At 46.6% G+C, this 72,089-nt stretch overlaps 2 long non-coding RNA genes across 2 annotated transcripts in view; one reads left to right on the top strand and one right to left on the bottom strand.

Moving 5' to 3' along the window:
* Positions 1-11,054, bottom strand: part of LOC132396964 (uncharacterized) — an 11,934-nt gene extending 880 nt beyond the window's left edge. Inside the window, exons 1-3 of the long non-coding RNA XR_009513201.1 lie at positions 10,927-11,054; positions 3,840-4,124; positions 1-2,274 (exon numbers count right to left, since the gene is read on the bottom strand). The exon at positions 1-2,274 is cut by the window's left edge and continues 880 nt beyond it. This is a non-coding gene — a long non-coding RNA (uncharacterized LOC132396964). The remainder of the gene's footprint in view (positions 2,275-3,839; positions 4,125-10,926) is intronic.
* A 7,348-nt stretch (positions 11,055-18,402) lies between these two features.
* LOC132396963 (uncharacterized) lies at positions 18,403-38,252 on the top strand. The gene is made up of 3 exons (XR_009513200.1): positions 18,403-19,213; positions 29,811-30,019; positions 32,984-38,252. It is a non-coding gene; the product is annotated as an uncharacterized LOC132396963 (long non-coding RNA).
* Positions 38,253-72,089: the final 33,837 nt, after the last annotated feature.

Genomic DNA, 72,089 nt, shown 5'->3' with positions numbered 1-72,089 from the left:
GTGTAATCCTGCAGCAGTTGGGAGAATTATATTGACGTTGGCTGTGGCTACTATTGTCACCTGCACCAAGACACAGTGAAAAACTTTAGTTTGCCTGCCATCCAAACAAATCATTCTATGCATAACCACTCTGATTAAAGATTAGCCTTCTCTGTAGCATACAGCCTTGTGGACATAAATTGTCGCAGTGTCGTGAACTGAAGCATAGCAGGAGATGGAACTTCAAGACAGTGAGAGCAGCTGTCGGAGGCCTCTGCACTCGGTGATTGATCTCTCCTCCTCTCTCTCGTGTTAGGGCAAGTTTGCTGCCGATTCTCAAGTTGGGGAACTTGAATAAAGAGACACTTCTGACTGTGACTGTAACATCTTAACAGTGACTGTTTGTCTCCCCTCGCACTGTGGAAGGAGTGATATCTCTTTCTCTCTCCCTTGCTCATGATAGAGAGAGCCTATCGAATTGTTGGAATGAACTGTTAGCTTTTAATGTACTGTAGACCTTGGTCTCTCTTTGGGGGCTTTGATGTTTGCATGGTGGGTGGTAGGAGTGCTGATGCTTTCAGCTAGAATAAATGGAGGAAGGGGAGTTACTGCATGTGCATGGGAGGGGAGAGGGGGCTTTGGAGTTCTTATTTTTTACTGTGTTTCGTTCTTTGGGGTCTTATGTCTGTGGAGAGTAAGAATTTAAGGTTATATATTGTATATATTCTCTGATGTTAACTGGAACCATTGAATATGTATATCAAAACATACAGTGAAATGCATTGTGGGAGAATTTCTTACTGACAGTGGCGGGAATCAAACACTGATCTTATAGCCAGCACTGTAAAGCGATTAGTGAAAATAACTCAGAATGCAGAAGTAGTGTGGCGGTTACGGAGATGGTGCCGTGTCAGTGGACAAGTGAAGTTCGAGGGCCAGAGTGAGACCAAGGGTTCATTGCATGAATTGAATAGAAGTTGTCCTTGATCCTGGAGGTACATGGTTTCAGGGTTCTCTATCTTCTGCTCGAAGGGAGAGAGGAGCAGAGAAATTGGCCAGGATGGGAGGAGTTCTTGATTGTACTATTTTCTGTGGCAATGGAAAGTGCCATGACAAAGAAAGTGCCTCTACTTTCTTAAAAGTTTGACATGTCATCTAAAACTTTGACAAACTTTTGTAGATGCACATTGGAGACTATCCTGACTGGTTGCATCTCAGCCTGGCATGGAAACACCAATGCCTGTGAGTCGAAAAGCCTACAAAATGTGGTAGATACAGCCCAGTCCATCAGGAAAAGCCACCGCCACCAGTGAACACATCTGCATTGAGGACTGCCACAAGAAAGCAGCATCTCCACCACCCAGGCCATGCTCTCTTCTTGCTGCTGCCATTGGGAAGGAGGTACAGGAGCTTTAGTTCCCACACCACCATGTTCAGGAACAACTATTACCTGCAACCATCAGGCTCTTGAACCAGTGTGAATAACTTCATTCACCTTAACTCCGAACTGATTCCACAAACTACAGACTCACTTTCAAGGACTCTACAACTCATGTTCTCAGTAATTATTTATTTACTATTTATGTTTATTATTTGTATTTTTCCTCTGTATTTGCACAGTCTGACTTCTTTTGCACATTGGTTGTCTATGTGTGTAGTTTTTCATTGATTCTATTGTATTTCTTTGTATCTACTGTGAATCTCACAAGAAATTGAATCTCAGGGTAGTTATGTGGTGACATTTACGTACTTTGATAATAAAATTACAGCTTGAACTTGTCAATGGAATCAGTAGAGAGGAGGCTGGTTTGTGTGACGGACTGCACTCTGTATAACTCTGCGATTGTTAGCGATCTTGGGCAGGGGAGGGGATGGGATGTATGGGATTGCCAGCAGCCTGTAAGGAGTTTGTACATTCTCCCTGTGACTGCAGGGTTTTCCTCTGGATGCTCTGATTTCTTTACAGGTTAATTGGTCATTGAAAATTGTCCCGTGATTAGGCTAGGGTTAAATCAGCGGTTGCTGGGCATCAGGGCTCAAAGAGCTGGAAGGGCCTGGTTTGTGCTGTATGTAGATTTCATGGGCCAAGTGGCCTCTGTCTGTGTTGCAACGGACATCAAATACTCCAAGCTGGAGAAGTATGCATGGAATGTACCAACCTCCACCAACAAGGCGTTCAACACTACCAAAACAGTGTTTTGTTAACATCATCTTTGTCAGAAGCTCTTCACCAGCCAGTTTTTCTGCCTGACCTGCTGAATTCCTGTGTGTGTGTGTGTTGTTTCTTCACCAAGCCTGCAGCAAAAAGGAAAATCGGTGAGCGTGGGTGCTGACGATATCTCTGCACCACAAAGACAGGGCTTTTTAACCCCGAAGCTGATGGCGTGCATCAGAATAGCTTGTGGAGGTGACCTGTCGCATAACAGGTACGCCAGCAGCGTAGCAGCTGGGATCTTAGGCTGAGCAGTAACCATGGCTGCTCCCTGGTGACTCATCCACTCGTTAAGAAGCTTTATTGTTCAATTAGGTTCTTATCGAAGATTCTAATTGTCTCTGACGTGGGGGCTATTTGATGCTTGTCAGACTGAGAGACAACCTTTTTTTTGCCTTTTAAATTTATGCTGCAAATTCTCAGCACCAGGCACGCAGGAAACAGAGGAAGCAGAGACTCTTTTCAGGCTCCTGATCTGACTGTAAGACAGGAGCAGATTCGGCCCATCAAGTCTGTGCCACCATTCAATCATAGCTGATTTATTATCTTCCCCCTCACCCCGTAACACCCTTTATTAATCAAGGACCTATCAAGCTCTATCTTAAATATACCCAACCCAGGGCAACCCATACCATAAGACACAGGGGGAAAATTAAGCATTCAGCCCATTGAATCTGCACTGCCATTCAATCACGGTTGTTTATTATCCCTCTCAACCCCACTCCCCGATTCAATTTAATATCAGAGAATGTGTACAATCTGCAACCTGAAATCCGTACTCTTCACAGAGATCACGGAACAAGAAACCGCAAAGAATGAATAACGGAAACTTCAAAACCCCAAAGCCAGCACTCTGCCCTCCCAGGCACAAACAGCAGCAGAAGCATTGGCCCACCCCCTCATTTGCACCAGCAGAAACACCAATTCCCCCCTCTCCATGCAAGCAATAGCAAATGGCACTCCGAAGAGTCCTTGATTTAGAGTCCATCAAACTACAATCCATAACCCAATACTTCAGTATCTCAGACAGTCTCAGTCTCTCTCTCTTTCGCTCTCTCTCTCTCTATCTCTCTCTCTCTCTCTCTCTCTCTCCCTCCCCCTCCCTCTCTCTCCTTCTCTCCTCTCTCCCCTCTCTCCCCTCTTTCCTCTCTCCTCTCCTCTCCCCTCCCCTCCTCCTCTCCCCTCTTCCTCTCTCTCCCTATTGAGAGAGGAGTTGCTTTGGCAACAATGAGAGGTGGAGTATAGCAGTTCGCTGTTTTGATGTTGCAATCTTCTCTGCATTGCTTCTCAAAGCCTCCTAATTCAAGGACCAACAGGTTCTCACTATCAAAAGAGAGGGGGAGAGATTGCTCATGTACAGGGGCCTCCCTCCGACAGCAGCAGCCACCTCCTGTTGTCCCGATGTCCCTGTCCCCACGATGCCTCAGCATGAGGGACAGGGTTGTCCATGGGGCCTCTCCCCAAAGGTGCACATCTTCCTGGAGATAGCAAAGTGCCAAGTGCACAGCTGATCTGAAGACCCACTGCTTGAGAATAACTGTAGTTTCTGCAGTAGATCACAGACTCTGCCAAGACACCTTGAAAAGTAAAAATAAAGATATAAGTAAAGAAGAATGAGCTCTTTTGTGGATGAACCAGAAGAATTCACCTGGATCTGCAAAAACCACTGGCGCCATCTTTTCATAACCTTATCAAGCTCCACTTCAAATGTGTCCAATGACTTGGCCTCCACAGCTGTTTTTGGCAATGCATTCCACAGATTCACCACCTTCTGGCTAAAGAAATTCCTTCTCATCTCTGTTCTAAAGGGATTTGCTTTGAATACTGAGGCTGTGTTCCTTGGTCCTAGACTCTTCCATGATTGGAAACATCCTCTTCATGTCCACTTGAACTTGTGGCTGAACCTTTCCGCCACCTGGGTGTTGTTTCCCCTCTGAAGACCAAATCAGAATTAGAATCAGATTTAGTATCACCAGCATACATTATGAGGTTTGTTAACTTTACGGCAGCAACACAATGAAATAATATAGAGGAAAAACACAAAGTTACTTTATAGATGTCTATTAAAAAGTTAAGTTAAAATACGTAGTGCAAAAACCAGAATTAAAAAAGTAGTGAGGTAGTGTTCATGGGTTCAATGTCCACTTAGAAATCGGATGGCAGAGGGAAAGAAGCTGTTCCTGAATCGCTGAGTATGTGGCTTCAGGCTTTTCTACCTCCTTCCCGATGGTATCAGTGTGAAGAGGGCATGTCCTGGGTGGTGGATGTCCTTAATGATGGACACCACCTTCTTAAGGCACCACTACTTGAAGATGTCTTGGATACTACGGAGGCTAGTACCCTTGATGGAGCTGACTAATTTTACAAGTGTCTGCAACTTATTTCAATCTTGTGCTGTAGTGCCCCCCCCCCCATACCAGATGGTGATGCAGCCAGTCAGAATGCTCTCCATGGTACACTTTTAGAAGTTTTTCAGTGTTTTAGTTGACAAACCAAATCTCCTCAAATATAGCTGCTGTTTTGCCTTCCTTATGGCTACATTCAATATGTTGTATCCAGGTTAGGTGCTCTAAGATATTGACACCCAGGAATTTGAAATTGCTCACTCTCTCCACTTCTGATCCCTCTATGAGGATTGGTGTGTAGTCCCTCACCTTATCCTTCCTGAAGTTCACAATCAGCTCTTTGATCTTGCTAAAGTTGAGTGCAAGATTGTTGATGTACCACCAATCAACTACTTGGTATAACTCACTCCTGTACCCACTGTCATCACCATCTGCATTTGAGCAATGCCTAACCACACAGTAAGGGGTATAAAGAGAGTTAGAACAGTGGGCTTAGCAGTGGAGCACCGGTCTTGATTGTCAGCGAAGTGGAGATATTATTTCCAATCCGCACAGATTAAGATCTTTTGGTTAGGAAGAATACAGAATACCCTGATCTTGAAACAATATCGTCGCGAGAGCAGACATACATCTAAAGTGATAGTTGAGTGTATTGTCGGATGAACAAGTCCATGTATGGACAGGTGCAGTGAAAAACTTGCTTGCAGCAGAATTACAGGCACGTAACATCATATAAATGTTCCCAAGGAAAATATAAACTGAACATAAATTATATGAGAATTAACTCAATTAGGGCAAAAAAATGTAGAGTCCATTGTAGTCCAAAGTGATCACTTTGACTAGGGTTGTTCAAGAACTGAATGGTTGAAGAGAACTAACTGTTCCTGAATCTGGTAGTGTGGTTTCTGTGCCTCCTGCCTAATGGAGGCTGCAGGAAGATGGCATGGTGGGGATCTTAGATGATGGATATTGCCTTCTTGAACCAGCGCCTCCTGTAAATACAGGCGATGATGGGGAGGGATGTGCCATGATGCAGTGAGCTGAGTCTGCTACTTTCTAAAGTTTCTTATGTTTCTGCGCATTCAAATTGTCATACAGACCATGATGCAACCATGTACATGCAACCATGCAAATATGTACATTCAACAGTACATATGTAGAATTTTGTTAGAGTATTCGATAATAAGCCCCTCCAGAGAGACTTGTAAGACAAGATGTGAACACAAGAAAATTGGAGCCGTTCTAGGCCATTCACCCCCTCAGACCTGTCCTAGCATTCATTATGACCTCATTCCATCTGCCCCAGACCTCAATTTCTTTTCTGTACCTTCAATTCCTCAAGACTTTTATCAACTTCAACTTTAAATCTGTCTAATGAAATAGCCTCCTTAACTTACAGAGAATCCCATGGATTCACCACCCCCTGCAAGAGGTATATCCCATCGAGTGAGATGAGTGACAGCCAAAACCCTACCTGTCCAGAGAGACTGAACAGGAGGGGGAGAGTTTACTGAGCATTGTGATTAAAAAAAGATCAGCCACTGAGGCGGCACGATAACGTAGCTGTCAGCATAACGCTTTACAGCACCAGTGACGGAATATCCAGCTACAGTTCCCTATGCTGCCTGTAAGGAGTTTGTACGTCCTCCCTGTGACTGAATGGGTTTCCTCCAGGTGCCCCAGTTTCCTCCCACATCCCAATGATGTACGGGTTAGTGTAATTGAGTTGTAGGCCTGCTATGATGTGAAAAGCCAGGTGACACTTGTAGGCTGCTCCCAGCACACCCTCAGACTGAATGACACCTTTCACTGTGCATCGGTGACAAATCAAGCTTATCATTCATCTTTCATGACTTAATTCACTGACAGAATCCAGATTTATTTATCACATGTACATTGAAACCTACAGTAAAATGTGTCCTAAACACGAGAAAGTCTGCAGGTGCTGGAAATCCAAAGCAAAAACTCAGCAAGTCAGGCAGCATCTGTGGAAATGGACAAACCGCTGACATTTTGGGCCAAGACCCTTCATCAGGACTGGAAAGGAAGGGGGAAGGCACCAGATTATAAAGGTGGGGAGGGGAAGGAGACTAGCTAGAGGTGATCAGTAAAGCCAGGTGGGCGGGAAAAGTGAAGGGCTGGAGAAGGAGGGAACTGATAGGAGAGGAGAGTGGACCACAGGAGAAAATTGAGGAGGAGGGGACCCAGGGTGAGGTGATAAGCAGGTTAGAAGAAGTAAGAGGTCAGAGTTGGGAATAGAATGGGGGGGAGGGAATTTTTTTTACGAGGAGAAATCGATGTTCATGCCATCAGATTGGAGGCTACTTAGATGGCATATACTCCTCCACCCTGAGGGTGGCCTCATCTTGGCATAAGGCCATGGACCGACATGTCTGAAAGGGAACGGGAATCAGAATTTAAATGTTTGGCCATCAGGAAGTGCAACTTTTGACAGATGGACCGGAGCTGCTCGATAAAGTGGTCTCCTAATTTGTGACGGGTCTCAAAATAAAGTGGAGTCTGCATGGGCAGCGCTGGACACAATAGACGACCCTGGCATATTAGCAGGTGAAGTGTTACCTCAGCCGGGAGGACTGTATGGAGGTGGAAGAGGAGGTGTATTGGGCAGATGTAGCACTTCAGCTGCTTGCATGGGTAAGTGCTGGGAGGGGTGAATGGACAAGGGAATTGTGGAGGAAACATTTTGCATTGACAGCCAACACACTCCAGGATGTACTGGAGACAGCCTGCAAGAGTTGTCCACACATTCCAGTGCCAACATAGTATACCCACAATGCTTGGCAGAACAACACAGAACACAGCAAAATAAAAACATACTGAACAACAATAGTGAAACAAGCCTCATTCCTTCCTCCTTCCCTCCCCCCTCTCAGGACAGAAAGTCTTTGTCCTCCAGCGTACTCGTGGATTCCACAATACTGCGCCTCAGCTTCCCCAGCAGACTTGGAGCTCCGAGCACTGGGCCTCAACTGGACCTCTGGTCGGCCTTTGGGCTTCGACCCAGACCTCCGATTGACCTTTGGGTTTCCATCTTCGGTATCAACCCACGACCCGCAGACAACGACGAGTGAGGGCCCGAACTCCATATCTCAAGTGCTGGACTCGCCAACAACAGGACTCCAAAAGCAGGCCTCAAACTGCTGTATTGCTGATGACGAGACACTGAATGCCCTTGATGTCTGCCAGCCCGACACCGGACCATGCCCTCACCGCTGGCTTTCGAACGTGGAGCAGAGTGGTGGATCACGGAGACAGTCTTACGACGCTGAGTGCTCCTAATTCAAATGCTCTTATCCCCGTTTTATTATAAATGAGGGATTTTCCAACAACTAGACTGATAGCCCAATGTGAAACTGAGGGAGGGCAACACTGCTAGAGGTACTGTGTCTCTGAGGATCTAAAATGGGCCCAACACATTGATGCAGTCATGAAGAAGGTACATCAGTGCCTATACTTCCCTGGGAAAATGCTGTGAATTTACCAACTCTGCCCTGCATTTGTTTATACAGCTCTATGAGGTCACCTCTCAATTTCCTACACCTCAAAAGAGGAATTCCCAGCCTCCCAACCTCTCCCTCTAACTCAGTTCTTCGGATCCTGACAACATTCTCACAGACTCAGTGGTCACTTTATTATATACACTTGTAAACCTGCTCATTAATCTAATATCTAATCCGCCAATCACAATGAATAAAAGCACGCAGACATGGTCAAGAGGCTCAAACCAAACATCAGAGCGGAGAAGAAACATGGTGCCAGCGAGATGGTTTGAGTATCTCAGAAACTGCTGATCTTTCATGCACAGCAGTCCCGACGTTTAAGAGAATTGCACAAAGCATTCAGCGAAAATGCCTTGTTAATGAGAGAGGTCAGAGGAAGATGGCCAGACTGGATCAAGCTGACAGGAACTCAAATAACCACACATTACAACAGTGGTGTGCGGAAGAGCATCCGTGAACACGCAACACATCAAACCTTGGAAGTGGATGGGGAAGCAGCAGAAGACCGTGAACATATTGCTCCCTGTGGGCATAAAGATTCTACGCTAGTGTCACCAACTAAGGAGAAACACAACATCACGAACAGCAGATTGGCTGTCGGAGACCTCTTTACATTGGCGATCGCTCGCTCTCTCTTTCTCTCTCCCTCTATCTCTTTCTCTTGATGGTGCAGGAGATTTTGCTGCCAATTCTTGAGTCGAAGAACTCAGAATACAAGTGGTGTGGCAGACTAACGTCGTAATCAGCAAGCAGTTTTTTGTTGGTCTCCCCTCTTGCCGTGGAAAAGGGGTGAACCTTCTCTGTCCTTTCTTAGGGAGAAGGGGAGAGCCTGTGGCATGTTGAATTGTTGGGTGAACAATTAATTTTTCTTGGACTGCTGGTCTTGGTCTTTCGACTGGGGCTTTGCTATTGCTTGCTTGGTGGGTGGTGGGTGCTGACACTTCCTGCTGAAATACATGGGGACGATTAATGCTTTGCTGCTGCTTGTGTGTGAGAGGGGGGAGAAAGGGATTTGAGGTTCAAATGTTTTAGTCTATTCATTCTTTAGAGGTTTCTTCGCATGTCTGCGAAGAACAAGAATTTTGATTTATATACTGCATACATGCTCTGACATTAAACCGAACCATTGAAACATACACTCAGTGGCCACTTCATTAGCTACAAGAGATACCTAATAAAGTGGCCATTGAGTGTAAATCAGCTTGGCACTCTTTCCAGCTTAATGACGTCTGCTCAATAACAGTTTGCTCAATAACAATAATCCAGATGCAGTCTCACTAACGTTAAAGTCTGACGTGTTGTGCATTCAGAGATGCTTGTGTGTATCCCACTGTTGTAACACATGGCTGTTTGAGTTACTGTCGCCTTCCTTTCAGCTCTAATCATTCTGGCCATTCTCCTACTGCAATATAACGCCCCAGCTCTTGTACTCAGTGGCCTGACGAGTGAAGGCCAGAGTGATGAATACTTTCTCCTCTACCCTGTCTACCTGCAGTGCCACTTTTAGGGTACTAAAACAGGATTTGATACTCCAATTTCTAGATAATTAGTTTTGGGGCTCGGAGAAGCGACGTGGCAGAATGAAACATCGAAACGGCGAGCTGTTGGTCTCCCCTCTCATTGTGGCGGGAGCAATATCTTTCTCTCTCACTAGAGAGAGAGAGAGAGAGAGCCTGCTTGAGATGTCAAAGTGTTGAGATGGACTCTAGATAATCATCTCTATGTCCTTTGGTACTAGTTGCATGGTGGGTGGTGGGGACGGTTGAATCTTTTGCTGGAACAAGTGTGGGGAGGGGAAGGGGGTAGGATTAATGCTTTCGCTACTGCTTGTGTGTGGCAGGGAGAAAGGGGGCTTTGGGGATCTAATGTTTTCTGTCATTCTTTGGGTTTCTTCTGTTTTGTGGATGTCTGTGAAAAGTAAGACTTCCAAGTTGTATACTGTATACATGCTCTGATATTAAATTGAACCATTAAACCAATTAGTTGAAAGACTTTTAAAGATTAGCTTTATTTCTCATACGTATATCAAAACACAGTGAAATGCATCATTGGCGTCAAATCAGATCAGCGAGTATTGTGCTAGTGGTAACTTGCAAGTGTTGCCATGCTTCCGGTGTTAACATAGTATTAAACAACTTACTAACTTTGACCCGTACATCTTTGGAATGTGTAAGGAAACTGGAGAACATGGAGAAAACCCACATGGTCTCATGGTTATCGTCCAAACTCTATACAGACTGCGGCAGGAATCAAACCCAGATCCTGGCACTCTAAAGTGATTGTGCTAACCGGTATAGCCTCAGTATTAACATCGAAGAGCTGATAATGCTATGGCGTAGACTCCTCCTGTATTGTACAGGCTTTTGGGTTGTTGGCTGGCTCTGTGAGGACAGGTGATGGACAAATCTTGAGCAACACACACAAAATGCTGGAGGAACTCAAGTCAGGCAACATCTATGGAGGAGAATAAACTCCAGAAAGGAAGTGGGAAGAAGCCAGATTAAGAAGGTGGTTGGAGGGGAAAGAGTACAAGCTGGTAGATGAGATGGTGAGGGGGAAGGGTTGAAGTAAGAAGTTGGAAGGTGATAGGTGGAAGAGGTAAAGTGCTGAAGAGGAAAGTAATCTAATAGGAGACCATGGAAAAAGGAGGAAGGGGAACCAGGGGGAGGTGATGGGCAGGTGAGGAGAAGAGAGGGGATGAAAGGGCAGTCAGAATGTGGAATACTAAAAGGGAGAATGATACAGGTGTGAAGTTAGAGAAATTGCTGTTCATGCCATCAAGTTGGGGTCTACCCAGATGGAATATGAGGTGTTCCTCTTCCAACCTGAGTTTATAGTTCCCCCCACATGTTGGCTTTGGAGCATTTACCTTTCAAGAACACAGCAAATGTGTGTCCGACAGAGTCAATGACCTGAGTGAGTAATCCACTACAGATCCCTCAGACGTCACGATGCTCAAAGTGGTGGGGGCGAATTAACAACACACACAGCATCCAGATGATTCAGGAACGCAGCAAAGAAAGAGGGAAGAGACGCCTGTCTCTGCAGCACACTGGGTGAGTCATCTGCTGTGCAGCTGAAAGGGAGAGGGAGAGGGGAGAGAGGAAGACAGGGAAAGAAAGAGAGACAAGGAGGGGGAAGGAGAGAGAGGGGTGGAGGGAGAGCGGTTTAGAGAGGAGAGAGAGGGAGAGCGGTTTAAAGAGAAGGAGAGAGAGAGTATATAGTTAAAGTTTGTTTTCTAGAGAAAGGATCCGTGCACGTCAGCCTTGACTCTGCTCTCTGCGGCTGTTTGAAGGTGATATGTGGGAGTGGAGTTGGCTGCCTTTCAAGAACTTTGTGTTGGAATGCGGTTGTTTACTTCCTGCCCACGTGAAAAAGAGCAAAACATCGGTGAACGGGAGTTCATTCAGCTTTAGAGTCTGTACTAGGACAACACAACCAAAAATTCTGGAGGAGCTCAGCAGCTTGGGGGACATCTACGGAGGGGAACGAACAGTTTTGTTTCTAGCAGCAGACAAAAGCAATCATAATGTCCAGCATCCGCAGAACTCCCTGAATTCTGTCCTAGAGACAGCAAGAAGATTGCTAATCTTACCCCAGATTACTGCAACATACAGCACAGAAACACATCCTTCAACACACATCCATACAAATAATCAAGCGTTTATCTTTGTTCCATATTATTCTCTCCATGTAGACACTTTTTCCTCCCAGAGGACACAACTTGGCACTGGGTTTGGAGGCTTGTGTGCCTCATTGACCCAGAGACCGATGTTGGCTGGAGTCAGGGTTTTATGCTTTGACTCTTGGTGGGGTCACCCATGCCAAACCGGCCTAAGGGTAGAGGTCAGACTAAAAATGGCCCATCAGTCCACCAGGTTTGGGTGTTCAGCTCAAGGCTAACAACCTTGTATGGTGAAACAAAATTGTTATGGAAACAGCAATGAAGAATCATTCTCCATCCGAGTGCAATGGTATTCTAGAGTCTCCATCCGGGATTTGCATCATTGACAGTCATGAAAACTGAGAGGAAGCTACTGACTTGATGAAGGAAGCCCTGAACTCTGCTAGAGACGGTGAACCTTCGTTGCTGCCCTCAACGCCAGTAGTGTAATGGGCAATAAGTATGTTGATGCTTTGTACCAGTTTGCTTGGGAGAGACAATGAGTTATGAGATACATGTAATAGAGGTATAAGGGTGAGGTTTCACTTGGAGTATTGTTAGCAGTTTTGCTCCCTTATCTAAGATAGGATGGGCTGACATTGGAGAGAGTCCAAAGGAGGTTCACAAAAATGATTCCGGGATTGAAAGGCTTGTCATATGAGGAGCGTTTGCTGGCTCTGGGCCTTCACTCACTGAAATTTAGAAGAATGACGTCATTGAAGCCCATTGGATGTTAAGGCCTCAATAGAGTGGATGTGGAGAGGATGTTTCCTATGGTGAGGGAATCCAAGGTCAGACACAGCCTCAGAATAGAGGGGTGACCTTTTAGAATGGAGATGAGGAATTTCTATAGCCAGAGGGTGGTGAAGGTATGGAATTCATTGCCACAGCTGGCTGTGGAGGCCGTCATTGGGTGTTTTTAAAGCAGACATTGATAGATTCTTGATTAGTCAGGGTGTGAAAGGAGAGAAGGCAGGAGACTGGGCTGAGAGGGAAATGGATCAGCCATGATGAAATGGCAGAGCAGACTCAAATGTGCCAAATGACCTAAGGAAGGAAGGTCATGGTAAGGAAGGCGAATGAGACAACTGGAATATAAAATCAAGGATTTAATGTTTTATTTATTTAGTGAATCAGTTTGGACAGGCCCTTCTGGCCTAGTGAGCCATACTGTGAAACAACCCACCTACTTAACCCTAGCCTAAGCAAAGGACAATTTACAATGACCAATTAACCCACTAATTAGTTGCTTTTGGAATGTAGGAGGAAACCGGAGCACCCAGAGGAAACCAATACGTTCATGGGGAGGACGTACAAACTCCTTACAGAACGCACTGTAATTAAACTATGAACTCCAATCCCTGGGACTATAACAGCTAACTGCTACTCTACAGAGGCTAAATGGGGCATCAGTGAGACAGTACTCGGAGCATTGTGAGTAGATTTGGACCCTTTATATAAGAAAGGAGATGCTGGCATTGGAGAGGGTCCAGAGGAAGTTCACAAGAGTAATTGTGAGAATGAAAGGGTTAACAAATATTGAAAGGCCAAGATAGAGTGGACATGGAGAAGGTGTTTCCTATGGTGGGGGAGTCTAGGACCAGACCCTCAGAACAGAAAGATGTCCCTCTAGAACAGAGATGAGGAGGAATTCCTTTTGTCAGAGGATGTTAATCTGTGGAGTTCATTGCTACAGATGGCTGTGGAGGCTAAGTCATTGGGTATGTTTAAAGTGGAGGTTAATAGTTTTGTGATTAGTACGGGCATCAAAGATTATGGAGAGAAGGCGGGCGAGTGGGGTTGAGAGGGTAATGAATCAGCCATGATTGACTGGCAGTGCAGACTCGATGGGCCAAATGCTTAGTTTTGCCCGTGTCTTATGGTCTTATGGTTGCCCAGGATTGTGGTGAAAGCAGATATGATAATGGTGTTTGAGATTCTTGGAGAGTCACAATGTGCAGGGTATGGATGGATATGGACCATATGCAGACAGAAGGGATTCATTATGAAAGAGGTTAACTATAGGGGTGGGTTTGCACGGCATAGTAGTATAGCGGTTAGTGTAATTCCCACCTGCTAACTGTAAGAGGTAACTTGTAACTGTAACTTGTTTCTTCCAGGTGCTCTGGTTTCCTCTCATGTTCCAAAGACCAAATGTAACTTGTGGGCATACTATGTTGCGGCATACCCTCAGCCAATCCTCAGACTGTGTTGGCTGTTAATAAGCACATCTACATGAAACACTGTCGCAGGAAAGCAGCGTCCATCATCAAGGACCCCCACCACTCAGCACATACTCTCTTCTCACCGCTGCCATCAGGAAGGAGATACTCAGGACTCACACTACCAGGTTCAGGGACAGTTATTACCCCTCAACCATCAGACGCCTAAACAAAGAGGATAACTTCACTCAACTTCACTTGTCCCATCATTGAAGTGTTCCGGTAAACAATTGATTCACTTTCAAGAACTCTTCATCTCCTATTTTTAATATTTATTGCTTTTACTTTTTCTTCTTTATGTATTTGCACAGTCTGTTGTCTTCGACAGTCTGGTTGTATGCCCAAGTTGGGTGGTTTCTCATTTTTTTTGTTATGCTTATTTTTCTATAGATTTATTGAGAATGCCCACAAGAAAATGAATCTCAGGGCTGTATATAGTGACAGATATATACTTTGACAATAAAATTTGCTTTGAACTTTGTACTTTGTATTTTGTAAGGCAAACAATGTATTTCACAGAATATTTCAATATACATGTGACAAATAAAGCTAATCTTTTTAATCTAATTAGGTGTCAGTAGCTTAATTAATTTGGCATAATATAGTAGTTTGAAGGATTTATTCCTCCACTGTAATATTGCATTTTCTGCATGCACTATCTCCTGTACCTAATAAAGTGGCCACTGAACGTATATTTGTGATCTTCTGCTGCTGTAGCCCATCCACTTCATGGTTTGATGTGTTGTGCATTCAGAGATGTTCTTCTGCACACCACCGTTGTAACACGTGGTTGTTTGAGTTACGGTTGCCTTCCCGTCAGCTTGAACCAGACTGGCCATTCACCTCTGACCTCTCTCATTAACAAGGTGTTTTCGCCCACAGAACTGCCACTCGCTGGATGTTTTTTTTTTGTCTTTTGCACCAAACTCTGTAAACTCTGGAGACTGTTGTGTGTCAAAATGCCAGGAGGCCAACAGTTTCTGAGATACTCAAACCACCCCATCAGGCACCAACTATCATTCTATGGTCAAAGTCACTTAGATCACATTTCTTCCCCATTCTGAACCTCTTGACCATGCCTGCATTCTTTAGACACCTACTTGCTGCCACAAGATTGGCTGATTAGATATTTGCATTAATGAGCAGGTGTACCCAATAAGGTGGCATATCAGGAGGATGTGGGAGAAAGTGAAATGCACGTTTAGCAATAATCTTCCCCAGTGAACAGAAAGAAGCTGTTGAGAGTTCTCCAAGTGTCTCAGAGGGATAGTCACAGTGGCCTGAAGGACTCACAGCGCAGAACTAGACCGCTCAGTCCAGTGAGTCAACCCCACTCATTAACTCTCCCCACATTCTACCCCTCACACACACTAGGGGCAATTTGACCTACCAACCCCACACTTAGTTCAGATATGGGAGGAAACCAGAGCACCCAAAGGAAACCCACGTGGTTTGGTGGAATGGCATATAGGATTACTGGGGACCCTTCACTGCTACAGCCTTCCCCTGCCTTCACTGCTGTAATGAAGGTGAAAAATCTGGTGGCTGGAGTCAAGACACACACACACACAGTCCCCCCCCCCCCCCCCCACTGCCAGAGGTCAGAATTGAATCTAGCTCTCCAGAGCAGTGTCTCTAGCCATCATGTTGCTTTCATCTCCTTCTGAAGATTTTCATTGTTACTTCCATCGTTATCATTATTTGTACAAGTTTTTGCTTTAATTCCCAGTTAATCCCAGTTGCCTGTAATGGATTTCTTTTTCTAGAAACATTCCAGGATTTCAGTCACAAGATCCTGAAACCTGAAGGCACACACTCTTCCCCTCTGCCATACAATTCCTAAATGGACATTGAACCCATGAACACTACTCACTTTTTAAAAAGATATATACTATTTCCGTTTTTGCACTATTTTAATTTATTCAATATACATATATATATATATATATATATATATATATATATATATATATATCTCTAGTGTAACCAATTTATTTATTTTTCTTTCTATGTTATTATGTATTACATTGAACTGCTGCTGCTAAGTTAACAAATTTCACAACACATGCCGGTGATAATAAACCTGATTCTGATTCTGACAAGATCATACTGGGAGAAGTTTGAGTTGTTCTCCTTGGAGGATAGCTGGTTGAGAGTACATTTGATATATAGCAGGTGGAATCTTCTCCAAGGATTGTTATTTTGTCGTGGTGAAGAGAAGGAGATCCCAAGAGTGATGCTGTCTAGAGATGAGGTCCTGGTGGGTTACTCACGGCAGTAAGGCCAAGAAGATGGTTCCAGACAAAGAGCAATCCGACTAAATTCTCAACAATGGAGCCAGCAGAAGATCATGATAATCACAATGACAGTGAAAGGTCCCCAGTCATTTTGCATGCCATATCACTGAACCCTGACCCCGATCTGTCAAGTGGTGGCTGCTCGTACATGTTAAACAAAGTCACGCACAGGCGTTCTTTGTTAAGGGAATAATCCCTTGGAAGAACATCATACTCAAGTAATTGCACTGCTGCTACTAGAGATGAAATAATTAGGACAGGTTTTACAAGTCCATTATGTTCTTATGGTCAAGGAAATTGAAGGATATTGGGTTTGTACATCCTGCAACTTAATTGGTTTTCCCTGGGCATTCAGATTTCCTCCACATCCCAACGATGTGCAGGCTCTTGGGTTATAAAAGTTCAAAGTAAATTTATTATCAAATTATATATATCTATCATTTTCTTGTGGGCATATGTAAAAAAAGCCAAAAGACCATATCATCTTGGGTGTTCAACCAGTGTACAAAAGTCAACAAACTGTGCAAATTCAAAGAGAAAGAAGTATTAATAAATATTGAGAACATGAGATTAAGAGACCTTGAAAGTGAGTCCATAGGTTGTAGGAACATTTCAGAGATGGGGTGAGTGAAGCTGAGTGATCTCCTTTAGTTCAGAAACCTGATGGTTGAGGGGCAATAACTGTTCCTGAACCTGGTGATGTGAGTTCTAAGGCACCTGTACCTTCTTCCAGATGGTAGCAGTGAGAAGAGAGCATGACTGGAGTGGTGTTGGTAAGGGAAGGGGGCCTGATGGTGGAAGTTGCTTTCCTGTGACAATGGTCCATGTAGATGTGCACAGTGGTGGTGGGGGAGGGGGGTCTTTACCTGTAATGGACTGGACCGTACCAACTACCTTTTGTAGGATTTTCCATTCAAGGGCATTGGTGGTTCCATATCAGGCTGAAATGCAGACAGTCGATATACTCTCCACCACACATCTATGGAAGTTTGACGAAGTTATAACTGGCACTTCCAAGTTACCTTGGTGTGTGCATGATTGGTAAAACCTGAGGAGGGTTGATGGGAGTGTGGGCGAAGTTAAGGTACAGGAATTTTTCTTTTATGGAGGATCTCATCAAAACCTATCAAATGTTGAAAGACCTTCATAGAGTGGATGTGGAAAGCATGTTTCCTGTGGTGGGGGAGTTTAAGACCAGAGGACACAGCCTCAGAAAAGAGGGGCAACCTTTTAGATCAGAGATAAGGAGGAATTTCTTTACAAAGGGTAGTGAATCTGTGGAAATTGTTGCCACAGGTGGCTGTGGAGGTGAAGTCTTTATCTATATTTACAAAAACTGACAATCAATGTTCAAAAGAAGACAAACTACAAATGCAAAAAAAACACTAATTACTGAGGCTCAAGTTGTAGAATCCTTGAAAGTTGAGTCAGGTGCCGGATGGTTGAAGGGTGGTTAAGTATACCTGAACATGGTGGTGTGGGACCCAAGGCTCCTGTACCTCCTTCCCAATGGCAGCAGTGAGAAGACAGCACAACCTGGATGGTGGGGGTCCTTGCTGATGGAGGCTGCTTTCTTGTGGCAACATGGACTCAATGGGCTACATGGTCTCAAAAATATGAGAAAATAAAAACAATCTGAAAAAACCTGTCTTAAAGAAAATGCAATATCTGGTGTCCTGTCAGGAACATGATGAGTGAGTCTTAAGTGAGCACTTGGCTACCTTTATTAAACAAACTGTAATCCAGATGAAGGATCTCAAACCAAGACATTGACTGTTCATTTTCCTCCACAGATGTTGCTTGACCAGTTGATTTATTCCAGTATTTCCAGTCTGTTTCTTAAGATATAGGAGCAGAATTAGGCAAACTGGCCCATTGAGTCTGCTGCACTACTTCATCAAGGCTGATCCATTTTCCCCTTCAGTCCCAATCCCCTGCCTTCTCTCCATATCCCTTATGCCCTGACTGATCAAGAATCTATCAACCTCTGCCTTAAATATTCCTAATGTCTAGGCCTCCACAGCTGCCAGTGACAATGAATTCTACAGATTCACCAATCTCTGGCTAAAGAAATTCCTCCTCATCTCCATTCTAAAAAGGATGGCCTCCTATTGTGTCCTCTGGTCTTAGACTCCCCCACCATAGGAAACATCCCCTCCACATCTGTTCTATCAAGGCTTTCACCATTTGATAGGTTTCAAAGAGGTCACCCCCTCATTCTTCTGATTTACAATGAGCGGAAGCCCAGTGCCATCAAAAGCTCCTCATATGATCAGTCTTTCAATCCCAGAATAATTTTCATGATCCTCTCCAATGTCAGCACATCCTTTCTTAGATACGGGACCTCAAACTGCTCACATAACTCCAAATGAGGCCTCAACAGTGCTTTAAAAGACCTCAACATTACATCCTTCCTTTTATATTCTAGTCCTCTTGAAATAAATGCCATCATTACATTTGCCCCCCTGACCACTGACTTAACCTGCAAATTAACCCTTAGGGAAATCCTGCATGAGGACTCCCAAGTCTCCTTGCGACTTAGGTTTTGAATTTTCTCCCTGTTTATAAAATAGTCTATGTTTTTATTTCTTCTACCAAAGTGCATGGCTATATACTTCCTGGCAGTGTATTCCATCTGTCACTTTCTCGAGATTCCAGCATCCACGGTCTCTTTTGACTGTATTTTTAAACTCCCCTCTGAAGTCTAGACCTCAATAGGGACATACTTCAAAGTTGCCATACTGTCAGTGATGGTGCCAGTATAAATTTGCCAATGACGCCACTGTTGTTGGCACAATCTCAAATGGCAGTGAGGAGGCATACAGGAGTGAGATAGACTGGCTGGTTGAGTGGTGTCTCAACAACAGCATCATACTCAACATCAGAAAGACCAAGCAACAGATAGTGGACTTCAGGAAGGGGAAGCCAGGGGATCATGCACCGGTCCTCATTGAGAGGTCAGCACCGGAAAGGGTGAGTAACTATAAGTTATTGCACATCAACATCTCAGAGAATCTATCCTGGGACCAACATATTGAGGCAATCACAGAGATGGGACACCAGAAGGTATCCTTCATTAGAAGCTGGAGAAGATTTGATATGTCACCAGAGACTCCAGCAAATTTCTAGCAAACAGATACACTGTGGAGAGTATTCTGACTGATTTAATCACTGCCTGTTATAGAGGCTCTGATGCACAGGATTGTTAGAGGCTGCAGAGGGTTGTAGACTCTGCCAGTTCCATCATAGGCACAACCCTCCCCACCACTGAGCTCAGCTTCAAATAGGCGATGCCTCGAGAAGTTGCATCCATCATTAAGGATCCTCACCACCTGCAAAATCCTATCTTTTATAACTGAAGTTGAGTGAGACTAGAACTAAAGGTCATAGGCTAAGGCTGAAAGGTCAAATATTTAAGGGGAACATGAGGGGGAACCTCTTCACTCCGAGGGTGGTGAGAGCTACCAGCAGAACATAGAACAGGAGCAGGCCGTTTGGTTCATAATGTCGTGCCAAACCAGCTAGGAAGCAAATCAAAATTATCCAAATACTATTCCCTCCTACCTGCACCATGTCCATATCCCTCCACCATCCTCACTTCCATGTGCCTATCCAAATGTCTCTTAAAAGCCTCTAATGTATTTGCCTCTACCACCATACCGGGCAGTGTATTCCAGGTATCCACCAATCTCTGAGTAAAGTCCTTACCCCTCACATCCCCTTTGAACCTACCCCCCCTTACCTTCAATGCATGTCCTCTAGTATTAGATATTTCTACCCTGGGAAACAGACACTCCCTCTCTGTCTATGCCTCTCATAACACTGGACAACAACTTTTTTCGAAAGTGTTGCTTCCTCAAAATTGTTTTTGTTTATGATAGACTGCTTGAAGATGAACACAAATATAATTTCAGACTACTTATATCATGTAGGAATTTGGAGAAACAAGAAATTATCTTTTATTGAATATATGTGTTTAATTGCATAATGGTGCTGATGCTTTGCAATAGTTCAACTAAGTTAAAAATGTTTTGTTGATGATTTTCATTTGTACTCAATGTCTGAGGCTTCTCACTTAAGTGTCCAACAGTAATTCGCCAGCATTGATGGATTCCAGTTGCCCTGGTATCTTTTCTCCATGACCAGATTGTCCTGGTGAAACCTTTCACCATGCTCGTCACCGACAGCACCAAGATTTGCAGGGAAGAAGTCTAACTGGGAATGCAGAAAATGAATCTTTAGTGACATGTAGCATTTCAAGGTTTTATATGCTTGAAGCTTGCGTTTAACCAGCTGCATGTAGTTTGGTGCTCTGTAGATTTCGAGAAAAATTTCAACAACTTCCTTGAATGCCTCCCATGTTATTTTCTCTGGTCCCACTAGAAATTCTTCAAATTGCCTGTCTGATTTTTGGACCAGCAAAAATGCTTTCCTTAATCTTGGCATCAGTCACTCTGGGAAGCATCTGTCTCAAATATCAAAATCCTTCATAGAAATTGTTGTGCCTGGTGATAGCAAATTCCATCCTTACAGTCCTGAACCCAATAATTATCACTAAAACCTGTCCTGCCATGCAGCAGCCGCTTTGCCTAAGCACGCCCAAGCATGCCTGGATGAGATAGGAAACTTTCCAGCTTACATTGTAGGCAACATTTTAATTGACTTGAATTATGAATTGAAATAATAAACATGTTTATTAAAAAATGGTGCATGATAGGGAAATTTCATGGTGAAATGGTAGCCAAAAATTCATGAGATACACCCAAAGGTATTCAGGAAGCAAAATCTTTGTTGTCCAGTGATAATCTTGTAACCCTCTATAGATCTCCCCTTGGCTTCCAGTACTCCACAGAAAACCACCCAAGTTTATCCAGACTCTCATGATAGCAGATGCAGATCAATTGCAAATTTTGTATAGGTACATGGATGCTACATGGTATGGAGGGTCATGGTGCAGTGCAGGCCAATGGGAGTAGAAAGTTAGCAGTTCAGCATGGACTGGGTGAGCCATAGGGCTTGTTTCTCTGTGATAGTCACAAGAGGTGCTGCAGATACTGTAAGTCTAGAGCGATGCACACTATGTGCTGGAGGAGCTCAGCAGGTCAGGCAGCATCTCTGGATGGGAATAAACAGTTAATGTTTCAGGCCGAGACCCTTCATCAGGACTGGAAAGGAAAGGGTAAGAAGGTGGGGTAGGACAGGAAGACGTACGAGGTGGCAGGTGATAAGTGAAACTGCAAGAGGGGGAGTGGTGCAGTAAAGATCTTGGAAGTTGATTGGTGGAAGAGATAAAGGGCTAGAGAAACAAAAATCTGATAGGAAAGATCAGAAGACCATGGAAGAAAAGGAAAGGGGAGGAGCATCAGAGGGAGGTAAGAGGAGGTGTGAGAGGGAAACAAGAATGAGGGATGGTGAAGGGGGGGGGGGTGGCGATTTCCAGAAATTCAAGAAATCAATATTCATGCCATCACAGATGGAATATAAGCTGTTGCTCCTTTAACTGAGTGTGGCCTCATCGCAGCAGTAGAGGAGGCCATGGACTAACATGTCAGAATGGGAATGGGAAGTAGAATTGAAGTGGGTGACCACCAGGAAATGCTGCTTTTTGTGGTGAATGGAGTAAAGGTGTTCGACGAAGCAATCTCCTAAACTACATTAAGTCTCACCCAATATACACTGGGAGCATCGGATACAGTGGATCCCCAGCACTATAGCCAAGTGCTGCAGTACCAGACAGGATGCAGGCTCCAGCAAAACCCTGGGCGCAGGCTGAGACAAGATTAGTCACAATGATCGTTTACTCAGAGATCTCAAACCACCTCATTTACAGGGAGGGCTGCACTCTAATCTGCGAGCCTTCAGACATTACAGCAATGACTCATCTGTTTACATCGGTATCCTGATTGTTTCTTTTAAAGGCACAAAGTCAGCAAGCAGTGCAGCAGATAAAGCCCACAGCTGACTCAGAGATGGCATTAAAAGTGATGCCCAGGGCCCTATGTTGTGCCCTGGGATAACTTACCTGGTTCACAGACAGCTGAAAGCATTCGGAGATTCAGAGCCTAGCCTTTTCCCGATCCTCTTTAATCCCTTTGGTATATTTTGCTGTTGCTGTTTTAATTGCTAATTAAACTGGAATCTATTTTGTTTGCTGTTTCTATGGTAGCTGGCATGTATGTTACTATCTACCTATTTGAAACAGATAGCATTAATGAAAACTTGAATTTAAATGGTACCTTTCGCATTCTGGGAATTTAAACCAGACTCAAAACAAAAACAGATTCTGAGAGACAGTGTGGGTTCTAGGTCCCCATATCTAAGAGGATGTGCTGGGATTGGAGAGGGTCCAGAATCACCGGCATATATTGTGACATTTGTTAACTTTGCGGCAGCAGTATAATGCAATGCATAGTAATAGAAAAAACTGAATTACAGTAAGTATATATATGTGTGTGTGTATATATATATATATATATATATAAAAAATAAGCAGTGCAAAAATAGAAATAAAATAGTAGTGAGGTAGAGTTCATAGGTTTAATGCCCATTCAGAAATCGGATGGCAGAGGTGAAGAAGCTGTTCCTGAATCATTGAGTTTGTGCCTTCAGGCTCCTGTACCTCCTTCCTGATGACAACAGTGAGAAGAGGGCATGTCCTGGTTGATGGGGGCCCTTGGTGATGGACACCACCTTTTTTGAGGCATCACTCCTCGAAGATGTCTTGGACATGATGGAGCTGACTAATTTTACACCACTCTGCAGCTTACTTCAATCCTGTGCAGTAGTAGCTTCTTAACCGCCCCCCCCCCCCATACCATTCGGTGATGCAGCCAGTTAGAACACTCTCCACAGTACACCTGTAGAAATTTGCGAGTGTCTTTGGTGACATACCAAATCTGCTCAAACTCCTAATGAAATATAGCTGCTGTCAGAGGAGGTTTATGACAATGATCTTGGGAATGAAAGGGTTAACATATGATGCACCTTTGACAGCTCTTGGCCTGTACCTTGCTAGACTTTAGAACAATGAGAGGGAATAGATTTCTCATTGCAATCTACTAAACGTTAAAAGGCCTAGATAAAGTGGATGTTTCCAATAGTCGGAGAGACTAGAACCAGAGGGCACAGCCCTCTGTTTCTCTAAAACAGGGATGAGGAGGAATTTATTTAGCCAGATGGTAATGAATCTGTCTAGAGGATGTTTATAAGAATGACCCCAGGAATGAACGAGTTAACGTGAGGAGCATCTGATGGCTCTGAACTTGTACTCAATGGAGTTTAGAAGAATGAGGTAGCGGTCTCCTTCAAAGCTATCAAATACTAAAAGGCCTAGATAGATTTGACATGGGAAGTGTAGGACCAGAGGGCATAGCCTCTGAATAGAATAGAACAGAGTTGAGGAGGAACTTTAACCAGAGGGCAGTGCATTTATGAAATTCATTGACATTCATTGAAATTCTGTGGAGATCAAGTTATTGGCTATATTTAAGTCATAGGTTGATAGATTCTTGATTAGTAAGGATATCAACGTTTATGGGGAGAAGGCAGGAGAATGGGGTTGAGAGGGAAAGTAAATCGGCCATGGCTGAATGGTGGAGCAGACTTGATAGGTCAAATGGTCTAGTTCTGCTCCTATATCTTATGGTCTTACAGACCTGTGCAAGGTATTCCAGGATGAGCCTCACCAGATCTATATTGAATTGGCTAAGACAGCTCTACTCTGCTAATCAACTTCTCCTGCAGTAAAGATGCATGTACTATTTTCCTACCCAATTGCATCTGATGATGATACAAGACGACTCAAATGGAATTTTGAATCATTGAAAAAAAATTATTTTTTGCTGGAATTGAAAATGAAAGCAGGCAGCAGTCAAAATAAATCACAAGATTCTGCAGATGTTGGAAATTGAGAGCAACACACTCAAACAAAATGCTGGAGGTACTCAGCAGGCCAGACAGCATCAATAGAGGGTAATAAATAGTCAATGTTTTGGGCTGAGGCCTTTTATTGGGACTGGAAAGGATGAGGGCAGAAGCCAGAGTAAAAAAGTAGGTGGGAGTGGGCAGAAGAATAAGTTAGGCAGAGAGTGCTAGTCAGAGGGGGAGGGTAGATGGGTGGGAGAGGGGGAGGGGTTATGATATGAGGTTTGGAAGTGATAAGTGGCTGGGTTAAAGGACTGAAGAAGGAATTGAATAGGAGAGGACAATGGACAATTGTCAAGCTGGAGACTCCAAGACAGGATATGAGTTGTTGCTCCCTCAACTGTATCCAGTCTCGATGTGCCAGCAGAGGAGGTTGTGGGCAGAGATCATGGGAACTTACAGTCATTTTCTCCTGTGTTCAAAGACATCCTGGTCTCTTGGAGCCACTGTTGCCTCGTTCCATATAAACATGTTATTCTGCAGCTGCTGGAAATCCAAAGCAACACACACAAAATGTAGGGGGAGTTCAGCAGGTCAGGTAGCATCTATAGAAATTAATAAACAGTGTAAGTTTCAGGCCAAGACCCTTCATCAGGAATCATAACTGTCTTGTTCTGCCCTTTCTATTTTCTCACCCAGTGGGAATAACCTCATATTTACCAAATTTCATCTGCCAAGGCCAACACTGTTTGAATCCCAAAGAGCCCTTGCCTCTGTATTGAGAAAGATTTGTGATGTTGTATTCTGTATACTTCTAAACAGCTGGGCCTGGATGTGTTTGTGATCTCACTAACCACATCCTCTCATCAACTCCTCTCCATTAAAATATTGACATACAGTCAGCAGTCAAAAGCTTTTTAACAGCTTTTTAAAAATGTCATTAATAGATTCATTTACAAACTACTGAATAATGTAAATATAATGAACCGATCACACAGAAACAAATTAATATGAGTGTTAAAGTAAGCAAGGCACACAACTTTATCCAGAAGAATGGTGACACAATCCAAGCACAGCCTCCAAGCTAGCAGAGCTGGCTCCACAGTTCAGGCTTTAGTTGGATTGTGTGTGTGTGTGTGTGTGTGTGTGTCTTGCATGTTCTTCCCGTGACCACATGGGCTTCAGACTATGAGCCAGAGTCTCGTTGTGGGGTATATTAAAGGTGGCCATAAATCACAATGCAGGAGGGGGATAGATAATTTGGCTGACTGGTGTCAAAACAACCTCTCACTCAATGTCAGCAAGACCAAGGAACTGATTGTAGACTTCAGGAGAGAGAAAACAGAGGTCCAGGAGTCAGTTCTCATTGGAGGATCAGAGGTGGAGAGGGTCGTAACTTTAAATGTCTGGGTGTCTCTATCTCAGAGGACCTTTCCTGGATACAGCATATAAATATAATTGTGAAGAAAGCATGACACTGCCGCTACTTCCTCAGGAGTCTGCGGAGATTCGGAATGTCATCAATAGATGTGCGGTGGTAAGTGTGCTGGCTGGCTGCATTACGGCCTGGTATGGCCTTTGAATGGAAAGCCCTACAAGAGGTAGTGAATTTGGCCTAGTACATCCCTCCCAACCACTGAGCACATCTATGTGAAATGCTTTTGTAGGAAAGCAGCATCCATCATCAAAGATCCTCAGCACCCAGGCCAAGCAGTTTTCTCACTACTCCCACCAGGTAGAAGGTATAAGACTTGCACCACCAGCTTCAAGAACATTTACTACTCCTCAACCATCAGGCTCTTGAACAAGACAGGATAAGTACACTCATCTATTCAGATGTTCCCACACCAATTATCTCACTTTAAGGACTCTTTATCCTGTTATTTCATGTTCTCATTATTTATTGCTATTTACTTATATTTGCATTTGCACAGTTTGTTGTCTTCTATGCTCTTGCTCTTTACATTTATAGTTACTACTCTATAGGTTTGCTGAGTGTGCCCACAGGAAAATGAATCTCAGGTTTGAATGTGGTGACATATATGTACTCTGATAATAAATGTTACTTTGAACTTCGGGGTTTATTATCTCTGTTATATGTTGCCAAATTTGTTGTTTTGCAGCAGCAGCACTGTGCAATGCATAAAAATTACTAGAAGAGATAAACATTACTATAGTGCAAAAAGAGAGTAAAATGGGGATGAACAGTCTAGAAATCTGATAGTACAAGGGGAGAAGCTGATCCTAAAAAGTTGAGTGTATGTCTTCAGGCTCCAGTATCACTGCTCTGATAGTACTAACGAAGAGGTCTTGTCTTGGATGGTGAGAGTTCTTAATGGTGGATGCCGCCTTCTTGAGTCACACCTATTGATGGTAGGGAGAGTGTGGGGTGTTGAGGGAGGGGTAGCACCTCTGGTGAAGGAGCTTGTCCTGTCCATTCTGGGGTAGCTCACTCACCTTTAGTCCCCTCCAGACACTCAGCTCTCAGCTGTGGCTCTAAGTAGCTGTTTGCATGCAACGGTGACCTCTCCCCAGTACACTGCTTCGATAGGTGGGCTAAACCAGGTGAGGGTAGCCAGCAGGCTCATACCCTGGCGTCAGGGACATGCCCATCCTGGCATGCGAAGTTAAGCCGGGAAGAACTGGGCAGATGAGATCTGATGGCTAGGAAGGTGGTATGGCAATGCTCTGTAGAGAGTGAAGGGCACAGAGGGCATCATGGTCATCTACTGCAACCGAGGAAGACCCCAGTTTGTGACACTTGTTTGTGCCAATGAACCTGGACTTCTGAAGTCGAGAGAGTGGAAATGCCCCAGTGCAATGGGTTTGCCACATGTTCTGCCATCATCGGACATGCTGAACAATCATCTCCCAAGACGGCTAGTGTCCATGATGAAGCTGGCTGAGTCACAACACTTTGCAGCTTTTGTCCTGTGAGGTTGCATACTGAATCTCCTCAAACTTCTAATGAAAGGCAGCTGGCACGCTTCTCCATAATTGAATCAATACCCAGGATCGATCTTCAGAGATAGTGGCACCCAGGAACTTGAAGCAGATCACCCTTTCCACTGCTGACCCCTCAAAGAGGACTGGTGTGTGCTCAAGTTTCCTTCCACATCCCAACAGGTTTGTAGGTTAATAGGCTGAGTCGCCCATCAGTGTGTGGCTGAGGAGTAGAATCTTGGAAGGGGAGTTGATGGGAGTATCAGGAGAATAAAGTAGGATTAGTGTAGGTGGGTGGTTGACGGCCAACATGGACAATGGGCCAAAGGGTCTGCCTCTGCCCCACTGAGGCCAAACCAGACTGGAGGAGCAACACCTCATATTCTGGGTGGGTCGCCTCCAGCCTGATGGCATGAACATTGCTTTCTCTAATTTCCAGTAATAACTCCCCCTACTTCTTTTTTCCATTCTTCATTCTGATTATCATTTCACCTTTTTTCTTCTCTTCCCTTGTCTATCACCTCCCTCTGGTTCCCCACCTTCACTTTCCTATTGCATTCCTTCTTCTCCATTCACTTATCTTTTCCACCTACACAGTCCCAGCTTCTCCCTTCATCTGCTCTGCCTCAGCCCATTACCTTTGCTCTCACCTATCACCTGTCAGTTTGTAGTCCTTCCCCACCCCCACCTTCTCATTCAGCTTCTACCCCATTCCTTTCCAGTCCTGATGAAGGATCACAGCCCAAAATGTTCACTGTTCATTCCCACTCCATAAATCTTGCCTGGCTTGCTGAGTTCCTCAAGCACTTTGTGTGCGTTGCGGTGGGATTATACTTCCAGGAGCCATTATGGGCCTGATGGGCCAAATGGTCTCCAGTTCTGTATATTCTCAGGTTTTGTACCTCTTCCACTCCCAACTTCTTTTTTCATCCACCCTGCCCCACTCACCTTCCTCTTCATCTGGTCTCATCTGAGAGTGCTGGCTTGTAGGTCTTTTTGGGGGACTGACATGGTGATGGGGGGGATGTTCGGTGCTTCTGCTGACATGAGTGGAGTGGGGGGGGGGAATGATGCTTTTGCTGCTGCTTATGCAAAGGTTGGAGGAGGGGGGTTTTGGATCTTTGTTTCTATTGTTGATTCTATGGGGTTTATTATTTTGTAGATGTCTGTGAAGAGTAAGAAATTCATGTTAAATACATCTTCTGTTATTAAATGTACCTTTGAACCTATCACCTGCCAGACTGCATGCCTTTTCGCTCCCCAGTCCTAATTCTGGCTTCAGCTCCCCCCCCCCCTTGCTTTTCAGTCTGGGAGAAAGGTCTCCACCTGAAACGTCATTTGTTTATTCCCCAGCATAGTTGCTGTCTGACCTGTTGAGTTCTTCCAGCATTTTCAGTGTGTTGCTCAAGGTTTCCAGCATTTGCAGTATCATTTGTGTTTCTGACTCTTATAAACAGAGTTATTGTCCAGGAACTAGTGTAAACTAGGAGGTGGGAACTCTCTGGGAGATTCAATCACTCTCGGTGGTGAGAAGGATCCTGATAAGCATCTGACTTTCAAGAAGCCTCAGACTTAATTTATTTATTTTTATTTAGAGATTATTTTATTTTGAGATACAGCACAGGTATCTTCCAGCCCGACTAGCCCGTACCTCCAATTACGGGGGCTATGTTGAGGACCAGGGATTGTGGTGCTACTGCACAGGACTGAAAGAGAGTTGTAAACTTAGTCAACTCCATCATGGGCTCGAGCCTCCATAGTATTGAGGACATCTTCAAGGAGCGATGCCTCAAAAAAGCAGCATTCATCATTATTAAGGACCCCCATCACCCAGGTCATGTCCGTTTCTCATTGTTACCATAAAGAGGGAGACATACACTCATTTATTCAGGAACAGCTTCTTCCCCTCTGCCATCTGGTTTCTGTATAATGAACCCATTACACTACCTCAATACTTCTTATTTCTATTTTTGCACTGCTTAATTAATTTAGCTATTTAATATATAAATACTTACTAGAATTCATGTTTTTCTATTAATATGTATTGCATCATACTGCTGCCAAAAAGACAAATTTCATAACATATGCCAGTGGTATTAAACCTGAATCTGATTATCCCATGTGACCAACTAACCCACTAACCCATATGTCTCCAGGATGTGGGAGGAAATCAGAGAAACCAGAGAACCCGAAGGGAAGTGTCATGAACATTGGGAAAACTTGCAAAGTCCCTACAGGCACCAGCAAGAATCAAACCCGGGTCACTGGCACTGCAATAGCACTACCCCACCGTGCCTGCTTCTGTACAAAGTTCATCCACTCACAGAGTTCAAGCCAGAAAAAGTAGACTACAGTGTAAATTTGTTTTCATCATGGAGACATTCTCCATGGCAACAGGCCCTTTTGCCCATCAAGTCTCTGCAGATCATTAAGCATCCATTCTTGTATTGCAACCTACATCATTCCCATCGATTTTCCTTCAATCATATCCACTTATCTACATACAGCTTATGGCACCCAGTTAACCACCAACTCCATATATCATTGGGATGGATGAGGAGACCAAGGCACCCTGAGGAAACCCATATTGTCTCAGGGAGAATGTGCCAAGTGCACAGACACACACTTACAGGACTGAAGATCGGTAATGAACCAGGGTCCCTCGAGCTGTAAGGTAGAGACTCTCAGCTGAAGTTGTATAAGACAACTTAAGAGTTCTAAAATTTTCTGTCGTTCATTCTTTGGGTTTTCGTCTGTTTTGTAGGTGGCTGTGGACAGTAAGAATTTCCAGCTGTATACTGTATACATTCTCAGATATTAAATGGAGCCATTGAACATTCTGAGGCCAAATCTGGAGCACCGTGTGCAGTTCTGGTCATCTACCCACAGAACAAATAACAATAAGATTGAAATAGTACAGAGAAAATTTACAAGAGTGTTGCTGGGACTTGAGACCATTAGTTGTTGGGAAAGGTAAGACTTTTTTTCCTGGAATGTAGGAGAATGAAGGGAGATTTAATAGAGGATACACGATTATAAGGATTATAGATAGGGTAAATCTTCCAAGAGGACCACAACCTTGCGTGCCTCAGTGACCTGGAGAGCTATGTTGGCTGGAGTCAGAGCGTCGTGCTTTGGATCTGGTGGGATCACCCATGCCAAACTGGTCAAAGAGTGGAGGCCAGACTAAGAGTGGTCCACTGGTCCTCCAGATTCAGGGGGTCAGCTCAGGACTAACAACCTTGACTGGTAAAACAAAATTGTTATGGAAACAGCAAAGAGGAATCCTTCTATATCTGTGTGGGACTGATTGGACAGACGGAGATGGAGCTTCATTGCTGTTCTAAACGCTGGCGGTATAAAGGGTGGTAAGAAAGTAATTTAAGGCAAATGGAAGTAGGCTGCGTTTTCCACTGAGCTTGGCTAAGACAAGAACTTATGGTCAGAGGTTAGGGATGAAAGGTGAAAGATACTTAGGGGGAACTTCTAAAGGGTGGTGTGAGAGTGGAACAAGTTGCCAACAGAAGTGGTGGATGCAGGTTTGACTGCAACGTTTAAGAGAAGTTTGGACCTTACATGGAATTGAGGGGTACAGAGGGCTATGGTTTAGATGCAGGTCAATGGGACTAAACAGAATAATGGCCAGGGATGGACAAAATGGGCTGAAGGGCCCGTTTCTGTGCTGTAGTTTTCTATGACTATCACTCTGGTAGTTTTGCCATTGAGCTGCTTAAATATTTAAACTAGTGATATTCCAGTGAATGACAATGCATTGGTCAATAGGATGATAGGATCAAAGACGTCCTTCAGCCCAACTGGTCCATGCTGACCAATGTTCCCATCTATGCTGGTTCCATTTGTCTGTATTTGGCCCACATCCCTCTGAACCTTTCCTATCCATGTAGCTGTTAAGATTATCCATGACATTTATTGTCTAATATCCCACTCTAGGTGGCGAGGTGGGGATATGTGTTCCCCAAAGGAGGTGTGAGGCGCTCCTTTCCTCTGCTAGCCTGGGTCAGCTTTGGGCAAAGTGTACCACCTGCTCAGCACCCTCATTCCCCGATCATGGTCCCACAAAGCCATGGGAACAGGCAGTGGATGGTCATCTGGGCTTCAGATCACAAGTCCTGGTTATGCGGCTACTGAAACCAGGCAGACAGTCTCTGAAGAGAACTGATTATAGTTGGGGTCATCCATCTTGCAAACCGCTACTGTAGAAACATCTACTAAGAACAGTCACAGTCATGGAAAGGCCATGATTGCCCATATCACTCGACACAGCACATAATGTTGATGATCCCATTCTCTTCTCTATGTGTTCAAATTTACTCCTCTGGGACTCTTGAGTGGAATTTTGCTTTATATCTACAAATCTATCATGACGATGTCGCCTGGATCTATATGAAAATTAGTCTAAAAAATCTAACCTGGCAGATGCTAGAAAACTGAAACAAAAGCAAAAAAAAAGTGCTGGAAACACTGAGTAGGTTGGACAGGATCCGTGGAGGGAAGGAGACCGGATCTCCAGAGTTGTGAGATAGCGCCTGTTCCAACTCCACCTCTGTGCTGCCCAATCCATAAACGCTTCTAATCAGATGGATATTGATGGTTGATTAGGTTGTGTGGGCATTGGTAGTTCATCAGATATCGAAGCAGAATCAAGCCATTCGGCCCATTGAGTCTGCTCCACCATTCCATCAAGGCTGATTTATTATCTCTGTCAATTAAGCTCTCCTGCCTTCTCCCTGTAATATTTGGCACCCTGATTAACCGAGAGCCTTTCAACCTTCGCTTTAAGTATTATTACTTACTGTCTATTACGCCGCTGGTGTTTACAGGAGCAGTGAAGGTCTTCCATCTCTGGCGGCATTCAGGGCTTCCTTCATCGTGCCAGTGGCTTCCTCTCGGTTTTCACCGCCGTCAGTCATGCCAGTCCCGGGTGGAGACTCGGGAATACCATCGCACTCAGATATGCAAGGATTCTTCATTGCCGTTTCCATAACAATTTTGTTTAACTAGTCAGGGTTGTTAGCCCTGAGCTGAACCCCCGAAACCTGCAGGACTGGTGGACCACTTAGTTTGGCCTCTACCCGTTGACCTGTTTGGCATGGGTGACCGTGCCAAGACCCAAAGCATAAAGCCCTGACTCCAGCCTGCATTGCTCTCCGGTCATTGAGGCACACAAGCCTCCAAACCACGACAAGGTTGTGGTCCTCTAGGAGGGCGTTAAATATACCCAGTGACTTAGCCTTAACAGCCATCTGTGGCAATGATTTACACAAGTTCACCACTCTCTAGTTAAAGAAATTTCTCCCCATCTCAGTCCTAAAATCCTCTGTTCCGAGGCTGTGTCCTCTGGTCTTGGACTCGGCCATTATAGAAAACATCCTCTCCACGTCCATTCTATCAAGGTCTTTCCATATTCAATAGATTTCAATGAGATCCCCTCCCCACCTCATTCTTCTAAACTCTGATGGCTCAGAGACATCAATCTGCTTCTCACACGTTAACCCTTTCATTCCTGGGATCATTCTTGGGAACCTCCTCTGAAACTTCTCCAATGCTAGCACATCCCTTTTCTTAGATATGAACCCAAAACTGCCCACAATATTCTGTCCAAACAATGCCTTATAAAACCTCATCCTTTGTTTTATATTCTAGTCGGCCCGACAGCAGTCATGTGACATTATTGACGGGTGGGTAAAGGTGGATAAATGCCCCAGAAACTAAGAGGGTGGGAAAACATTTCCACTATAGTGCGAAATGTTTTCAGGGCAGGAGTGGCTGTGACGGGAGGTGGGGAGGGGTGCCTTTTTTTTAAACAAAATTGAAGCCGCCCCTACATTGGCAACAGGGAGCGAGGTGAGGCGAGCCGAGACTTCAAACCGGAATGTGTGAACAGATTTTCTTTTTGTGTCTTTCATTGGGCTGCAGAGACTGCAGAGGTTGCAATTACCCAGTCAGTGCCAGCACTGCAACATCGGCGGGAGGGTGCCACGGGCAACCAAACAGGCCGTTCTGCCCATCGGACCCGGACTAACCTGCATCTGCCTTTCAGCGCTGTGCACCCATCAGTATACCTGTTTCTACCCGGGAAGGACCGTCTGTGAGAGTGGCAATTCTAGAGCCTCGCCACACTCCGGGTGAAATTATAATTCTGATCTCTTTATTAATCCTACAAGAGACTGTCAGTTCCGCTGCATCGCTACAATGTAGAGGTCTTTAAATTAATTTCATGCATACTGGTTTACTTTGCAAAGTTTATTTTAATTGTATAGAGGGAGATGATCTTGCAGTTAAAAGCCCTGGTACATTAAAGGAGGGTAAAATTGCTCTTTTCCTCTATCTTCCCCTAATCTGTTCCAATTAACACCCCGGAGACCTTTCGATTCCCCCCACGTAGTGCGGGTCTGACGCACAGAGAGTTTTGCAGTGGTTGAGTCACTCGCGTCAGGAGACAGTGCATCTCCCAAATATAACCCGCGATGACGGGTCCTGCATAGCGATGACTCCGTCCTTTAAACCTCATTACCTCTGCTAGAGTTCCGGTCTGTATGGAGGCGGATCAGTTCTGCCTGTCTCTGGCCTCTGGTAATGTGCTGGTCACCGGGACAGAACGGCGGAATATCAACGGAGCTTTCTCTCTCCCTCTCCCCCTCCTCTCCTCTCCTCTCTCCTCTCTCCCTCTCTCTCTCCTCTCTCTCTCTCTCCCTCCCTCTCTCTCTCTCTCCTCTCTCTCTCTCTCTCACCCTCTCCCTCTCTCCTTCCCTCCCACTCTGTCTGTATCCCTCTTGCTCTCTATTTCGCAATCTCTACTTCACTATCCATCTCTATATCCCACTATCACGACCTCACTATCTCCATCTCCATTTCCACCGCTCACCCACCCCACCTTACGTCTGTCTCTCACCTCTATCTTCTGTCTTTCTCCTCTCGTCTCCCTATCTCTTCCTTGCTTCCATGCCCAACTAATCCATCTCTTTCCAACCGCCTAATCCACCTGTTAACTGGAAATCTGAAACGAATCTGCAGACATTGGAAATCTGAAATCAAAACAGAAAATGCTCCAACACTCAGCAGGTCAGGCAGCGGACTCTTTCCAAAGGATTTTGGATTTAATCCATCAGTATCCAAGACCCATCTAGGAATTTCATTGATGCACTATGTCTGTCCACCCATGCCTCTGTCTGTCTATGTATGTATCTGTCATTCTGTCTATCCATGCGTCTGTCTTCTGTCTATCTATCTATCCATCTGTCTGTCTGTCTAACCATGTGTCTGTCTGTCTGTCCATCTGTCTATCTGTCCATTTGTCTGTGAATGCTTTTCTATCTATATCTGTCTGTCCATTTGCCTATCTATTTATCTATCTACTGTATAACGATCTAACTATATTGCCCTTTCTCACTCATAATTCTCTCTATTAGTTTAGCTATCTAGCTCTATTTAATCATATAATGTACCAGGGCAGTATGGCACAGAAACCATGCCGGCCACAGTGCAGCCACCACCCACCAGCATCCCAATTTCTTGTGTATAGCTTGTATTCCTGCAAGCCCTGCCCCTCCATATTCTTAAGCTCTGTACGCTCATCAATCCACCTAACTGTAAACATGAGAAACTCTGCAGATGCTGGAAATCCAAAGCAACACACACTAAGTTGCAGGAGGAACTCAGCAGGTCAGGCGCCATCTAGGGAAATGAAGAGACAGTCGACGTTTTGGGCCGAGATCCTTCTTCAGGTCTGGAAAGGAAGGGGGAAAATGCTGGAATAAAATGGTGGGGGGAGAAGAAGGAAGATGGTTAGAAGGTGATAGGTGAGGCCAGGTAGGTGGGAATCCACTCTGAGTGTGGCCTCATCTTGGCATATCTTGACCGACATGGTGGAACGGGAATGGGGATAGGAATTATAATGTTTGGCCACCAGGAAGTTTGCTTTTGGCGGATGGAAAGGAGGTGCTTGATGAAGCGGTCCCCCATTTACAACGGGCCTTATCAATGTAGAAGAGGCCGTATCAGAAGCACTAGGCACAATAGGCGAAAGCTGCAGATTTGCAGGTGAACATTTGCCTCTTTTGGAAGGACTGTTTGGGGCCCCGAATGGAGGTGAGGGAGGACGTGAACGGGCAGGTATAGACTAAATGCAGGGAGGGAGATTAGTGGTGAGGGATGAATGAAATCGCAGAGAGCGCGATCCCCGTTGAATGCAGAGGGGGAGGTAAAGATACGTTCAGTGGTATGATCCCTTTGGAGATGGTAGAAGTAGTAGAGGATGACGTGTGGGATGTGGAAGTGCATGGGGTGGTAGGTAAGGACTAGAGGAACTCTATCAATGTTACTGAAAAGGTAAAATCAGCTGAGGGCAGGTATCTATAACTATCTATCTGGCTGCATATATAGCCAACCCGCTTTACTAAGTATCACACAAATGGAGGAACTCAGCAGGTCAGGCAGCATCCGTGGAGGGAAATGGACAGTCAACATTTTGGGTCAAGACCCTTTATACTGTCCAGCTTCCTTATGCTTATTACTTCCCGGTAACTTGGTCCCATTCACATACCAATCAAACTCCTACTGAAATACACTACTCCTGAATTCATCATCATACATTATATGCCATAGGCGATCATAGTCTATGACCATGACTGTTCTTGGCAAATTTTTCTGCAGAAGTGGTTTCCTGTTGCCTTCTTCTGGGCAGTGTCTTTACAGGACGGGTGGCCCCAGCCATTATCAATAACCTTCAGAGACTGTCTGCCTGGCGTCAGTGGTCGCACAACCAGGACTTGTGATGAGCACTGGCTTGCTCATACGACCATCCACCACCTGCTCCCGTGGCTTCACATGACCCTGAACCGTTGGGGGGGGGGGGGGTGGGGGATGGTCTAACCAGGTGACCTGCAGGCAAGTGGAGGAAATTTTACACCTCCTTTGATTAAGACGTATTTCCACTCAACCACCCAAGTTCTGAATTACCAGAGTCAATTAAAAGAGCAACAAATTTTAGAATGTGGAAGGAAACATGGAAGGAAACCCACACGGGACAAATTCATGATTGCTCTGCCATTTAATGCAAAGGTTTAACAGTGCTATTGTATTGTACTACCCCTCCCCTCTATTTTTAATGGAATAACAGAGATATATTAAGGATAAACATTTGTTATTTCGTTATTTTTTGGGGACGTGAGGAAGGCCAGCATGTATTGCCTTAAGACCATAAAACATAGGAGCAGAATTAGGCCATTCGGCTCATCGAGTCTGCTCCGCCATTCCATCATGCCTGACACACCTGTACACCTGCTCGTTAATCAAATATCTAATCCCTGGACAGAGGACTGGGGAGCTGCTATTGGTGGACTATGCCCCAGTAGCATTGATTGGCTTAAGACGAAGAAGAAGAAGAAACAAATCTTGAACCAGCAGTGCTGTAGGCAGTTAATTAAAACCAGTCCATTTAATGGTCAGGGCAATACTGGAAATGAGGCCCCAAACAGTCCTTCACCTGAAAATTTTTGGCGTTGTCTATTTTATCTGTTGCTCTCAATACAGCTATATTGGTAACACGCATCGCATAGTGGGAGTCCTTCCCACCTTCTTATTCTGGCTTTTTTCCCCTTCCTTTCCATTCCAGAAGCCTTGATTGTTTATTCCTCTCCATAAATGCTACCTGAGCTGCTGAGCTCCTCCAGCAATTTTGTACGTGATGCTCCTGGATTTCCAGCATCTGCCAAATCTTTTGAGTTTTATTCTGACTGCTGCCTACATTCATTTCCAATTCAGCAAAAAAACAATTATTTTTCAATGCATCAAAATTCCTTTTGAGTCATCCCATAAGATCATAATGGAAATTCAGAGACATGTCTTTACTGATGCAGTGGTTCAAAGCGTGGGTAGCTATTAACTTCCCATCAGCTCATGGCTTCTGCTTCTTGCATGTCTATAGCACCAACCAGACATCCTCAAGGGTGGCATGGTAATGTAGTGGTTAGCACCACGCTTTACAGTACCAGTAACCCTGGCTTCAATTCCCACCACTGCCTGCTAGGGATTTGTACTTTCTCCCCATGACCACGTGGGTTTCCTTTGGGTGCTCTGGTTTCCTCCAAAGATGTACCAGTTGGTAGGTTAATTGGTCATTGTCAATTGTCCCATGATTAGGCTAGAGTTAAATCAGGGTATTGCTGGTGATGCAGCTCGAGGTGCTAGGAGAGCCTATTCCATACTGTATCTCAATGAATAAATAAATCCTTCACGAGCAGGGAAGCAAGGCTCTACAATGTTGCATACACTTCCTGACACCAGTGTTTTCCAGTATTCCATCATTGGACGTGAGTGTGTATCAGAGACAAGGTGACCACTTATCCTGGGCCACTGAACTTTGTCCTGGTCCAGATATGTGGATGCTCTGGCCAAGAAGCCATCGTAGGGTAATGTAATGGGTGGAAACATGCATAATTGAATTGACTTTATTACTTACATCCTTCAAATACATGAAGAGTAAAAATCTTTGCGTTCCGTCTCCATTCAAACATGCAATATGCAATTATAGTCATTTATAATAAATATTACGTACAACAGGACAGTTAATATAACATGGAAATACAGTAGCATCAGCATGAATTAATCAGTCTGGTGGCCTGGTGGAAGAAGCTGTCCCGGAGCCTGTTGGCTTTTATGCTGTGGTACCGTTTCCCAGATGGTAGCAGCTGGAACAGTTTGTGATTGGGGTGACTTGGGGTTCCAATGATCCTTTGGGCCCTTTTTACACACCTGTCTTTGCAAATGTCCTGTATAGTGGGAAGTTCAAAGTATGTATGCAGTATACAACCCTGAGATTCATCCTTCTACACACAGCCACAATAAAAAGAAAACCATTCAAACAAAAACATCAAGCCCCCGACAGGCAATAAAAAGAACAAATCCTGCAAATGGCAAAGAGAGTGAAAAGCACAGAATACAAAACACCAAATCACAAAGACATCGATCAAGATATATTCAGTTCAGCTCGGTTGTTCAATCCAGCATCATGTTTCTCGCTATCTGCAGGTTGCACCGCTAATCCGCCCTGATCAAAATCACACAAAACAGCAACGAGGAAAGGAGTGACCAGAGACCAGAAACACATCATAATGTGAACTACAGAGTCCCATCCACAAACCGTGTGGATTAAACCTTGACCAAAACCCATGGTCTCAGAACTAGAATCAGATTTAATATCACTGGCACGTGTTGTAGCATTTGTTAACTTTATGGCAGCAGTACAATGAAATGCATGATAAATAAATCTAGAGAAAAAACTGAGTTACATTAAGTATAAATATGTCTATTAAATAGTTAAGTTAAAATAAGTTATGCGAAAGAACAGAAATAAAAATAGTGAGGTGGTATTCATGGGTTCAATGTCTGTTTAGAAATTGATGGCAGAGGGGAAGAAGCTGTTCCTGAATAGCTGAGTGTGTGCCTTCAGGCTCCTGTACCTCCATCCTGATGGTGACAGTGTAAAGAGGGCATGTCCTGGGTGATGGGGTTCCTTACCATTGGATGCTGCCTTCCTAAGGCACTACTCCTTGGGAATGTCTTGGCTACTATGGAGGCTAGTGTCCATGACGGAGCTGACTGTTTACCTCTCTCTGCAGCTTACCTTGATCCTGTGCAGTAGCAACCCCCCTCCCCCAATAGCAGATTGTGATGCAGCCATCAGAATGCTTTCCATTTGTACAAGTTTTTGAATGCTTTAGATGCCAATTATCCTCAAAGTCCTAATGAAATATAGCAGCTGTCTTGCCTTCTTTATAGCTGCACGATATGTTTGGGCCACATTAGATCCTCAGAGATGTTGACACCCAGGAACATGAAATTGCTCACTCTCTCCACTTCTGATCCCTCTGAGGATTGGTGTGTGTTCCCTCATCTTACCCTTCCTGAAATCTACAATCAGCTCTTTGGCCTTACTGACGTTGGCTGCGAGGTTGTTGCTGTGACACCACTCAGCCAGCTAGTATATCTCACCCCTGTATGCCCTTTCATCACCACCTGCAATCTTGCTAACAATGCTTTGTATCATCAGCAAAATTATAGATGGCATTTGAGCTGCGCCTAGCCACTCAGTCATGGGTATTGTGAGAGTTAAGCAGTGGGCACTTTCCTCTGGAAACAGCGAGTGAGAGGGAGAGAGGGAGCATTCATGCACAGGCAGATGGCACTGAATACCTGCCCACCCTTTGCTCTCATCCTCATTGATTTCAATCTTCCTCGATGCTTCTTACTTCATCTTCTCTGTGTCACCCACCACCTTCCCTCACCTATCACCTACCTGCTCGTTGTCCTGATGAAGGGTCTCAGCCCGAGACGTTGACTGTTTATTCATTTCCATAGATGCTGCCTGACCTGCTGAGCTTCTCCAGCATTTTGCGTGTGTTTCAGTGGTACTATGCTGCTGGGTAAACATTATGGGTCTGATGGACCAAATGGCCTCCTTCACTGCTATAATGAAAGTATAACCAAAGTAGTAAAAGTAGTAAAGTAGAAAAAGTCAAAGTAGTTAAACAAAATCAATTCTCAGTGTACATACATGTCATCATGTTCAACCGTGAGATTCTTTTTACTGCAGGCATACACAGCAAATCTTTAGAACAGTAACCATAAATAGGATCAAGGAAGAACAAATTGTGCAAATACAGATATAAATAAATAACGAGAACATGAAATAACAAGGTAAAGAGTCCTTAAAATGAGACTGTCAGTTGTGGGAACACCTGAAATAGATTGAGTGTAGTTATCCCCTTTTGTTCAAGAGCCTTGAGGGGTGTAACTGTTCTTGAACCGGGTGGTGTGAGTCCTGAGGCTCTTGTACCTTCTTCCTGATGGCAGCAGCGAGAGAAAGGCTTGGCCTGGGTGGTGAGGATCTTTGATGATGGATGCTGCTTTTCTACAGCAACGTTTCATGTAGATGTGCTCATTGCTTGGGAGGGTTTTACCTGTGATGTACTGGGCTGAACTCACTACCTTTTGGAGGATTTTCTGCTCAAAAGCATTGGTGTTCCCATACCAGGGCATATCGCAGCCAGTAAGTACAATTTCCACCACACATCTATAGAAGTTTGTTAAGGTTTTTGACGTCATGCCAAATCTCTGCAGACTCCTGGGGAAGTAGAGGCGTTGTCGTGCTTTCTTTGCAATTATATTTATATGTAATGTACCATAGCATATTCTCAGGTTTTGCACCATTTCAGCTGTGCTCACCAAGTTGAGTCAACACCAGCTTCCAGGAGTTCAGTGTGTGTATCATGTTGTGTGGGAATCCTGAAGATAACATCAATAATTCAAATCACATCCAGCAAGCTGTATTGTTTGAGGTCTTCAAAGTTGACAAGACAAATCATTTGAACCGACAGGGTTTAGAATTCCTTACAGAGTGATCCCACAGTAAAACACTGAAAATCTCAGGCACCTTTGCATGAGATCTGAGTGTGTTTTTAATGATGTAGTCAGCCAGTTTTGCTGAATATTTGACCTTTTGGCAAACTGGTTTTATTTAAGATTTAAATGCCCTAATGTAAATTAGACATCACATCAGAGAAAAGATAGAAAATGACACCATTGCCAGAGGCCCTTTGGCCCAATGAGTCCGTGCTGAGCATCCAAAATATACAGGAATCCAATTACATTCTCCCCACATTAGAACATAGCCAGCCTGGTATCAGCACCAGACTTTGAGGTGAGTGGGATTGGGTTCGAATCCGGCTGGCTCCTTGCCTGCCTTCCAGCTGTGCTGGGTTGGGCGTCAAGCTAACAACTTGGCCTTGTAATAAAAAACAGAGAAAAATACTAAAAGAAATTACAAGTTAGCCACCTGATGTGCCACAAGGTGTGAAGAGAAATAAAAAAAGACATTAGAACATAGAACGTAGGGAAGTACAGCACAGGAATAGGCCCTTCGGCCCACAACTAAAAAGTAAATTTAAAAAACCCAAAAGCTAATCCCTCCATATCCCCCCCCCCCCACCATCATGTTCACATCCACGTGCCTATCCAAACGTCACTTAAAAGCCTCGCATAATATTTGCCTCTACCACCCTACCAGGCAGCGAATTCCAGGCATCCACCACACTGTGAGTAAAAAACCCCTCACATCCCCTTTGAACCTACCCCCTCTCACCTTCAATGCTTGCCCTCTGGTAATTAGATATTTCTATTCTGGGAAACAGATACCCCTGTGCACTCTATCGATGCCTCTCATAATCTTGTAAACCTCTATCAGATCTCCCCTCAGCTTCCGCTGCTCCAGAGAAAACAACCCAAGTTCATCCAGCCTCTCATGACAGGCCCTCTAGACTAGGCAGCATCCTGGTAAAGCTTTTCTGCACCCTCAACTACCTCAAATCTCATTCCCATCAACACATCCCACTTGCCCAGATTCTAGCCCTCTCTCATACACTAGGGAACAATTCACAATGAGCAATTAACCCACCGACCCCGCACACCTTTAGAATGTGGGAAGAATTTGGAGCCACGGAGGGAGATCCACACAGGGAGACCACCCAAGACTGTCAAATTTCTACAGAGGCATTGTGGAGTGAGTTTTATGACTAGTCACACCTCCCTCTGGTATGGAGACACCAATGCACATGATTGGGAAAAGCTTGGAGGCATGTAAACTCAGCCAGCTCCATCACCAGTCTCCCCACCATCGAGGACATCTTCAAAAAGCAATATCTCAAGAAGGTGGCATTGATAGTTAGGGACCCTCCACCATCCCTCTTCTCATTGCTGCCATCAGGGAGAGGGCACAGGAGCTTGAGGACACTCACTGAATGTTTTAGAAACAACTTCTTCCCCTCTGTCATCAGATTTCTAAATGGTCCATGAACCCATGAACACTATTTTTCTCTCTTTTGCAGGACTTATTTATTTTTATATTTCTTATTGTAACTTTTAATGTATTGCACTGTAGTGTTGTGCCAAAACAAGAAATTTCACAACATAGTTTGTTAGTGATGATTCTGATACACACACAGCCCGGCTCATCACAGGAAAACCTCTCCCCACTGTTGCACGATTCCACAAGGAATCAACATCCATCTCCAAGGACCCCACCATCCAGGCCATGCTCACTTCCTGCTGCTGCCACTGGGAAGGAGGGGCAGGAGCTTTAAGTCCCACAGCAACTACCCTTCAACTATTAGGCTTCTGAACCAGCGTGGATAACTTCACTTGCCTCATCACTGAAATGATTCCATATCCTACAGACTCACTTTCAAGGAGTCCGCAACTCAAATTTTCAGTATAACTTATTTATATATTTCTTTGCTATGCTTTTTACAAACTCCTTACAGGAACAGCAGTAATTAATTCCTAGTTACTGGTACTGTAAAGCATTGTGCTAACCATTACACTACCATGCTGCAAATTATTCAATTGATCAACAAAATGAATTTTTCATTGATTCTACTGTATTTCTCTGTTCTACTGTGAATGTCTGCAAGAAAATGAATCTCAGGGTAGCACTGCATATCACACACAGTGCCTGGGGTCATGCTACTATGTCACCCCATGTTTTAAGTTTTACAGTTTGGATAAAATGTCAACATATATTTAGCATCCTTTATAGTGCTTCAAAATGCATCTGTGGATCTGAATGAATACTTCATGGTTGTCATGGATTTTATTAAAACGGTTCTCAATACCTCTTTGTGCAATAGGAGCCTCCATTTCGCACTTGTAGACCCCAGTCAGTTTCAATTGGCAACAATGTCTTCTCCATGACCTCCATCGACACTGGTGCAACTAGGACTGTGTGCTTAGCTCCCTGCTCTACTCGATTTACACCTGTGACTGGGTGGCCAAGCACAGCTCCAATTTCATATTCGAGTTTGCTGGCAACACTATTGAATCAGAAGTGGTGCTGAATCAGCATATAGATGGAGAATCTGGCTGAATGCCAGCAAGGACAAGAGATGATACAAGAGATGATTATTCACTTCAGGAGGAGGAAACTGGAGGTGCATGAGCTGTCCTCATTGGAGGATCAGAGGTGGAGAAAGTCAGCATCTTTAAAGTCCTTGGTGTTATTATCTTGGAGGACCTATCCTGGGCCCAGCATGTAAGTGCAATTATGAAGAAAGCATGGCTGCACCTCTACTTCCTTAGGAGTTTGCGAAGATTCAGCATGACATCCAAAAATTTGACAAACTTCTATAGATGTGTAGTGGAGAGTATATTGACTGGCTGCATCACAGCCTGACATGGAAACACCAATGCCCTTGAATGGAAAATTCCACAACAAAAGTAGTGGGTATACTTTGATCATGGGTAAAGCCCTCTCCTCTGTTGAGCACATTGACACGGAGTGTTGTCAAAGGAAATCAGATCCTCACCACCCCAGTCACGCTCTTTTTTTGATGCTGCCATCAGGAAGAATCAGGAGCCTCAGGGCTCACACCACCAGGTTCGGGAACAGTTATTACCCCTCAACCATCAGGCTCTTGAACCAAAGGGGATAACTTCACTCAATTTCACTTGCCCCATCATTGACATGTTCCCACAACCTATGGAATCCCTTTCAGGAACTCTTTATCTCATGTTCTTGATATTTATTGCTTATTGATATATTAACATTATGTCTTTCTTTTTGTATTTGCACAGTTTGTTGTCTTTTGCATGCTGTTTGAGTGCCCAAGTTGGTGCAGTCTTATATTGATACTATTATGGTTATTATTCTATTGTGGATTATTTGAGTATGCCCACAAGAAATTGAATATCAAGGATGTATATGGTGACATATATGTACTTCAATAATAAACTTACTTTGAACTCTGAAATGACTTAAAATTTGTGCTTTCTGCTTCCTGATTTGCCACCTGAGGAACCCATTGAGCTGATGGCATCAGAGCTGATATTGCCAGTGAACCCTTGGATCTGAGGCACAGTTTAAAAGGAGGTCCCATCACATCATCAAACCAGCTCAGCAGCACAGTGGTTCGAGTCGCTGGCTCACAGTTCTAGGGACCCTGGTTTGATCCTGACCTCCAGCATTGACTGCATGGAGTTTGAACATTCTCTCATGAATGTATGGACCCACCCCCCCTGGGCATTATGGTTTCCAAAATTTGTGTACAATCTGTGGGTTAATTGTTCCCCTCCTCCCCTCCTCCAGTGTGTGGGTGAGGGGTAGACTGTGGAGAATTAATGGGAGTGGGGGAAATAAAATGGGATTAATGTAAGTGGGTGATGAGGGCTAGCATGAAGTTGGTGGGCTGAATATATGTTACCAAATACACTTGAAAATTTCTACAGATGTACCGTGGAGAGAATTCTAACTGGCCGCTTCACCGGCTGAACGGGCACTGCACAGGATTGAAAGAAGCTGCAGAAAGTTGTGAACTCCATCAACCTCCATAGCATCCAGGACGTCTTCAAGGAGCAATGCCTCAAAAAGACATTATTTGTATACTGCAACTCCCAGTTTTATTTCTCTGTTGCATTGTACCGCTGCCACAAAGACAACAAATTTCATGACAAGTGTCAGTGATAGTAAACCTGATTCTGACTCCTAAGGGCCTGTTTGCAAGTTGTATCACTCTCTGGCTCCACGCCTACCCTCCATACACATGACAGCAGAGTTAGTGGCGTGAATACATGCAGTCCCAACGGTGCAAGTGGTTGGTGGAGTCTGCGGCAACTTGATAGAGATGGGAAAAAGGATAGATCACAGGGGGATAATGGGAAGCACAGGAATGATCTCAGAGGCACCATACAGTAGACTTGATGGTCCCTTTGTCTGTCATTAGAGAATATGGGAAAGATACTAACACATATGGGCATCTGACTATTGACCTAGTGCTATTTCCCTTCAACCATTAGGTTATCGAACCAACCAGCAAAGTTCTAGTCACTACTTATACCGTAGAACAGGAACAGGCCATTCAAGTGTAGAGCTGACCCAGCTAAAAAGCAAATCAGAAACACCCAAACACTAATCCCTCCTACCTGCACCATGTCCATATCCCTCCATCTTCCTCACATCCATGTGCCTGTCCAAATGTCTCTTGAAAGCCTCTAATGGATTTGCCTCTACCACCCTACCAGGCAGCACATTCCAGGCAATAGCGACTGAGTAAAAAAAACCTATCCCTCACGTCCCCTTTGAACCTTCCCCCTCTCACCTTCAATGTATGCCCTTTGGTATTAGACATTTCAGCCCTGGGAAACAGATACTCTCTGACCACTTTATCTATGTCTCTTATTAACCTCAGTCAGATCTCCCCTCAGCTTTTGGCACTCCAGAGAAAACAATCCAAGTTTATCCTGCCTCTCATGAATGCACTTGCCCACTAAACCAGGCAGCATCCTGTAAACCTCTTCTGCACCCTCTGCAAAGCCTCAACATCCCTCCTATAGTGGGGTGACCAGAACTGTATCAATACTCCAGGTGTAGCCTAACCAGAGTTCTATAAAGTTATAATATAACCTCCTGACTTTTGAACTCTGTGCCTCGACTAATAAAGGCAAGCATTCCATAAGCCTTCTTAGCCACTTTATCGACCTGTGTAGCTGCTTATGATGTACGAACTTGGATCACAAGATCTCTCTGCTCAGTGTCACTGTTACGGATTTTGCCCTTAACAGTGTACTGTCTCCTTGCGCTTGCCCTACCAAGGTGTATCACTGCACATGTATCTGGGTTAAACTCCATCTGCCATTTATCAGCCCATATCTGCAACTGATCTATATTGTGCTGCATTCTTTGTCAGTTTTCTACACCATCCACCACTCCACCAAACTTGCTTATCATCTGCAAATTTACTACCCCTCTCATCTACACTTTCATCCAGGTCATTTATATACATCACAAACAGCAGAGGTCCCGGCACAGATCCCAATGTAACTCCACTAATTGCAGACATTTAGCTCGAATAAGTCCTTCAACCACTACCCTCTGTCCTCTATGTGCAAGCCAGTTCTGAATCCAAACAGCCAATTTTCCATGGACCCCATTCAACTTAATCTTCTGGATTAGCCTTCCATGCGGACTTTGTCAGATGCCTTACTAAGATCCATGTAGACAACATCTACTGACCTCTCACCTGGGCCTACGAGAAAGTCCTGCAGCTGCAAACCTGAGACTGCGGTCCTGTAGCTGGGCATCTCGTCGTCTGCCTGCTGTGCCTCCGCCAGTGCTGCATAGTCCACCCCCAGGGACAGGGCCTGGACAGCTGGTCTGGAGAGTGCGTCCGCCATGACATTGTCCTTTCCCGAGACATGCTGGATGTCCGTCGTGTACTCGGATGGTGCTGCTGGCGAGCCGACCAGGGATCGGACACCTTCGTGAACGCGAAGGTCAACGGTTTGTGGTCTGTGAACACTTCTAAGAAGTACCTGAAATGCCGGATTGCCAGATACAGTGCCAACAGCTCCCGGTCGAAAGCACTGTACTTGAGTTCGGGTGGTCGTAGGAGCTTGCTGAAGAACACCAGGGGTTGCCAGTGCCCCTCGATGAGCTGCTCCAGCACCCCACCGACTGCTGTGTTGGATGCGTCCACCGTGAGGACGGTCGGAACGTCCGTTCTGGGGTGCACCGGCATCGCGGCATCTGCCAAGGCTTCCTTGGCTTTAACTAAAGCAGCCGTGGCCTCCTTGTCCCAAGTAATGTCCTTGCCTTTACCCGACATCAGGGTGTACAAAGGCCGCATGATACGGGCTGCTGAGGGGAGGAAACAGTGGTAGAAGTTCACCGTACCAACGAACTCCTGCAGGCCTTGGACCGTGTTGGGCCGGGCAAAGTGGCGGATTGCGTCTACCTTGGCGGGCAGAGGTGTTGCCCTGTCTTTGTTAATCCTGTGGCCCAATAAGTCGATGGTATCGAGACCCAACTGGCATTTGGCCGGGTTGATCGTGAGGCCGAAATCACTCAGGCGGGAGTAGAGCTGGTGGAGGTGGGACAGATGCTCCTGACGACTACTACTGGCTATAAGGATGTCGTCCAAATAGATGAACGCAAAGTCCAGGTTGCGACCCACCGCATCTATTAGCCGCTGGAACGTCTGTGCGGCATTCTTCAGGCCGAACGGCATTCGGGGAACTCGAACAGGCCAATCGGGGTGATGAGTACTGTTTTGGGGATGTCTTCAGGGTGCACTGGGATTTGATGGTATCCCCGGACGAGGTCTACTTTGGAAAAGAGTCTTGCCCCATGCAGGTTTGCTGCAAAGTCCTGAATGTGCGGCACAGGGTAGCGGTCTGGAGTTGTAGCCTCGTTCAGTCTGCGGTAGTCGCCACATGGTCTCCAACCCCCGGCTGCTTTGGGCACCATGTGCAGGGGGGAGGCCCATGGGCTGTCGGACCTCCGTACGATCCCCAATTCCTGCATCCTCTTGAACTCTTCCTTCGCCGGGCGGAGTTTTTCCGGGGGGAGCCTTCGTGCGCGGAAGTGGAGGGGTGGTCCCTTGGTTGGGATGCGGTGCTGAACCCTGTGTCTGAGCATGGCTGCCGTGAACTGCGGTGCCAGAATCGATGGAAAGTCCGCCAGGATTCTGGTGAATTCGTTGTCCAACAGCGTGATAGAGTCCAGGTGTGGGGCCGGCAACTTGGCTTCACCCAGGGAGAACGTCTGGAAAGTCTCGGCATGTACCAGTCTTTTCCCTTGCAAGTTGACCAGCAGGCTGTGAGCTCGCAAGAAGTCCGCCCCCCCAGGAGTGGTTGGGCCACCGCGGCCAGTGTGAAGTCCCACGTGAACCAAATGGTGCCAAACTGCAGCTGCACTACGCGGGTGCCGTAGGTCCATATTGTGCTGCCGTTTGCAGCCCTCAGGGTGGGTCCTGGCTCTTGCGACAACCGCGGGCTATTGTGCCCCACCGCTGGTGGTAGAAACACCACTGTTCACTGGCCTCCTCACTCCTGCCTCTGTGTTGTGTGCGCCCCCTGCCAGGCCTGGTCTTGTCCGCTGTTGGGAGCGTGGCCTGGTAATCTGACCGACGGACGCCACACTCTCCCTCTTGGCTTTCCACAGCACGTCTGCGCGGGCCGCCACCTTCTGGGGGTCACTGAAATTTGCGTCAGCCAGCAGCAGATGTATGTCCTCGGGCAGTTGCTCTAGGAACGCTTGCTCGAACATGAGGCAGGGCTTGTGTCCGTCGGCCAGGGACAGCATCTCGTTCATCAATGCTGACGGCGGCCTGTCTCCCAAACCGTCCAGGTGAAGCAGGCGGGCACCCCGCTCACGCCGTGAGAGGCCAAAGGTCCCAATGAGCAGCGCATTGAATGCTTCATATTTGCCTTCTTCCGGAGGCGACTGTATGAAATCCACAACCTGGGCGGCCGTCTCCTGGTCAAGGGCGCTCACCATGTGGTAGTAACGCGTGGAATCAGATGATATCTGCCGAATCTGGAACTGGGCTTCTGCTTGGCTGAACCACACACACGCATGGTCCAGAAAGTTGGCAGTTGCGGCGAAACTGCGTGAACAGATGAAGAGTCGGTCATCTTTGGTCCAAATCCCGTTTGAACCGTCGGGGTCACCAATGTAGCGATGTGCTACACACAGCGCTGAAATAACGACACGTTTCGAGACTAGTTTATTTAAATTTCGCGGCGCTGGCTTTTAATCCCTCTCACCCGCCCTCTCCAGGCGGAAATGACATCAGAGGTGCATTACCAAAGTCTCCCCCTGCGTGCTGGCTATTTGTGAGCCGGTTCACCTGCGCAGAAAGTGGGTCGCCACAATGTATACAATATAAAAGCTGAAATTCTTGCTCTCCAGAAACATCCACAGAACAAGGGAAAAGCCCCAAGGAGTGAATGCCAGGGAAAGCATTAGAACCCCACTCCCCCTCACTCCCTCCCACTCACAAGCAGCAGCAAAGCATCAAACCACCCCATACTCCTCCCCCACCTATCTCAGCTAAAAGCATCAGCTCTCCCCCACCGCCTGCCATGCAAGCAATAGTAAAGTCCCCAAGCAGACCATGGTCTAAAGTCCATTAAACACCACCGTTCACTCCAACATTTCAACGTGCCATAGGTTCTCTCTCACTAACAAGGGAGAGAGAGAGGTATCATTCTTGCCACAATGGGAAGGCAGACCAATGTCTTGCAGTCTGCAGTGTTGCTTATTTCAACAGCAGCGTATGCTGCTGTCTCGATGTTCTGATCTCCCGCGATGCTTCAGTCAGCGACACTAGCCTGGAATCGGTTCACACGGCCGCACCCTGAAGATGCCCATCGTTCAGGCCACTCCTGGAGATATCAAAAACACATCGGGCCACTCAGCGAGCTCCAAGAGTGGGAACCCACTGCATTGAAGTACCACAGTTTGAGCGCAGCTGTAGATCACAGACTCCACCAGGACCCCAAACCACCTTGAAAAGCAAGCTGGTAAATCTCCTCTGCATACACTCTAAGCTTCCATATCTTTCTTCTAATGAGGTGACCAGAACTGAACCATACCTGTCCAAGTGCCTTTTAAATGTTAATGTACCTTGGGCAGCTCATTCCATACACTACCCACTCACTGGGTGAAAAGCTTGCCCCTTAGATTCCTAATAATTCTCTACTCTCTCACTTCAGGGGTTCCCAACCTGGGGTCCATGGGCCCCTTGTTTAATGGTAGGTTTCCTTGATGTAAAAAAACGTTGGGAACCCCCGGTTTAAACCAATATCTTCATGTTTTTGATTTGCCAATCTTGGGAAGAAGATTTCTGCAGTATGTCCCCTGTGATTTTATACACCTCTACAAGATCACCTCTCATTCTCTTACACCTGTAGCCTGTAGAACTCTATCTGTAGCTCAGTCCCTTTCAGTCCTGGCATGATCCTTGTCTATCTTCTTGGCACTCTTTCCAGTTTAGGAACCTCTTTCCAACAACACAGTGACCAAAACTGAACACCATACTCTAAGTGTGTCTTGTACACTCCCCACTCCTCACCCCTCACTCCTCCCCATCTGTGGCCTGGGACTTTGCATCAGTCATTCTCACAATCCCTGTATCTTCCTTCTGGGTCTCAAATGTGTTTCTCCCTGTTCCCAGTATCTTTCGTATAGGACCTGTATGCACTTCTTTCCTCCCATTCTGTCCTCCCCCCTCTCCCTCTCCTGTCTCTTTCTTTTTCTCTCTCTTTATCTCCCTCTTTCTCTCCCTCTCTTCCTTCCTCCCTCTCCTTATTTTCTTCCACACACATTTGCTATCTCTTTCACTTCCTTGCTTTCTGTCTCCTCTCTGTCCCCTTCTCTCTCCTTCCCTCCTCCCCTCCTCCCCTCCTCCCCTCCTCCCCTCTTTTTCTCTGTCATTCTCTCCTTCTCCCTCTCCCCCTTTCTCCTTTCTGTTTCTATTACAACTCACTCTCCCCCTGTCGCTCCATCCTGTTCCCCTCTCCTTTCCCTCTCTCCTTCTCCCCTCTTTCTATCTCCCTCCTCCACACCCTCCCTCTTTCCCTCCTCGCTCCTCCCCTTCTTTCACACCTACTTCTGCCTCTCCTGCTCTTTCTCTGTCATTCTCTCTACTTATACATCTCCCTCTCTTTCCTGACTCCCTTCTCTCATCTCTCCCCATTCCTCTCTCTCTCTCTATCTCTCCCCGCCCCCCCCCCCCCATTTCCTTTTGCTCCTGTCTCGGAGCCAATAATAACCCCCTCTCCCAATCCCTGTGACATCCTTCACCCTACCTCTGCCACTCAGGATTTTCTAATCTCTCTAATATCTCCCCTCGTCCTGTGACATATTACCCCCTTTGTCCCTGTGATCCTGAGGCCAAAAGATGCCGCAGGGATCAGGCTGACTGATGTGTGTTCTAAGACTCAGTCACAATTAGTTCCGGCTCAGGTCCTTTGTTAGGATTTAAAAAGTACATTGAAATTCATTTTAGTTTCAAAAGAGATGACTTCAAAGGCTGGAGCCGACATGATTCATGATAATCACAAGTCATGCTGCAAGTGCATTCTAATTTTCAATTTTAATATGAATGAGCCAGCAACACTTGAAAGTGGCAGAAGAGGTTCACAAAGGGTTCCAGGGTTGGGGGAAGGGAGAGGTGGGTGGTGGGGGTCAGAATCTCAGTTCCAGGGTTAGATAGGACTGTCACAAATGTGAAAAAGTCTGTAGTTGCTGAAAAACCAAAGCGACACACACGAAATGCTGGAGGCACTCGGCAGGCCAGGCAACAGCTATGGAAGCGAGTAAACAGTCAACGTTTCAGACTGAGACTCTTCTTCAGGACTGGAAAGAAAGAAGAGAATTCAGAGTAAGGTGGTGGCGGGAGGGGGGGGGGGGGAAGAAGTACAAGGTAATAGATGATAGGTGAAACCGGGAAAGGTGAAGTAAAGAGCTGAGAAGTTGATTGATGAAAGAGATAAAGGGCTGGAGAAGGGGGATTCTGATAGGAAAGGACAGAAGGTCATTGAAGAAAGGCAAAGGAGTGTCTATGTGACTCCCTTGCCCATTCATCCCTCCCCACTGATCTCCCTCCTAGTAATCCTTGCATGAGGAACTAGTGCCATACTTCCCCCTACACCTCCTCCCTCACTATCATTCAGAGCCCAAAGCAGTTCTTCCAGGTGAGGCAACACTTCACTTATGACTCTGTTGGGTTCATCTACCGTGTCCGATGTGTGGTCTCCTGTGGATTTGGAGAGAGCTTCACCAAGCATCTTCGCTCCATCCACCTGGAAAAGAGGGATCTCCTGGTGCCCACCCATTTCAATTCTACTTCCTTGTCAAACCCCATGTCAAAAACCTTGGTGTGATATTTGATTCCGCCTTTACGTTTGACAAGCAAGTTAATGCAGTAGTAAAAGCCAGTTTTTTCCAGCTTTGTACTATTACCAAAATCAAGACGTTTCTCTCTTTCAAAGATCACGAGAAAGTCACCCACACCCTTATATCTTCCTGCTTGAACTATTCCAACTCCCTGTATACTGGGATTAGTCAGTCATCCCTGTCCCATCTGTAACCGGTCCAGAATGCTGCAGCCAGGCTCCTGACAGGTGCTTGGAAGAGGGACCAACAAGATACTTCTATCCTGGCCTCCCTCCACTGGCTGCCAGAACGGTTTAGAATTGATTTTAAGGTTCTCCTGTTTGTTTATAAAGCCCTAAATGGGCTGGCCCCCTCCTATATTGCAGACCTTCTAACCCCTTATTCTGCTTCCAGGTCCCTCGGGTCAGTTGACCTGGCTGTCCCATGATCTAAGCTTAAGTTCAGGGGTTACCGTGCCTTTGCTGTTGCAGCCCCTAGACTGTGGAACAGCATTCCCCTCCCTGTCAGATCTGCCCCCTCCATTGACTCTTTTAAATCTAGGCTCAAAACTTACCTTTATTCACTAGTGTTTGAATCTTCCTGATGTGGCTGATTCTTGGCTTGTACCTAGGCTCATGTGTTGTTTATTTTGTGTCTATAAGCTGAGTGTCTTGTTGTTTATATCTGGGTTTCCTGTACTTGTGATTTTAGCTACCTGTTATGGTTTGTATCGCACTTTGATCAACATGGGTTGTTTTTAAATGTGCTTTATAAATAAATTTGACTTGACTTGACTTCCCATTCCCATTTTGACAGTTCAGTCCATAGTCTCCTCTACTGCCACGATGAGGCCACAGTCAGGTTGGATTAACATTATATTTTGTCTGGGTAGCCTCCAACCTGATGGCATGAGCATTGATTTCTCTAACGTCCAATATTTGTCCCCCTCCCCTTCACCACCTCCATTTCTATTTCCCTCTCTCACCTTATCTCCTTACCTGACCATAGAATCCCTCTGGTGCTCCTCCTGTTTCTCTTTCTTTCATGGTTTTCTATCTTCTCTTGTCAGATTCCCCCTTCTCCAGCCCTTTCACCAATCAACCTCCCTGCTCTTTACCTCACCCACACCCCCTCTCCCATTCTCACCTACACTTCACCTATCTCCTTAGAGCAAGGGCTTTAGATGGGTAATGTTTGTTATGTGTATTCAGAAAGGTTTCTTGATGCACCAGAGGAGAAGCTGTATTTGATCTGGTATTTGGAAATGAATCTGGTCAGCGGTCAGATCTCTTGGTGGGAGAGATTAAGAGAGGAAGGAGGGCCATGAGAAGGTCTTGGTGAGCAGGATTAAGAAACAGCCCGAAGCATTCTACAAGTATGTGAAGAGCAAGAGGATGATCAGTGTGAGAATAGGACCAATCATGTGTTACTTTGGAAATGTGTGCATGGAATTGGAAGAGGTTGCAGAGGTACTGAATAAATACTTTGCTTCAGTATTCACCAGTGAAAAAGACCTTGTTAATTGTGGGGATGACTTACAGTGGACTGAAACACTTGAGCATATAGATATTATGGAAGAGGATGCACTGGAGCTTTTGAAGAGCATTTATTTAGATAAGTCGGCGGGACCGGACGAGATATATCCTAGGCTACTGTGGGAAGCGAGGGAGAAGATTGCCAGACCTCTGGCACTGATCTTTGCATCACCAAAGGGATGGGAGAAGTACTGGAGAATTGGAGGGTTGCAAATGTTGTTTCCTTCTTCAAGAGAAGAAGTAGAGTTAATCCAGGAAATTATAGACTATTGAGTATTACTTCAGCATTGGGCAAGTTGTTTGAGGAGATCTTGAGAAGCAAGACTTATAAGCATTTGGAGATACATAATCTGATTAGGGATGGTCAGCATGGCTTTGGCAAGGGCAGGTCTGACGAGCCTGATTGAATTCATTGAGGATGCAACAAAATACATTGATGAAGGTAGAGCAGTGGATGTAATGTATATGGATCTCAGTAAGGCATTCAATAAGGTTCTCCATGCAAGGCTCATTCAGAAAGTATTGAGGCATGGGATCCAAGGAGCCCTTGCTTTGTGGATCCAGAATAGGTTTGCCAACAGAAGGCAAAGGGTGGTTGTAGGTGGTTTGTATTCTGCATAGGATCAGTGACCAGTGGTGTTCTGTAAGATGTGTTCTGGGATTTTTTATAAATGACCTGGATGAAGAAGTAGAAGAGTGGGCTAATAAGTTTGCTGATGACACAAAGGTTGCGGTGTTGTGGATAGTCTGGAGAGTTGACAAAGGTTGCAGTGGGACATTGATAGGATACAGAACTGGGCTGAGAAGTGGTAGATGGAGTTCAACCCAGGTAAGTGTGAAGTGGTTCATTTGGGAAGGTCACATTTGAAGGCAGAATATAACATTTATGGTAAGACTTGGCAGTGTGGAGGATCAAAGAGATCTTGGAGTCCATGTCCATAGGACACTCAAAGCTGCTGCGCAGGTTGACAGTATTGTTAAGAAAGCATATGGTGTGTTGGCCTTCATCAACCATGGGATTGAGTTTAAGAGCTGAGAGGTAATGTTGCAGCTACTTAGGGCCCTGGTCTGACCACACTTGGAGTTTCTGGTTGCCTCATTACAGTGCAGAGAATATCTACAAGGATGTTGCTTGGATTGGAGAGTGTGCCTTATGAAAATAGGTTAAGTGAACTTGGCCTTTTCTCCTTGGAGTGATGAAGGATAAGAGGTGACATGATAGATGTATATTAGATGATGAGGGGCATTGATTGTGTGGATAGCCAGAGGCTTTTTCCCAGGGCTGAAATGACTAACATGAGGGGCCATAGTTTTAAGGTGCTTGGAAGTAGGTACAGAAGGGATGTCAGGGATAAGTTTTTCACACAAAGACTGATGGATGCATGGAATGGGCTGCCAGCAATGGTAGCGGAAGTGGATACAAAAGGGTCTTTTAAAAGACTCTTAGATAGGATAATGGAGCTTAGAAAAATAGAGGGCTATGCTGTAGGGAAATTCTAGGCAGTTTCTAGAGTAGGTTACATGGTCAGTGCATAATTGTGGGCTGAAGGGCCTGTAATATGCTGTAGATATCTTTGTCCTATGTTCTATGTTCTACTGCCTCATACTTCTTCCTCACCTCCCCCACCTTCATACTCTGACCTCCTCTTTCTCTCCAGATCTGATGAAGGGTCTCGGCCCGAAACGTCGACTGTTTACTTTTTTCCGTAGATGCTGCCTGGTCTGCTGAGTCCTCCAGCATTTTGTGTGTGTTGCTTTAGATGGGACTGTTTTGTCAGAGTAAGGGAAGAGAGAAGGTTCTATTGGGTTTTAAGAAAGTGAGATAGAACATTAAATCTACAGCACAGTACAGGCCCTTTGGCCCACAATGTTTTGCTGACTTCTTAACTTTGTCTAAAGTCAATTCAATCCTTCCCTCCTTGATAGTCCTCCATTTTTCCTTCATCCATATGCCTCTCTATGTTTCTTAAATGCCCCTAATGTATCTGCATCTAACACCAACTCTGGCATGTACCCACCACTCTCTGTGTAAAAAAACTTTCCTCTGACATCATCCACTGTACTTCACTCCAATCACTTTACAGTTGCATCCTTTCTTATTAGCCATTTCTGCCCTGGAAAGATGTCTCTCGCTGTCCACTCTGTCTATGCCTCTTATCATCTTGTACACCTCTGTGAAATCAAGTCTCATTCTCCTTCGCTCCAAAAAAAATGCTCTAGTTCAGTCACCCTATCCTCAGAAGACATGCTCTGTAATCCTGGTGAATCTCCTTTGCACTCTCTCTAAAGCTTTCACATCCTTCCAATAATGGGGCAACCACAAATGAATACAATATTCCAAGTTTGATCTCACCAGGGTTTTATAGGGCTGTAACATGACATCATGGCTCTTGAGCTCAATCTCCTCTGACTAATGAAGCCAATATTCCATACACTTTCTTATCCACTATCAACTTGTGCTGTAACTTTGAGGGGCCTACGAATGTGGACCCCAAGATCTCTTCGTTCCTCCACACGGCTAGGAATCCCACCATTAACACTGCTTCTGCCTTCAAATTTGACCTTCCTAAGTGAATCACTTCACACTTTTCTGGCTTGATCAAAATAAGCTATTCCCATAATACTAACATATGAGATAGGAGCAGAATTAGGCCATTCGTCCCATCAAGTCTGGTCTGCCATTTCATCATTGCTGATTTTCTTTACTCAACCCCATTCTCTCGTCTTCTCCCCATAACACTTAACCCCCTTCCCTCCACCTCTTTATACTGGCCATCTTCCCTCTACTGTTCAGTCCAGATGAAGACCATAAGATATAAGAGCTGTATTAGGCCATTTGACCCGTTGAGTCTGCTCTGCCATCGATTTTCCCTCTCAGCCCCAATCTCCTGCCTTCTCCCCATATCCCTTCATGGCCTGACCAATCAAGATTGAATATACCCAATGACTTGGCTTCCACAGCCACCTATGGCAATATATTCCATGGACTCACCACCCTCTGGCTAAAGGAATTCCTCCTCATCTCTGCTCAAAAGAAATATCCTTCTATTCTGATGCTGTGACCTCGGTTTCTAAACTCTCCTACCATAGGAAACATCCTCTCCACATTCACTCTATCTGAGTCTTTCAATATTCAATAGGTTTCAATGAGATTCTCCCCTCTTTCTTCTAAACGCCGATGAGTACAACCCCAGAGCTATCAAACATTCCTCATATGTTAACTCTTTTATCCCCAGGATCATTCTCATAAACTGCCTTGGGACTCCAATATCATTGATACCATCTTGTTACAGTGAAGCCCTTTAAATAAGCTCTCAACCCTGCTCTCTATAACTGCTTTCCTTCAATTCCAGTTTCTGCCTTATTTCCAAATGTAATCTCTCCAGTTCTGCTGACAGGGGTCTGTTACAGTGTACCGTAGCTTAGAGTTTCATTTATCACCAAGCATCCTATGAAATGATTCTGGTTTCTTTCCTCCATGTAAGGAGGTATAGAAATATAGTGCTTGTGTTCTTCTGCTTGTACAAACGGACACTTTCACACTTACCATCGTTAATATAATCGACTTGGTACAGCAACTGCTCTGCCTAAAGCTGCAAGAAACCACAGTGAGTTGCGGACACAGCCCAGCACAATACCCTTCCCTGCACAGATTCTGTCTACACGTCTCGCTGCCTCACAAAACTTACGGCCTGACGCCACTGATGTTTATGGCAAAGAAGGTCCTCAATCTCTAGCAGTGTTCAGGATTTCCTTCATCATGTCAGTAGCTTCCTCTCGGTTTTCATTACTGTCAGTTAGCCAGGTCCCAGACACAGAATACCATCACACTCAGATGTAGAAGAATTCTTCTTTGTTGTTTCCATAACAAGTTTGTTTTACCAGTCAGCTTTGTTAGCCCAGAGATGAACCACCAAACCTGGAGAAACCTATTTGGCATGGGCAAGAACCAAAGCATAAAGCCCTGACTCCAGCCAACATAGCTCTCTGGGTCATTAAGGCACGCAAGCCTCCACAATAAGGTTGTAGTCCTCTTGGAGCTGCCTTGGGAAAACAGCCAGCATTATCAAAGTCTCTTCCTACCCCTGGCTTTCTCTCTTCTCCCCCACCCTCTCCCATCAGGGATAAGACACACAACCGCATACCACCAGACTCCAGAACAGCTTCCAACACGTAGTTATACAATTATTGAACAGTCCCTTTGTACGATAAGGTGGACTCTTGACCTCCCAATCTATCTCATTATGAATTTGCTCCTTACTGTTTATCTACACTGCCCTTTCTCTGTAACTGTAACACTTAATTTTGCTTTTCTCTTATGATACCCTAAGGTTCTCAATTGTATGGATTATGGTGTATTTATTATTTACATCGGTGATATTTGAGTAATCTTGTAGATATGTTGTTGATTACATATTCCCCTTCATTTAAGGAGAATACGGGTCATATGTTTAAATACATGGATTGCATACATCATCACATGATGCGTACATGCCTCTTAAAGTAAACTCAAAGTTCCAGCTGCACTTCGGGCTCCCATGTCCTCCTTTGAACTAGTTTAATGTTTTGAAGTTAACAAAGCATAGCATGGATGACAGTATAAAACGAAGATTTATTTTACTCCACCTCGGTCACAGGTGACGATAAGAAATGTGGTGTACAGGACGTAAACTCTCAACTTGTTTATGGGAACACAAGCTGATCCACTGTCGCTGATCTCAGTAAATGAAGAGGGACACCACTTTAACTGGAGCACCACAGAGGTTCAGCACAGGGAAACACAAAGCAGGCACGAGAATTTTTAGAAGCGTTGTTCTCTTCTGATGACTCCGTAAACAAACATATCAAAATGGATGCCATCTGGAGAGAGAGAGAGAGAGCCTGTCTGAGATGTCGAAGTGTTGGGATGGACTGTAGTTTCTGATGGACTCTAGACCATGGTCTCTGGGGGCTTTGCTATTGCTTCTATGGTGGGTGGTGATGGGAGGGGGTTGGAGCAAGTGGGGGGAGAGGAGTGGGTTGATGCTTTTGCTGCTGCTTCTGTGTGAGAGGGGGAGGGTAACTTTGGGGTTCGAATGTTTTCTGTCACTCATTCTTTCTGCTTTTCTGTTTACTGGACGTCTGTGAAGAGTAAGAGTTTCAGGTTGTGTACGGTATACATACTCTGATACCAAATTGAACCCCTAAGAGCCAAAGAAACGTGAGCCAATCGAATTCAAAGGTCAGCTGAAGAGGTGGCCACTCAGGACCGAGGCAAATTACTGAGGGATGGGGGGAAACGATATAAACGCAACCACTCCCAGAGAGAAATGCCAACAACGGTGCACAGAAGATGTCACCTCGACTGGTGATGAAATGTCTGCGAACTAATTGCCAAGCTCAGCGAACACCACAACATCAGATAAGAAACCGGTTTACCAATTTCTCCACAAGGTCATTAATGCAAACCCATTTAGCCACACCTGTGCACACAGGCAGGAATTCATCTCTTCCTCTAAAGCACTGACCCAGTCCTGACAACACAGCAGCCAGAATGGCTTCTGGCAGTGTTCGCAGTGTCTGGCAGTGCTTTACTGTAGAAAAGCACCCCATCGCCATCTCTTTATAAATTGCTCTCAGCAGCAGTGAATTCACCATAGATTTCCTTCAGCAGAACTGTGCTGAAGTTTTAATAAAGCAATGTCAGAATCCAACAGCAGGAGGATGTAGGATGGAAGATGCCCAGAAGGCAACAGCAAATATCCAGTAATGCTGTACAGTCACGCTACAAGGGAGCTATTTTTACTCACTGTTCTTGACATGCACAACACCATTTCAATGCACTCTGTCTTCACAGTCCCATCAAACAGAGCGAAGCTCCCTCTACTTTGTCCCATCACACACTCCCAGGTTCAGACACAGCGTGAAGCTCCCTCTACACTGTCCCATCACACACACCCAGGGTCAGACACAGAGTGAAGCTCCCTGCCGACTACACGTTGGTTTGGATGTGGGCAAGGCCCACATCTGGTTTTTATGTCGGGAGTACACTAGGGGGTCGACAAAGAGGCGGGGCTCTGAGATTGAGCGGCTTGAGAGAGCTTTGCTTGACCTAGAGTCCCGTCTTGGTCCGACCGGTGGAGACCATCAAATGTGGCAGGAATATCAGGAGAAGAAGGACGCACTCAGGCATCTGCAGCTTCAGCAGTCCCGAGGTGCATACGTGAGGTCACGGATCCAAATGCTGCAAGATTTGGACCGCGGCTCACCCTTCTTCTACTCGTTGGAGAAGTGGCGGGGAGTTCAAAAGCAGCTGGTGGAGCTACTGGCTGCTGATGGCTCCTCCATCACGGATCCTGACGAAATTATCGAAGAAGTCCGCACTTTCTATCGGTCCTTATTCTCACCAGATCCGTCAAATGCGGGGGCGTGCAGTGAGGTCTGGGAAGATTTGCCAAAGGTCAGCCCTGATGACGCAGCGCGTCTGGACGCCTCCGTGACTGGGGAGGAGCTGTCTGCTGCCCTTCGGCAACTCCGGAGAGGTAAATCCCCTGGCTTAGATGGTCTGAGTGTGGAGTTTTATCAGGCTTTTTGGGATGTCCTGGGGGTCGATTACCGCCTTGTTCTAGGGGAGAGCCTAGCCACCGGGGAATTGCCCCTCTCATGGCGGAGAGCTGTCGTGGTCCTGCTGCCCAAGAAGGGAGACCTTCGCCTGCTAAAGAACTGGTGCCCGGTCTCCCTCTTGTGCGCGGACTACAAGATCTTCGCCCAGGCAATGGCCAACCGTCTTGGTTCAGTACTGAGACAGGTGATTCATCCTGACCAATCTTACACAGTCCCGGGCCGCTCCATCCAGGACAATGTCCACCTAGTACGGGACCTGATCCACCTGCACCAGGAGACTGGGTCCCCGGCAGCGCTTCTTTCTCTTGACCAGGAAAAGGCGTTTGACCGGGTAGACCACAGTTTCCTGGTGGGCACTCTGCAGGCCTTTGGGCTCGGACCACACTTAGTGGCCCGAGTTCGGCTCCTCTACTCTGCCGCAGAGTGCCTTGTTAAGGTCAATGGATCACTGGCAGCGCCCATTCCCTTCAGGAGAGGAGTACGTCAGGGATGCCCCATGTCCGGTCAATTGTATGCGATCTGTGTCGAGCCATTCCTGAGCCTCCTACGGCGAAGACTGACAGGTCTGGTTCTGCGTGAACCGGACATGGAGGTCGTCCTCTCGGCCTACGCCGATGATGTACTCCTCATGATGACAGATCCCAATGACCTGCGGAGGATGCGCGAGTGCCAAGAAGTTTTCTCGGCGGCATCCTCCGCCAGGATCAACTGGGTGAAATGTTCCGGACTCTTAGTGGGTCAGTGGCAGGTGAACTCCCTGCCGGAGCAGATGACAGCTTTTGAGTGGAGTACTAGGCTTCTCCTCTATCTGGGAGTCTACCTGAGTCCTTCTGGGGAGACCTGGCTGGCGAACTGGCAGGACCTGGAGACGAAAGTCATGGCCCGGCTGGGGCGCTGGTCAGGCCTTCTCAGGGTGCTTTCCTATCGAGGCAGGGTGGTGGTCATAAACCAGCTGGTGGCCTCCATGTTGTGGTATCGGATGGTCACCTTGGCCCCTCCTGCCCCGTTTGTTGCAAGAATGCAGAGGAAATTAGTGGACTTCTTCTGGGGCAACAGGAAACACTGGGTCTCTGCAGCGGTCTTGAGTCTCCCAGTGGGAGAGGGCGGACAGTCGCTGGTGTGCGTCCGAACGCAGCTGGCGGCTCTCCGCCTCAGGACTCTGCAGAGATTCCTGTACGCCGAGCACCCTCCCAGGTGGCAGGTGTTGGCGACTTTCTTCCTCCGGAGGGGCTGCTGTCTTCACGAAGACATGCGGCTACCACCGGCGGGTGTCAGCCGTACTGCTTTGCGGAGTCTGCCCGGCTTCTATCAGGACCTACTGAGAGTCTGGAACATGGTCACCTCAGGCCGGGAATCCCCTCCTCAGGCGGAGGGCGGGGTCCTGGCCGGCCCTTGTCCTACCTCAGTGGCTGTCGGTGCGGCTCAGTTGTGTGGACCGACTCAGGCCGAGCTGCTGGTGGGGCCCAGACCCCGCAATCTTCTCCGGGAGCCGTGTCCACACAACTTGAGCCGTCTCTCATCGATACCCACAGTCCCATTCAGGGATGCAAGTCGGAGGTATCTGTATGGGCTGCTACTCCACATCCTCCACTTCCTTGCCCTTGTACACCGTCCCGACACGCCATGGCGGTCGGTCCTTCCACCCAGAGGTGAGGAGGGTCCCCACTGGAAGTCCCTTTATGCCGGGGTTCTTCCCATGCACCTGGGGGATCTCGGCTGGAGGGTACTGCATAGAGCGGTGCCCTGCAATAAGTTTTTCAGTTTGTACATGGACTTCCCACCCACATGCCACTTCTGCGGGCTGGAGGAGACCGTGTACCACATGTACATGGAGTGTGTGAGGCTGCAGCCTCTTTTTGCATATTTGCGTGGGCTGCTTCTCGCCTTCTGGCTGCATTTTAGCCCCACCCTGTTTATATATGGTCATCCAGTAAGGAAGGGGGCAAGGAGGGATGAGGATGTCCTAGTCAACTTGCTCCTGGGGCTGGCGAAATCCACCATCCGTGGGTCTTGGAAACGGGTGGCGGGAGGATCTCCCCGGGCAGACTGCCTGGCAATGTTTAGGGGGTATGTTCGTGCCCGGGTAACTATTGAAAAAGAACACGCGCAGTCCACAGCGGCCTTGGAGGAGTTTCGAGACCGTTGGGCTCCGCGGGGTGTAAATGCCATCGTGGATAGGGATGGCAACATTCTGGTGTAATGTCTATTGTCTATTTGTAGTGCAGTAATTGTGTTTGCCACTGTTTTGTATATATTGTATAGCACCGAAATTTGTAATAAAGGATTTTGTAATAAAAAAAAAGGGTCAGACACAGAATGAAGCTCCCTCTACACTGTCCCATCACACACTCCCAGGGTCAGACACAGAGTGAAGCTCCCGCTACACTGTCCCATCTCACACTCCCAGGGTCAGACACAGAGTGAAGCTCCCTCTACACTGTCCCATCACACACTCCCAGGGTCAGACACAGACTGACCCTCCCTCTACACCGTCCCATCACACACTCCCAGGGTCAGACACTGAGTGGAGTTGTTCTGATTGTGCTGGGAGAAATCGAGGAAAAACTGCTGTATGAAAGTTGTGAGTTACTTGGAATTAGTTTGAAACGTCTCTTGGACATCTAAGTGAGCGGCTGGTTTAGAGTGGAAGCTTCGTTTGGAGTTTTTCTGCCAGTTTGGACGGGGTTCGTTGACAGCTGCGAACTGCATAGCACCCTGCTGTGGCCGCTGGCAACTCGCCAGGAAGCAGGGCCGCTCCAAAAACCGGAGACAAACACCGTTGTTCCCCCACTGACATCGGGACAACCTCCTTCCATCTTTATCATCGGGACTCAGGTTCGGTGTAGGAGCCGAAGCATCGTTTGAGACGTCTCGACCTCTCACAGCCTGGAGATTCTGCAGGATTAACGGAGCCTTTCCTGGCGTTGGAATTTCTGGCACTGAGCCAGCAAGGTACCGTCGAGTACAAACTTTTCCCGCCAGTTACTCAACTCGCTCCAGGACTTTATAAACAGCACCACCTCCGTATCATTCTCGATTCGGACATTGAACCAACATGCCGGACCGGTCTACAGGGAGTCGCAGGCCTTCGGGGAGTTATGCAAAGGCGGCTGCCTTTCCAGCCTCGGACAATGCCCTGTTTCGGTTGATGAAAGCTGAACGCGGGGTGCAATGTATTTTGCGTCCTGGAACTACGCTGGAAAAGTGCACGGAGGCTATGGAAGACTTGTTGGGGAGAGATGGTGTTTTGGCCACTGAGAAAGAGTTCGGGAAGGCAGTGTTTTATCTGAGGAATGATGAGTTGGTGCATCGGGCTGGACCCTCAGTAGGGAGATCACGGTGGAGAACATCTTTTTACAGATGGAGCTGGTGACAGCTCCCACACAACTCATCGTCCTCGGTCAAGTAAAGCCTTTCATCCCCAACGAGGACCTGCTTCCCACACTAGCACACTTGGGGCAAGTAAGGTCAGAAATAACTGCCATCAGGTACAAATTCAGGAGACGCACCCTCCGTACCGTAATCTCTTTCTGGCGACAGGTACTCATGCAGCTGGAAAGGGAGGATGAAGTTGAGGGCCGGTTTACTGTCCGGCACGAGGGGGTAGATTATCAGGTGTATTGGAGCTCTGAGTGCCCACTGTGCCATGCGTGCGGGGAGGTGGGGCACTTTCGGAGGGACTGTCCTAGCACCTGAAAACCCAGGGAGTCCACTTCGGGAACTAGTGCCCTAGGTACCTCTGCCCTGATCCCATTCCTGCGCCTACACCTGTGCCGGCCCCTGCTCCTGCCCCTGACCCTGTCCCTATTCCTACATCTGTTCCAGTCTCTGCTCCTGCCCCTGTGGTTCAGGAGGGTGATCCTGGGGCTACGTGCAGGGAGGTTCAGGCGAGGGACGGGGTGGAGCCTGTGCGGGAAAGGAAAGCAAGGAAGAAATCCAAACACATGAAGAAGTCGGCCCCCGAGACCACAGAGCTCACACCCATTTGCCCTGAAGTGGAGCGGGAGGCTCGGGGAAGTGCACAGTTGGACTGGGTGATGGAAGTGGAGAGTAATGTTCCGTCGGTGAATCCCGCACCTGTGTGCTCCTCCCGCTTGAAGAGAAGGGAATGCTCCCCCAAGAGGGCAGGGAATGTAGATGTGGGGGAGTCCCAGGAAGGGGTGGGAATCCAGGTGGAAGGTGTGTCTAACCCTGAATCCCCAGATGTAGCTACCAGTCCTGTGGTGGGTGGTGTGGTTGTGCAGGAAGCTAGTGCTAGGCCTGTTTGCACAACTAAAACAGACCTGGAGCCCTCCACCCAGGACTTAGCAGTAAGCGCCTCCCTGGAGGCAAATGTATTAAATAGTATGAGCGGAGAGGAGACCAAGCTCTCTCACTGTCAGCATCAGGCTGCCGGTGAATCCCTTGGACCAGAGCTGCTGGGGTCCCCTTCATACCTGTCTCCTGAGGACGGTGATATAACCTGCATGCCGACCCCATCAACTAATGCCCTGCAGGGAGTCCCTTGGGATTTTCCCTCCATCGTCGTAACTGTGGATAAGACTGAAGTGATGGTGGAGCGGGAAGGTATAGGGGAGGTACCCGTTGCGCAGTGTGGGTTACAGGGGCAGCCACCTTATACACCACACGAGGAGGAAGATGGGGGATCTCTCTGCAGTTAGGGGTTGGAGGGAGAATCTTTTGATAGCGAGACAATGGACATCCTCACCCCTACTGAGAAATCCCCATTGATACCTGTGGAGGAGATCAGAGAGTTCATTCACTCCTCTGTGGGTGCAAAGCATCGGCCTAAACTCACCTCGCTTTGCTGGCCTAGCATGCCGAGGCTGGTGAAGTCCCTGAGGGTCATCCTCAGACGGAAGGGGAAGGGGAAGAGGAATGCTGTGTCGGGGAATGACAGGCGGCAGCTGAAATCCTTCCTGGATGACCTGGTGAGGGACATCAGGGTGGAAAGCAGCCTGGCTCCTTCGGGAGATGGTGGGTCACAGGGTTGCGATGGTAGCAGTCGGGCCCGGAAAGCAAAGAATATTCTTGGTTTTCTTCGGGAGAGTGCGGCTGAGGGCGCCATCGCTCTCAGTGGGAAGGGGACTGGTGCTGAGACCTAGTGTGCTCCCGACATGAAGCTTACCATAGCTAGTCTCAATGTAAATGGTAGCAGGGGCTCTCTCCGCAGGTATAACAATCTCTTAGTCCTCAGAGATGGGAGATATGCAGTGAGTTTCCTGCAGGAAACCCATACCACCCCGGGGGATGAGTCCGCTTGGCTCCTGGAGTGGCAGGGCGGGGTCTACATGAGTCACCTTAGCTCCAACTCTAGCGGGGTGGCGATCCTGTTAGCCCCAACCTTTTGGCCAGAAATCGTAGGAGTCCAAGATGTTGTGCCCGGCCGTCTGCTCCACCTGGCTGTGCGCCTGGTTTTTACCGCTGCATTTTATCAACCTGTATGCTCCGAGGTGGGGGTGATGCAGACGCGCCTATTCTGTCAGCTGTCCACCTTGCCGAGTTCCATCGATCCGGGGGACTGCCTCATCCTCGGGGGAGATTTCAACTGTACCCTCGAGGTGGAGGACCGCTCGGGCCTCCAACGCGACCCAGCATCGGCGAAAAAGTTAAAGGAGCTAGTCGGCTCCTTTGACTTGGTGGACAGCTGGCGGAATCTTCACCCCGACTCTAGCGCCTTCTCCAGAAGATCTAGAGAGGGGGGTTCCCGGATAGACCGCCTGTATATCTCTCGGGCTTATGTCTCCCGCGTGTCGGCGTCCTCCATGCGGCCGGTGTCGTGCTCGGATCATCACCTTGTGTGGATGGAATTTACTCCTCTGCACCCTCGGGTGGGATCCTGGTATTGGCACTTTAACAACCGGCTGCTGGCGGACAGCCGATTCCGGGATTCATTCCGAGCGTTCTGGGCCGCCTGGAGAGAGAGACGGAGAGAGTTTAGCTCCCTACGGCTGTGGTGGGATGTGGGCAAGGCCCACATCCGGTTTTTATGTCGGGAGTACACTAGGGGTTTGACAAAGAGGCGGGGCTCTGAGATTGAGCGGCTTGAGAGTGCGTTGTTTGACCTGGAGACCCGTCTTGGTCCAACCAGTAGAGACCAACAGCTGTGGCAGGAATACCAGGAGAAGAAGGACGCACTAAGGAATCTGCAGCTTCAGCAGTCCCGAGGTGCATATGTGAGGTCTCGGATCCAAATGCTGCAAGATTTGGACCGCGGCTCACCCTTCTTCTACTCGTTGGAGAAGTGGCGGGGTGTTCAAAATGAGCTGGTGGAGCTTCTGGCTGCTGATGACTCCTCCATCACGGACCCCGACGAAATTATCAAAGATGTCCGCACTTTCTATCGGTCTTTATTCTTAACAGATCCATCAAATGTAGGGGCGTGCAGTGAGGTATGGGAAGATTTGCCAAAGGTCAGCCCGGAAGATGCAGCGCTCAGATGGTCTGAGTGTGGAGTTTTATCAGGCTTTTTGGGATGTCCTGGTGGTTGATTACAGCCTTGTTCTAGGGGAGAGCCTAGCCACCGGGGAATTGCCCCTCTCATGGCGGAGAGCTGTTGTGGTCCTGCTGCCTAAGAAGGGAGACCTCCGCCTGCTAAAGAACTGGCGCCCGGGCTACAAGATCTTCGCCCGGGCAATGGCCAACCGTCTTGGTTCAGTACTGAGACAGGTGATTCATCCTGACCAATCTTACATGGTCCTGGGCCGCTCCATCCAGGACAATGTCCTAGTACGGGACCTGGTCCACCTGCAGCAGGAGACTGGGTCCCAGGCAGCGTTTCTTTCTCTTGACCAGGAGAAGGCGTTTGACCAGGTAGACCACAGTTTCCTGGTGGGCACTCTGCAGGCCTTTGGGCTCGGACACACTTTGTGGCCCGAGGTCGGCTCCTATACTCTGACACAGAGTGCCTTGTTAAGATCAATGGATCACTGGCAGCGCCCATTCCCTTCAGGAGAGGAGTACATCAGGGATGCCCCATGTCTGGTCAATTGTATGCGATCTGTGTCGAGCCATTCCTGACCCTTCCATGACGAAGGCTGACGGGTCTGGTCCTGCATGAACCGGACATGGAGGTCGGCCTCTCGGCCTATGCCGATGATATACTCCTCATGATGACAGATCCCAATGACCTGCGGAGGATGCGCGAGTGCCAAGAAGTTTTCTCAGCGGCATCCTCCGCTAGGATCAACTGGGTGAAATGTTCTGGACTCTTAGTGGGTCAGTGGCAGGTGGACTCCCTGCCGGAGGAGATGAGAGCTTTTGAGTGGAGCACTAGGCGTCTCCTCTATCTGGGAGTCTACCTGAGTCCTTCTGGGGAGACCTGGCGAACTGGCAGGACCTGGAGACGAAAGTCATGGCCCGGCTGGGGCGCTGGTCAGGCCTTCTCAGGGTGCTTACCTATCGAGGCAGGGTGGTGGTCATAAACCAGCTGGTGGCCTCCATGTTGTGGTATCGGATGGTCACCTTGGCCCCTCCTGCCTCGTTTGCTGCAAGAATGCAGAGGAAGTTAGTGGACTTCTTCTGGGGCAACAGGAAACACTGGGTCTCTGTAGCAGACTTGAGTCTCCCAGTGGGAGAGGGCGGACAGTCGTTGGTGTGTGTTCGAACGCGACTGGCGGCTCGCCACCTCAGGACTCTGCAGAGATTCCTGTATGCCGAGCACCCTCCCAGGTGGCACGTGTTGGCGACTTACTTCCTCTGGAGGGGCTGCTGTCTTCACGAAGACATGCGGCTACCACCGGCGGGCATCAGCCGTGCTGCTTTGCGGAGTCTGCCCGGCTTCTATCAGGACCTACTGAGAGTCTAGAACGTGGTTGCCTCAGGCCGGGAATCCCCTCCTCAGGCGGAGGGCGGGGTCCTGGCCGGCCCTTGTCCTACCTCAGTGGCTGTCGGTGCAGCTGAGGTGTGTGGACCAACTCAGGCTGAGCTGCTTGTCGGGCTGAGGCCCCGCAATCTTCTCCGGGAGCCGTGTCCACACAACTTGAGCCGTCTCTCATCGATACCCACAGTCCCATTCAGGGATACAAGTAGGAGGTATTTGTATGGGCTGCTACTCCACATCCTCCACTTCCTTGTCCACCATCCCAACACGCCATGGCGGTGGGTCCTTCCACCTGGAAATGAGGAGGGTCCCCACTGGAAGTCCCTTTATGCCGGGGTTCTTCCCATGCACCTGGGGGAACTCGGCTGGAGGGTACTGCATAGAGCGGTGCCCTGCAATAAGTTCTTCAGTTTGTACATGGATCTCCCACCCACATGCCACTTCTGCGGGCTGGAGGAGACCGTGTACCACATGTACATGGAGTGTGTGAGGCTTCTGCCCCTTTTTGCGGATTTGCCTGGTTCGCTTCTCGCCTTCTGGCTGCATTTTAGCCCCACCCTGTTTATATATGGTCATCCAGTAAGGAAGGGGGCAAGGAGGGATGAGGATGTCCTAGTCAACTTGCTCCTGGGGCTGGCGAAATCCACCATCCGTGGGTCTTGGAAACGGGTGGCGGGAGGATCTCCCCGGGCAGACTGCCTGGCGATGTTTAGGGGGTATGTTCGTGCTCGGATGAATATTGAAAAAGAACACGCGCAGTCCACAGCGGCCTTAGAGGAGTTTCAAGACCGATGGGCCCCGCGGAGTGTAAATGCCATCGTGGATAGAGATGGCAACATTCTGGGTGTAATGTCTATTGTCTATTTGTAGTGCAGTAATTGTGTTTGCCACTGTTTTGTATATATTGTATAGCACCGATATTTGTAATAAAGGATTTTGTAAAATTTTAAAAAAGGGTCAAACAAAGAGTGAATTCCCTCCACACTGACCCATCACACACTCCCAGGATCAGACACAGAGTGAAGCTCCCTCCACACTGTCCCATCACACACTCCCAGGGTCAGACGCAGAGTGAAGCTCCCTCCACACTGTCCCATCACACACAGTCCCAGGGTCAGACACAGAGTGAATTCCCTCCACACTGTCCCATCACACACTTCCAGAGTCAGACACAGAGTGAATTCCCTCCACACTGTCCCATCACACACTCCCAGGGTCAGACGCAGAGTGAAGCTCCCTCCACACTGTCCCATCACACAGTCCCAGGGTCAGACACAGAGTGAATTCCCTCCATACTGTCCCATCACACACTCCCAGGGTCAGACACAGAGTGAATTCTCTCCACACTGTCCCATTACACACTCCCAGGTCAGACAGAGTGAATTCCCTCCACACTGTCCCATCACACATTCCCAGGGTCAGACACAGAATGAATTCCCTCCAGACTGTCCCAGCTCCATGGTTTTCCCTCTTATTGATTAGACTATCTTGTGCATTTGGAAAAAAATGTTTTCTGTGACTCTATGTACAACATCTACTACCTAACCTTGATCAACCTTCTCTCTTTAATATAACCATGTAACCATTAAATACCTTATTATGTAGCCCCAATTTTCCTTCAACAAATTGATGCTGTTTTTCTCATTAATCTCCCAATAAAAGCTATTTTACTCTTTCAAATGATTTTAACAACTTCCCTGATGAAGGTTAATTGGCCAGTATAAATATAAACCTACAAAAATAAAGACAGCTTGCTTTAATTGTATAAATTCCTGATGTAACTGCACATTGAGGTCTCATTTTATGTTTCTCTCATGATAAAGAAGAAGGCTATTTGGCCTACTGATTCAATTCTAGTTCTCAGAGCAATCTTATCATTTCCCTTCCCACGCTTATTTCCCTGTCACACATGTACGTCATCTAAAAGTCTGCATCCATGCCTTAACCATGAGTATAAGACTTTAAGACCACAAGTCAAGAGAGCAAACAGGAGTGAGGGTGACAGGACGGTGTACAGGAGCAAGATACGCCACCTAGTTGAGTGGTGTCACAGCAACAACCTTGCACTCAATGTCAGTAAAACCAAAGAACTGATTGTGGACCTCAGAAAGGGTAAGATGAGGAAACATACACCAATCCTCAGAGAGGGATCAGAAGTGGAAACGGTGAGCAATTTCAAGCTCCTGGGAGTCAGTATCTCTGAGGACCTAACCTGGGCCCAGCATATCGATGCAGTTACAAAGAAGGCACAATAGTGGCATACTTTATTCAGAGTTTGAGGAGATCTGATATGTCACCAAAAACACTCGCCAAGTTCTATGAATGTACGAATGTACTGTGGAGGGCATTCTAACTGGCTGGGTCACTGTCTGGTGTGGTGTGGTGGGGTGGAGTGGTGGGGAGCTGCTTCTGTACAGGATTGAAATATGCTGCAGGAAGTTATAAACTCAGCTCCACCATGGGTACCAGCCTCCATAGTATCCAAGGCATCGTCAAGGAGCGATGTCTCAGAAAGGCGGCATCCATCATTAAGGATCCCCACAGCCCAGGACATGCTGCCATCAGGGAGGAGGTACAGAAATCTGAAGGCACACATGATAATTTAGCTGCCTCAAGGTTACCTGGTCTGGCTTGGGCATTGCCTGCCTCCAGGGGCCAAATGCTGGCATTGGGAAATTTAGTACTAGCCTTTCTTAGTAGTCCCTGAAGCTGTTTAGTGGCTGCGTAAAGGAGTCTCTGTGATCAAAAAAGAAGATAACTTTCTTTTTAGTTTTTAGCTCTGACTTTAATTTCTTGGGGATGTCCTAGCATAAATGAATTTGGCTTCTGGATAGCTGCCCAATTGTACATCTTTATTGTGGTACGTTTTACCTCTGGGGAAGTTAGAGTCACTGACAATTAGCATGTCATAGGTTTAAGAGGCCTTAATTTCCTATCTATATTTTTGTGCATTGAATTAGGTTGCCTGGCTATTTGGCCGTGGTCTTTCTTGTTGCTTTTGAGATTTCACTCCTCACCTACACACTAGGGGTAACTTACCCACTGACCCCAACATTGTTGGTGTCAGTGACAATAGGAGCACCTGGGGGAACCCCAGATGGTCGGAATGTGAAAACTCCTCACAAACACAGCCCACAGTTAAAATTGAACCATTGTGTCTGCCCTCACTGGTGACGGAGCGAATGTAAAGAAGTTTCATAGGATTGTTCTTTGGAATGGCAGTGGTGCTTGCTGTACGAGAGGTTTAGAATCAGAATCACAATAAGTACACATTACTGACGTACAGCACTGTGCAAGTCTCAGGCACAAATATATAGCTAGGATGCCTAAAACATTAGTACAATACTGTATTTGTCAATGTGGACCGGAGAGCAAGTTTGTAAATCTGGTGAGAGCAAAGGATTTTGGGGAACGATGAGGGTTGAACGCTACAGGATGGATGTGGGATAGGTGGCATAGGAGTGCCAAAGGCTGGGTTGGTGCAGGTGCCAACACACCCAGTCCTGAGACACCAGGCAAAGTCATTTGATTCCAAACAGTTGGTTTATTGATCATTACAGAATGTCTCCTTTTAGTACTTTCTGCTCCCTCCCCTCTTCCTTCCCCTTTTCCCAACCCTGATTCCCCTCTCCCTGCCTCCTTCCCACTCTCAGTCCACAATAGATGCCCATTTCAGAATCAGGTATGCATAAAATTACTACAGTAATGTGCAAAAGTCTAAGGCGCCCTAGCTCTATATACATGTGTGCCTAAGACTTTTGCACAGTACCATACAATGGTAATGAGTTGCTGGATGCTCACCATAGGAAGAAACCAATCAAATCACAGGAAACCAGGGTTAGCCAATCAATGGCTGGAGAGGGCGAGCTGACTATCCCTTGCACCTGCCAATGCATGACAGCCAGAGAGAGGTCATTACAGTGACACTCTTCTCCCTCATTTGCTTATCCTGGCATTTAAGGAGAATAATACTTAAAAGTATGGGCCAATTAACCTTTATCAGTGCCACCAACATCACAGAGGCAGTCTGAGGGGTAAAGGTAGCCTTTATATGATTTCATTATTTTATTCAGAGAGACATTCTGGGGTAATGATCAATAAACCACATTTGGAATCAAACAACCTTGCCTGGTGTCTCAGAGCTGGGGGTGTCTGTACCAGTGCTGTGCCCCGCTCCTGGCCCTCCTTCTCTGCCACCTGTCCCACAGTGCTCAACCCTCACCAATCCCAACATCATTTGCTCCCATCTGATTTACAAACTCACTCTCAGCTCCACATTAACAAGTACAGTACTGTGCAAAAATCTTAGGCACCCTTGCTATATATATGTACCTAAGACCTGTGCGCAGACCT

The sequence above is a fragment of the Hypanus sabinus genome, chromosome 7 (genome assembly GCF_030144855.1).
Source record: "Hypanus sabinus isolate sHypSab1 chromosome 7, sHypSab1.hap1, whole genome shotgun sequence".
Taxonomy (NCBI): Eukaryota; Metazoa; Chordata; class Chondrichthyes; order Myliobatiformes; family Dasyatidae; genus Hypanus; species Hypanus sabinus.
Note: the sequence above shows the minus strand (reverse complement) of the source record. Positions and strands in the feature narration are given on the sequence as shown.